This window comes from Natator depressus, chromosome 2 (genome assembly GCF_965152275.1).
Source record: "Natator depressus isolate rNatDep1 chromosome 2, rNatDep2.hap1, whole genome shotgun sequence".
Taxonomy (NCBI): Eukaryota; Metazoa; Chordata; order Testudines; family Cheloniidae; genus Natator; species Natator depressus.
Window position 1 is genome coordinate 41,706,632 of NC_134235.1, and position 68,889 is coordinate 41,775,520.

The following is a 68,889-nucleotide window of genomic DNA, read 5'->3' on the forward strand; positions in this document are numbered from 1 at the left end:
AACAGATAATTACCGCTACACTGTATATGAATTTGAACATGGTACCAACCTTACCACAAGTCCATCAAAAAACCTAATCAAGTTACCAGACACCCTTCAATATCTTGCTATTTACAGATAAAGTCTTTGCATCTCTAGCCTTATGCTTCAAGGTAATTGAGATCAACTGAATTACCTTGCTATCTAGCCTAACATTCAGTCTGGTTCAGGCTCAGAACACGGCCTCACATGTACGACACTCTTGGCAGATATCCATCAGAGGCCCTCTGTAGGTATTTTTCATACTCAGAGCCTTCCCATTTGGCTTAGTTCTTAGTCACTTAATTCCCTTATCCTTTGCATAGCTGGGGGTGGATGACAAGGGGGTCATAGCCAGGCCAAGTGGTCAACTTTTGGTTAACTGGTACCTTGTTTTTGTACAGCAAGAAAGTAGAGTCTATATTACAATAATAAAAACACAAAGCAGATCACACTACTAACTGTACCTGTTCATAAATATACAGCTTGCAATATATATAATCAATCATGTATCATTCTACAGCATTGGGGATTTTTTTTTTTTTTTATTTTAAATAGCTGTCAGAATATTCTCTCTCAATCCTGACCCAGAGGGACTCTTCTTAGGGCTGAGTTCGACCAGAGAGACTCTTTACAGTACCTTTCTCAAGAGCACCAAGGTGTAAAATTTGAGCTCTTAAACAGATGTGTCAAATTCAATTTCCCCCTCCCACTTCACTTATTTCATTGTCTGTTAGGTTAAAAATGAAGAGCAGTATCATCACTAACTATGCCCAGGTGCAGCTTAAGCCTATTAATTTTGTTCTATGCACAGATATTATTCATTAGACAATTAGAACTGTCTGTGGGTATGTTTACACAACAGCTAGGGGGGTGATTTGCATCTTGGACACACTGTACACACATGCTAGATCTGCTTGAGTTAGTGCCTAAAAATAGGAGTGTGGCTGCAGCAGTATGGCCAGAGTTAGAGCTAGCTGCCCAAATTTGTACCCAGGGGGTTGGGTGGGAATGTACTCAGGCAGCTAGCCCAACCTGCTGCCTGTGTAGCCATGACTACACTGCTAATTTTTGGCACACTAGTGCAAGCAGAGCCTAGCTCATGTACCCGAGTTGGGAATTTTGCCTCCCAGTTGCTGTGTGGACACACGTGGGGTATGTCTCTCAATCTACTCTAGAACCAAGATGCCCATTTTTTCTTCGTTATTTTCCTCAACTTGTTATTGTTTCCTTTGATATCAACCCATTTGTCAAACTGATATTTAAAAAACAAAACGTGGTATGCGGAATCCTAATGTAAAGCTAGGGCATGTAAGGTATATAAAACTAGCTGACTTGTTTTACATAAAACACTCCAATACAGGATTTGCTTTGAGCAACAGCATTCCAATGCCGATTCAATTTATCATGGATTATAAACCCCAGAGCCTTCTCAAAATTCTCACTCATTTTATATTTACATACTTTCTTAGTCCTTCGTGAGCTGCAATATTTGTCCTCATTGAACTACATTTTATGGGAATCAGCCCATTTTTTTCCAATTTGGAACAGTATAGACTATTTTGATCCTATGTTCCAAAATATTTGCCACTGCTCACTGCTTCTGTGCATTAGGGACCCAATCCTAATGGAAAGTGAGCACTCTCACCACTCCTATTGAAATCAGTCAGAACTTTCATAATGGCCCCTTGATTAACACTCCCCATTCCATTTTTCAGATTGGTAATGAACACACTAAAATGTAGCATTTTATATAGAGTGCTATTCTATAACAAATCTGTGTCTGGTCAGGACTTCACAGTTTCCTATTATACACATCACAGCCACTCAAAACTTAATTGCAACAGAGGGAAGAGAGAAGAGATTCTCTGCTTCAAAAGCAGAGCTACAATTTGAGTTGCAGGAGAATCCCATGTCGGTGTTAGCAATAGAGGGCCTAAGGACACAAATGAGCAGTTCTGAATCCCATCAAATGAAGGGCAGTAACACTGCAACCAACTTGTTGCAGGTACTACAGTAACTTGCAGTTGAAAGTCAATGTTTAATCTTTAGAAAATGTCTGCTCCTTTCCAGCTCTCAGTCTCTGCTGCTAATAGAAACAAGCTCCATTGGTTTAGATCAATAGAGATAGTGTAGGCAAAAATACAAACATAATCTGTTTTCTGCTTTCTAAATATTTAACAATACTAACTGTATCTGTACTTCATCTGCTTGATGAAATTTAAGCTTTAGAAACTACAGTGTTTCTCCAGATCATTTTCAAACTCTTATTTCTCTGCCTCTTAGATGTGCAGATATCTAAGGGCCCGAGCATCTCAACAGAGCCCCAAACTTTATTAAACTCAATTCCACATTTTCACTATGCTTCAGCATTTTTTAGATGGAGCAATTTAAGTGACTGGTTAGATACATATGAAATTTGCCTTAGTCAATGAGTTATTTGTATGTAATAACTTAAAAGAAAAGCCATATTTGATGTTCCCCCTCAAGATAGGGCTTTCATCTTACAGAGGTAGCGTTGTTTAAATGCAGACACCATAGTTAACAAATTCTATTTAAAACCATACAAACATAAGATGTCCTCTTTCCTTCACCTTTACAGTTTCAGCAAGGGAACCAGAAATTATTTTAGATCTTCTATAAGTGTCTAATACATTATCACTTACAAGAGCTCTAAGGTTCACAATCTGAACTCAGCTAGAAGTTAGCAAACATGTATTTCTTTAATATGATCTCTGAAATTTGAGATGCTGGATCTGTTCTCTCCTTGATACTTTGAAACTGATTGAGAGCCTTGGAGGATAGTTGCTCCAGGCACTGGCTCCAGTTGTTTCAAGTCAACATTAAGAATATATCAGATAAACAGCAATTGTAGCCTACTGCAAGTGAATAACTGGAAATATACAATATGAAGTGAAGAGATCTACTGCATGTACTAACTGCTAAAACAGCTTTTTAGACAGTTTGGCTCAAAGGCACAAAATTAGTAGATATTCTCCAATTTATTTTTACAAGAGATGTCATTTACTGTTTTTGTTTCAAAATGAATCAGCTACCACCACTTTTAGGAGTGAACAAAATTCAGTATCACTGGCTAGGAAAACTCATGTATTTGCTAGAAAATACCTAGCCAACAAGAGGCATTACTTCAAAAAGCATATAGACATGGACTTTTTCAAAGTGACCCCATTTATGCTACTCCAACACAGAAAAGTAACATATTAGAGTGCAGAATGGATAAAAATCCATGGCTTTTTAAATAAAAATTTGATTTTTTAAAATTTAAAACTGTTTTTCTTATTTAAATGATTTAGATAATGACAGAGAGTACACTTATAAAGTTTGTGGACAATACCAAGCTGAGAGGGGTTGCAAGTGCTTTGGAGGATAGGATTAAAATTCAAAATGATCTAGATAAACTGGAGAAATGGTCTGAAGTAAACAGGATGAAATTCAATAAGGACAAAAGCAAAGTACTCCACTTAAGGAGGAACAAATCAGTTGCACACATACAAAATGGGAAATGACTGCCTAGAAAGGAGTACTGCAGAAAGGGATCTGGTAGTCACAGTGGTTCACAGGCTAAATATGAGTCAACAGTGTAACACTGTTGCAAAAAAAGCAAACAACATACTGGGATGTATTAGCAGGAGTGCTGTAAGCACGATACGAGAAATAATTCTTCTTTACTCCATGCTGATTAGGCCTCAACTGGAGGATTGTGTTCAGTTCTGGGCACCACATTTCAGGAAAGATGTGGACAAACTGGAGAAAGTCCAGAGAAGAGCAACAAAAATGATTAAATGTCTAGAAAACGACCTATGAGGGAAGATTAAACAAACCCAATTTTTTCAATCTGGAGAAGAGAAGACAGAGGGGACATAAGTTTTCAAGTATATAAAAGGTTGTTACAAGGAGGAGGAGGGAAAACCATTATTCTCCTTAACCTCTAAGAATAGGACAAGAAGCAATGGTCTTAAATTGCAGGAAGGGTAGTTTATGTTGGACATTAGGAAAAACTTCCTAACTGTGAGGGTAGTTCAGCACTGGAATAAACTGCCCTGGGAGATTGCAGAATCTCCATCATTGGACAATTTTAATAGCAGGTTAGACAAACATATGTCAGGGATAGTCTAGATCAGTGGCTCTCAACCTTTCCAGACTACTATACCCCTTTCAGGAGTCTGATTTGTCTTGTGTACCCCAAGTTTCACCTAATTTAAAACAGACCTAAAAATACAAAAGTGCCATAGCACACTTACTGAAAAATTCCTTATTTTCTCATTTTTACCATATTATAAAATAAATCATTGGAATATAAATATTGTACTTACATTTCAGTATATTGTAGATAGAGGAGTATAAATAAGTCATTGTATGAAATTTTAGTTTGTACTGTCTTAGCTAATACTTTTAACATAGCTTGTTAAATCTAGATGAGTTGATGTGCCCTTTGGAAGGCCTCTGTGTACCCCTGGTGGAGAACCACTAATACTTCATCATGCCATGAGTGTATGGGACTGGACTACATGACCTTTTCAGGTCTCTTCCAGTCCTATGATTCTATACATTAAATATAAGTTTATTTTTAAACAATATTTAGAATTTGAACTTGACAACCTATGAAATTGACAACCTAAACTTATTAAATTATAATCATTTAAATTATATATAAAAATATTATTTAGCCGCTCATGTTTGCTGCCAATTTTTAAAGAAAGTCAAACCACTGAACTCATTGGAACCAGAGTTGGTTGACGTACTAAAACAGCATTTGACAGCACTACCTCTTCTGCTGGTGCTCAGTTCAATGACTATTTCATTCAAAGTTCAGACACCAATTGGAAGTTGAAAAGCAGGAAAGCTTTTTTTCTTCTTCCAATCTATGAATAAAAACTAGGTGAGAGAGGATGAGATCTACTAGTTCTAAAATCTCTATGGCGGTTATGACCAGGATCAGTTGAATTCACTGACTACTAGGGCTGTCGCGTGCTTAAAAAAAGTAATCGCGATTAATCGCACTGTTAAACAATAGAATACCATTTATTAAAATATTTGTGGATGTTTTCTACATTTTCAAAAATATTGATTTCAATTACAACATAGAATACAAGGTGTAGAGTGCTCACTTTATATTTTTGATTGCAAGTATTTGCACTGTAAAAAAAATCGTATTTTTCAATTCACCTAATACAAGTACTGTAATGCAATCTCTTTATCATGAAAGTTGAACTTACAAATGTAGAATTATGTACAAAAAAACTGCATTAAAAATAAAACAATGTAAAATTTTAGAGCCTGAAAGTCCACTCAGTTCTACTTCTTATTCAGCCAATCGCTAAGACAATTGCAGGAGATAATGCTGCCCACTTCTTGTTTACAGTATCACCTGAAAGTGGGAACAGGTGTTCACATGGCACTGTTGTAGCCGGTGTTGCAAGATATTTACCTAACAAATGCACTAAAGATTCATATGTCCCTTCATGCTTCAACCACCATTCCAGTGGACATGTGTCCATGATGATGACGGGTTCTGCTCAATAACAATCCAAAGCAATGCAGACCAATGCATGTTCATTTTCGTCATCTGGGTCAGATCCCACCACCAGAAGGCTGATTTTCTTTTTTGGTGGTTCGGGTTCTGTAGTTTCCGCATTGGAGTGTTGCTCTTTTAAGACTTCTGAACGCATGCTCCACACCTCATCCCTCTCAGATTTTGGAAGGCACTTCAGATTCTTAAATCTTGGGTCAGTTAGAAATCTCACACTGGTACTTTCTTTACATTTTGTGAAATCTACAGTGAAAGTGTTCTTAAAATGAAGATGTGCTGGGTCATCATCTGAGATTGCTAGAACATGAAATATATGGCAGAATGTGGGTAAAACAGAGCAGGAGACATACAATTCTCTCCACCCCCCATGGAGTTCAGTCACAAATTTAATTAACGTATTTTTTTTTTAAATGAGCATCATTAGCAAGGAAGCACGTCTTCTGGAATGGTGGCTGAAGCATGAAGGGACGTATGATTGTTTAGCATATCTGGCACGTAAATACCTTGCAATGGCAGCTACAAAAGTGCCATGCAAATGCCTGTTCTCACTTTCTGGTGAGATTGTAAATAAGAAGGCGGCAGCATTATCTCCCGTAAATGTAAACAAACTTGTTTGTCTTAGCAATTGGCTGAACAAGAAGTAGGACTGCGTGGACTTGTAGGCTCTGAAGTTTTACACTGTTTTGTTTTTGAGTGCAGTTATGTAACAAAAAAAAAAAAAATCTACATTTGTAAGTTGCACTTTTATGACAAAGAGATTGCACTACAGTACTTGTATGAGGTGACCTGACAAATATTATTTCTTTTACCATTTTTACAGTGCAAATATTTGTAATAAAAATATACACTTTGATTTCAATTACAACACAGAATACAATGTATATGAAAATGTAGAAAAACATCCAAAATATGTAATAAATTTAAATTGGTATTCTATTGTTTAACGGTGCAATTTAAACTGCGATTAATTTTTTTGAGTTTATCGTGAGTTAACTGCAATTAATCGCCACCCCTATTAACTACACATACAGTACTTCCTTAGTTTAATAAATCAGTTTTAAATGTAAAAATGTATTGATAAATTTTCTCTTCTGTATCCAGCACTTAAGGTTTTTTTAAAATTAAAATGAGATTTTTGTGCATTTTAATTGAATCCATCCATAGCTTGACACAAATCATAAGTAAATATTAATCTAATTCTAGTAAATAAAAAACTGCATAGTTCACCATTTTCTAACAATATAAAAATTGATAATCTGAGTAAATGTGTGTTAAACTATATAATTCCTTAAAAAAAGACATATGTATAGATACAGTATATCCTCCTGGTTAGCAAAAAAGCAACAAGTTTAGTATAAGTTTAACTATATTTAGTTGCAAATCAACATATTTTAATCATTAACAACTAACAAGAGTCAACCTTTCTTTAGGAAAATACCTGAAAAGTACAAATGCAAAACATGACTACAATCTATTTAAATCAAGGCTTCCTGATATAAATTATTAAAATTGATTTAAACCACTGATTTAAATCAGTGCACCCTGCTGTGTTCATTTCTTGCTTAGTCTTATTTTTAAATGTGAATCTAGTTAACTACATAAATCATTTATGAATCCACATTCTGCCTATTCTGATTTCTCTCAATTTTGATCCCCTGTATTACTTGCTCCCCACCAATTTATTAGATTTAGCCACTTCTGAAACTGAACCTACTTGCATTTAATTTACTTAAGACAGGAAAATAAAGTATGCTATTACCGTGGCCTGGTCTACACTACAAACTTAGGTCAATGAAAGCAACATTAAGTGGATCTAATAATGTACCTGTCTACACTACCGAGTCCCTTCCGCCGACCTAAGTTACCTGTAAAGTTGACTTCTGTACTACACCTCTCGCAGAGGTGTAGTCTTGATTCGACATCCACGGGTCAACCTGGGGATAGTGTAGACACTATGTTGTGTAATTTGAATTAAGTGGCCTCCAGGAGGTGTCCCACAGTGCTCCGCTGTGACTGCTCTGGAGAGCACTTTCAACTCCACTGCACAGCAACCAGATACACAGGAAATAGCCCCTCTCCTGTTAAAGCCCTGGGAACTTTTGAATTTTCATTTCTTGTCTGATCAGCGTAGAGAGCTCCACTACTCATGTTTACCATGCTACTGCTGTACCCTCTGTCACTCTTGAAGGCCTGTAGTTAAAGAAGAATTAACACATACAGGTTTGAAGCTACACCATATATTTGTAAGTAAAATAAGTAGATTTGACCGAAAACAAGATTACAAGTCACGTATTGAGCCCTTTGAATAATCTGAAAGTACAAGACAATTTACACCCATTAAAAAAATTATTTGAAACACCACAATGGAATATGCATATTACCAAAACATTTTTATGTTCTCTAAGAGCTTTGACTGTATACATTAGTTTCAGATGAAACAATGATTTTTCCCCTTTAGATGTCAGTTTGGTTACAGCTTCAGGAATCAGTGCAGCATAGTACAAATTTTGTTAACAGGTAATGATGGATTCGGGTAGGTGCAAGAACATTCTGCAGAAATAACTTAGGAAGAAATGTAAATGTTTCCTCCCAGAAAAAAAATAAAAGTGCTGAAGACATATGTGCAACTTACAAACATACTGGAAAGATATACAAAGGCTGGAATTCTGAAACAAGACAAGTGAATATTAATCTTGTACCACAGCTTAAGAAAAGAAAACTAAATTATATTGTTAATCATTAGCACAGATATTTACACAAAGGCTATGAATTAGGTTTCTATAGAAAAACTAAGCTAATTAAATTTAGCCTCCATTTCTGAAACAGAAATATTATTGCATAAGCACAAAGGTAAGATTTGTTGCCTGAAAATACTCTCTCAGAACAGAACATTTTTCCTCAGTTCTGCAAGTCATTGTTTCCTATGACTCAAGGTATGAGTACACTGATTTATTTCAGCTATCCTTTTGAGCACACTCCCCCATTTATTGCTTATCAGGTAATATTAAAGAGTGCCCCTGTTCTGTAGAACCTAATTACAGAAAGTGTTTTCCCCTTTCAATATTTATTTTAAAGCAGATCAAACTTTTTACTTCCATGCTTTTCAAAGAAAATAGCATCTTTGTTCAATTTAAAATTACAGCAATTCTTATGTTAATTGCACTCTTTAGCTAGTTAGATACTGAATTGAGAATTATTGCTTTACATTGTAATTTTGCTAAAAACAGAGTTACAATGTACAGATTGGGAGACTAGTGCAATATGCAGCATTGACTGTTTATTCAATAAATACTTTTAACCCAATTATTGCCAGCCAAGGCAAAACAGTGCAGAAATTGTCACTTAATAAACATCTATATATAAATTTAACAATCATGTTTCTTTTTATAAAATCAGTTGCTACTATATTCCCATACAATTATTTCAGAGGTTTTTTCACATAAAAATTGACTATTATAAAAATAAAGAAATGTCAACATGTTTAGGACTTTACAAATCTTCACAAAATTAACTTTTACATTTATATAGGAATATCATACTTCTGTAGAAAAGAACTTGATAAAAGTAAAGTGAACTCTGTTAGAGACATTTTCTGCACTGACCATTTCGTAACTTCGTTACAGTTTTCTTGGTCATGAGTGTGTGTATATATACACACACACATATGTTTAAAAGGAAATAATCTGCATTCCACTTTTAACTTGAGGTCTGTTGTGTATAAAGAAGAGCCATTTTTCCAAATGTGTTCACAGATTGTTGGTCAGAAATTTTTCACACTAGCTTATTTAAAAATAAATTCCAATCTTTACCTAAAAATACCTCCCGCTAATGTGAAATAAACAAATTAGTGTCATATTGGCAAGCAATTCAGAACAACTTAATACATTTCAGGAACAAAATGTTACTTAAACCACCAGTCAAAATTTAACAATGCAATTGCCAATTACTATTTCTGATACCTATAAAATATAAAAATGTAAGAAATCTTTAAACTATTTTGAAGAGAAATGAGATTGTATATCCATGTGGAGAAGATCACACTAAATTTATCCACCAGAGATAATGACCCTGTAATTTGATGCATGCGAGTGAGCCTCTACAACTTCTGTGGAAGCCCACTCAAGTTTGTTGGAATTTGCATGTGTACCAGTGGACTGCCCTCACAGATTATGTTACATGCTTGGGGCCACAGTCACTCACTGCATTGGTGTGAATACATTAATGTGCTTTCCAAAACCTTATTTTACCACAGCAATTATTTTCAATAGCACCATCAATTCTCAGATATCTGTGCCATGCAAATCCAGATAGTATGCAACAGGTTTGTTTCTTCCCGAAACAGCACAATCATTACAAGGCACTGCTGGTCATAAATAAATGCAAAACAATTTTTTCCCTAAATTAGTGACATTTGAAGTATGAATATATGTTACGAAATGTCAATTCAATTTATCATTACATAACATGGTTAGAAAAAGCTAATAATTTGATGGAATTAACCAAAATATATTTATCATAGTTTCATGCATGTTTATTATTTTCCCATATAAAAAAACAGAAATGATAAAGTATCACTATCAAACAATGTAGCATGGTTGTTAAATAACAAAGAAAGCTACGCTGAATTTTCCAATCTTCAACAACAAGTCTACTCTAGACATAACTCAAGTATAAAAAGTTGGAAAATTTTCTGATATATTTGCAACAGTCTATCCCTGCAGAAGAGTGAAAAGCCTATTGTCTAGAGCATTCATATTGAGGCACATTGTAGTTGAAGATACTCAGGCAAATTTTATGGCTAGAATAGAATTTCAGAGGAGTCTGGCTACAGTTTTCCCCAAAAGCAGCTCTTTATGGTTCAGAACACCAATTACAACGCCTGAAAACAGTATCTGGTCCTTAGTCACTGCTATCATCATCATCGTCATCATCGGATACGTCATTTAAAGGGAACTTAGGTGACTGGTTGTAAGAGTCTGATCTAGTGGGCTGACAAGTAGTCATCTCCCCAGCAGAAAGAAGATCATAACAGAAGTCACAAATCCGCACAGGCTTGGATGACTGACTGGGAAGAAGAAACCTCTTTTCAGAACAGGGTCCGCATACAACAAAGCCACATTTGCGACAGTGGTGACGACGATTGACAGGTGTAAATTTTGCTTTCTGACAACGCATACAAACAGTAGCTTCTGAGTCAGGTACCCAGACAGCTGCATGTTCATTACTGGGTGTCTTCCCACTTTTGGAAAGCAAATCAGAAACACATTTATTTATGTGGCTCATCCATTCAGACTTCTCTGTTGCAGTGGCAGCATAAACGGCAAAAGATTTTGTTGGTGTCTTGATAAGCCACCCATTCCGTAAGTCCCCCTCATCTTGGATGGAATCAATAGTGACATTTTCCAGTGGAATTATGTGCTGTTTATTGTATTTTTTCTTCTGGATAACAATGTTGCCATAGACAAGAATATCATTGAATAAGAAAAACTGTCTTGCTTTAGGTTTCTTCCTACACAGCTTTGTTAACACTCCTTCTCCAATCAGAACACGACCAGGAATGGTCAAAGGTTGACCAGCTGCTCCAAAACAGTTTTCCACTATACTTATTCGTCTAGTATTTGCTTCACTGTTAGCCAAGCGATCCACCATCTTTTACAGGTATCCTAAAACAAAAATTAATATTTTGTTAGAAGACAACTGATTCACAAAAGCATTCTATAGTCAAATAATTTAGTAAAACAAATTACTTGAAACAGCTAATAAGACTGATGGCTCTGGGCACTGCTAACTGATAGCACTTTTTTATTCAAATCCTGCTCAGGTCAGTAACAATTAAAAGTTTCTATCAACGGATGACTTTTTAGCAGCCTATTTGAAAGAAAGTTGATCTGTCTAGTTCCCAATGGACAGGCGTCCATAACACAGAAACCACCACCATAAATGACACCAAAAGCAACCTTGTTGATAATATTAGGAGATAGGGTAGGTGACTGAATTACCCTCATCATCCCTAGAGGTTGTCCCTTCTCCAGGTATGGATAAATGCCCATTGGTAGACCAGCATAGAAAGACTTGCACAGCCACTCCTGAGCTGTACCTGTTCTCTAGACTATATTTCTGAATGTCTGTCACTATTCGCAAGCTCTAACATTCACAAGTTTGACACAACTGATGGTTTGTTTAGAAATTGAGTTAACACCAACAGGATCACCACAGGACACACTACCATAAAAATTGTTAATACAACTAGCCATTATCTTAATTCTTAAGTGTATCTAGTATTGTTATATGTATAGTATATAAAAGTGTATATAGTATCTTACACGTATATATAATATTGCTAAGTTGCACTGTACATACATTTCAGTCATGGGCTGAAAATTCTACACGTACCTACTCCTCACTGTGAAGTTTTTCTTGGCGACGATAGGTTTCTAAACAATTATCAATTTCCACAGAATTGAAGTGCTCAAAAAAGTTTCTAGCCTTTATAGTTGCACAGATATAGTTGTTTTTCAAATATGAACAAAAACAAAACTGTTGCAATGGTGTTTTCATGCATCTGCAGATAGTTTTTCAGTGCTTCTGTTGTTCAGAGCTTTGCCAACAGGCAGAAAAAAGGAAGTGAAAGACTGATTAGTTTCACAGTTGCTATTCAAAACGTTAAAGTCCACAGTAAACTTTCAAGAATTATGTCTTTTTGCTGATGCTTGGGAGAGATCTGAACAAAAGCAAGTATTGGAGTTCTATACAGAGAAGACCTACCTCCTCAAAACAGGCGGAGAGTGAAGACCTGTTTTCCTCCCACCCTTCCTCACAACAAAGAGGCACTGAAGGGGGAGAAGAAAAAGGCCCTCTTCTTTTTCAGCTGCTAAAAGGTGGTTGGGTAGAAGTTTATGGACACCTACTAGCCAGAGATTAATATAAAAAATGGAGCCCCACTTCCCTAAATTGGGCTCAAAGAGAGTATACCAGCAGAAGTCTTAGCTTCTGTGGGCTGGGCTTTTCACCAGAGTACTACCCCTGGTTCTCAAGGGCAGCGCGCGCGGGGGGGGGGGGGGGGCACTCATACTACAGCAACAAGCTCCAGAGGAAGCCAATAAATAAAAGGTACATGACAAGAGAGGTTTCTTGGGTTTTGTTTACATTTGTCACAGGCTTTTTTACTCCCCCAGTGAGCCATTTATGAGGTTTACACACTGCAGTAACTGCTCTTATGGCATCTCTGGGCTAGTCGATGCTAGAAGCGCTACAGCTTCTGGTGAGGATGTTCTCTGGCCACAGGAGAGAGCTCTTCTGTCAGCATAATAAACCCACCTCCCCGAGAGGCGGTAGCTATGTCAGCAGAAGCAGCTCTCCCACCGACATAGTGCTGTCCACACCAGCACTTAGGCTGATGTAACTTGTGTCGCTCAGGGGATGGCTTATTCACATCCCTGAGTGACGTAAGTTACACTGACTAACCTGCGGTGTAGACAACTCCTTAGTTCCTGGATAGTGGAACTACTACAATTCCACTGTCTCTCACATTATTTTGAGCCCATAAATGCTTGAGACATTAAAATGAAATATTTCAGTACTTGTTTAATTCTTCACTTTTTGTTTATTCAAGTTTACCCAACTAGGACAATTTATTCATATTCAAAGAATCCAAACATCCTGCCTGAATTACTGTGTGGCATGCACCTATACTCCACAAAGACAGTTCTTGTTCAGTATTAAATTCCACCTACAGTTATTCATTTTAGCCACACCGCCCAGATATATGTGCCACTGAGACGTCCTAAATCTAAGGAGTAAGTACACCTCTAACTATCACAAGAAGAATTAAAAATGTAAGTCGTGTTTCAAACGAAGTAATCAGCATTACAACTGTTAGCATGAATATCATTTACTTTCTGGAGAAGCAGTAGCAACAATAAGTAATAGGATTGTTTGCTGCCTGACACTACCTTGCTTGCTGCCTGACTATACCCTGCCTGACAGCTAGTACTGGGGAGGTGATGCAAATGAGGTTTGACAATAAGTCTGTTATGATTGTTAGCTGCTGTTTGAGGATCAAAATCACCAGTCCAGATTGTTGACTGTTGAAGAACAGGATAAATTTCTTGTTTGTGTAAGAGTTAGTTGTGTAACCACTCTTGCTTAATGGTATGCTTGTAATAAGCAGCCTTTTGTGAATGATTAGATGCCAAAGCTGAGGCATGTTCATTCCAGCAGCCATTTATAATTAAATTTACAAAGCAACAGAAGTTAGTCACAGATTTGGTCCAAAAGGTATCTACTGAGTTCACAGACAAACATTACTAAAAGCATACAGCCAATTGGGCACAAAATAAACTATGAAAATATACAGAACAAAACTTGATTCTTCTATACATTTCACAGTTTGTGCCCAGGTGGCTGCATGCTTTAACTAACCCACTGAAGAACACAGCATAGCTTTCCCGATCCGATCCAGAAAGAGTAAAGCAGACCTGTAAAAAGTACTTTGTTCAGCAAATTTTGGGGGTAAAAGTTTAGTAGGATAGCTTCAAGGTGAGTCAAAGAGAAAATTCTAACCAGGGTAATTAAAGATAAAAAACAATTTAAGATGTATGGGTTCTAGCGACTCCACCTATAGCTTGTTATTAAACCACAAGTTACTGGGCTCAGTGCAGGAAGTTCTATGGCCTGTATTATGCAGGGCAGCAGACTAGCTCTGGTGCTGCTTTGAGTTGGCATGTCCTGGTTTGTGGGAAGCAGCTTGCTTCTGATGAGCTGGCCCAAACTCCTCTCTAACCTCGCTAAGTGGGAGGGTTCAAGAAAGCCTCCAAGCTCATTCCAACTCAAAATGGCACCAGACCATGCCATAACAGATGCAAAACCTGCCGACATATCTCCACCGCTACAATGATCAACACCCCCACAAAAGACCTTGCAAGATCCATGGGTGCTACTTATGCCTATCACAACATGTGGTGAGCCTCATCCAGTGCACTAGAGGCCCCAGCAACAACTAAGTGGGTGAAACCAAACAATCACTACACTCTTGATTGAATTTTCATAGGAAAATGATAAAAGACAAACACCACATCACCTGTGGGTGAAACACTTCACAAAGCGATCACTCTATATCTGGCCTACAGTCCCCATCCTCAAAGAAAACCTGCACAACACTTTCAAAAGACAACCCTGGAAGCTTACATTCATACTCTGATAGACACTATCCACTAACTCCCTGTTTTTGTCCTGTGACTGGAGATGTGTTAACAAGAAGCTCTACCTTCAATGGTCTCTTACAATGAGAACAAACTACTTATGCTGAACAATCTTTTCCACCTTGCATTTTGCTGTGACATGCAGCCAACTTCTACAGGTTTTAAGAACTCATTCAAAACATTTCTAACCTCTACAGTCAAGAATTTTCCTAACATGAAGCAATGTAGGGGGTTTCTTCCTGAATCTACAGACAAACATCTTCAATGTCTCTGATACTGCTAAGAGCTTTCACAGGAAGAAGCAGACTGAAAACAAGACAGTGGTTTCTTGAAGCCTTCCAGAAGTGCCAAATACAACCTTTTGGGCTTGTCTATAGTTAAGAATTATATCATATTAAACCATGACCTGAGCAGTCTTGAGAATTAAAAACGTTGTGACAATTTAGCACTCAGTAATGTTAAACAGAACGACCCCCATTTTCACCAAATGCTAAGCAGTGTTTAAGTGTTGTGTCAATTTCTAAATGTTGTCCAGGTCATGCTCTAACCTGATGCAATTTCTCTGTAAATTTACAGGTGAAAGCCAACTTAACATAACCTGTTTATAACAGATATAAAAAAAAAGTGTCCACAAACAAAAGTCACTGGTTTAACTAAGGGCTTGTCTACACTGGCACTTTACAGTGCAGCAACTTTCTCACTCAGGAGTGTGAAAAAACACACCCCGGAGCACTGCAAGTTTCAGCACTGTAACGTGCCAGTGTAGACAGTGCACCAGTGCTAGGAGCCACGCTCCCAGCGCTGGTAGCGACACCCCTCGTGGAGATGATTTTTTTAGAGCTCTCCCCCAGCGCTATGCCGCAACTACACAAGCCACACTAAAAGACATGCCCTAAGATGATTTAAGTTAAACCAGCGCAACTTCCAACTTCAAGGCATTGCTATACTTGCAGATGTAGAGCGCGTTGAGTTAAACCAGCCTTCGTAGAGTGCAGTAGGGAAAGTGCTGCAATCTGTCCACACTGACAGCTACAAGCGCACTGGCATGGCCACATTAGCAGCTCTTGCAATGGCCACAGAGAGCAGTACATTGTGGTAATTATCCCAGCATGCAAGTGGCTGCAACACGCTTTTCAAATGGGGGTGGGGTGGAGTGGAGTGGAGTGTGACAGGAAGTGTGTTGTGTGTATACGGGGGGAAGAGAGAGTGGGTTTTTGGGGGGCTGATAGCATGTCAGCATGCTGTCTTGTAAGTTCAGACAGCTGCAGACCCCTCCCCGGCTCTCTCTCACACACAGCATTCCACACTAATGGCTTGCTTTGTCTCGGAGCAGATAAGCACGATGGCTGTCAGAAACGGAACTTTCAAAGGGCATATCCGCATTCCTGCAGCGATTCCAAAACAATGACAACGGTGGCCACTTGACTTAAGGGGATGATGGGACACTTCCGGAGAGCGATCAGAGCGAAGTAATGCACCCCGTTCACACTGATGCCCAGGCGTTTCAGCCAAGGCACACCAAGCGTTAATCTTCTCGCAGAGGTGGAGTACCAGGAGCGCTCTAGCTGTGGAGTCAGAGCACTCTACCTGCCTTGCCAGTGTGGACGGGGAGTGAGCTAGGGCGCTTGGGGCTGCTTTAATGCGCTCTAACTCGCAAGTGTAGCCAAGCGCTTAGATAACACCAAAGACAGATAAAGAGTCCCCATAGTTAACACTCCACAAGTGACACAAAGGGAAACAAAACAACACTTACAAGCCTCCTGCAGAGAGGCAGAGTTCCCAGCGAGTACAGACCCTTCATATTCAGTTGCTATGCTTCCCTCCATGCAGCTTCTGGGGGCGGGGGTAGGGGGAGTGTTGGGGGCTGAAAGGAATGCACATGCTGCGTTCCAGCTATTCCCTTCACTACAGCTGGTTGCTAATTCTCAACTTCTCTCTAGCTCCCTCTCCTGGATTGTCCCAAATGGCTCTGTGGGGATGGGGAGCCATCCTGTGTTCCCACAAGACCTACCCTACCCTCCATGAAGCTCCCACAGTCCAGCAGGGAAGCAGGCATTCAAACAACCAGAGTTGTTCTCTCCTCTGCAATCGCACAGAAGGCCAACAGGGAGCTCAGAACACTCCCAGCTCATGCCAGGCAACATAACAAATGAAATTCAATGCAAAGTAATGTACATTGGAGGGAAAATTTTATCATCTTAGAGTATTATAAATTACTATGACCTCAGGAAAGGGACAGAGGCATCATAGTACCAAGCTCAACGAAGACCTCCGCTCAGTGTGCAACTGTAGATAAAAAAATAAAAACATTAAGTTGCAAAAAGAATGGGATGGTGAATAATATGGAGAAGGCTTTTATATAAGTCAATGGTGTGGTCTCATCTGGAATCCTATGTGCAATACTGGTCACTCAATCTCAAAAAAGGATATTGCAGAACTACCAGGGGTTCAAAGAAGGTTTACAAAAACGATGGAGGGCAAGGAAAAAAAAAACGCAAGACCAAAAAGACTGGAATGTTACTTTGGAAGGGAGATGTAGATATGATAAAAGTATATAAAATAATGAATGGTATAAAGAGACAGTTCTCCCCATTTCAAACACAAAAATAAGGATATATATTTTAAATTAAAAGACTGGAAATTAAAAACCAATAAAAGGAAATACTTTTTCATACAATGTATAATAAATCTGTGGAATTCGCTGCCACAAGAAGTTGTTGAGGCCAAGAACTTTCAAGATTAAAAACGGATTGGATAATTTTATGGGTATCAAGAATATCCATAAAAGTCATAATCAAAGTGTTGCATAAGAGATATTAAACCTAATGCTTCAGGTCTTAAGCCAATATCCAACTATGAAAGAAGAGGATCAAACCTGATGTGGAGTACAGATTATCACATATCTACCTACTCTGGGGTTCTTACACCTTCCTCTTAAGCATTTGAAGTTGGCCACTACAGAAGACAAATGCTAGACTAGATGGACCTGGGCTCTGATCAAGGATGGAAAGTCCTATGTTCTTGGGGAAGTAGTGGAGACAGTTGGACATGGTACCACCAACTTCTCCCCATAGCAACAGGGATGATTAAAATACTTCAGTTTAAAATTTGCAGGACATATCCTTTCATAATCAAATAAATTTTATTAAGAGTCCCTGTGGTGGATCAAAATGTTGAACCTCAAGCAAGATAGGCGAGACAGCTGTTTAAATATCTTATGTATAAACTTGGTTTGTAATTCATTTCATGCTCCAACGCTTGGGACTCTTCACCTTTAATTCAACTGATCTACATTTGCAACTTTAATTAAAGCTTTTCGTGGGAATTCAAACAAGAGGCTACGTATACCAAAACAAAAAGCAAGTTTGTCTGGAGGATCAGTTGACAAGTGATACTAAATGCACCATAATACATAAATCAAGATAAAACAGGAGTACTAGTGTGTTAGCCATCACATTATATGAAAAATGGCTCAATCTCAATAGAATTAAAGGCAGAAGTTCTGTTGCTGTGAAAGTCAAGGAACATTTTGAATCTTGACATACTGTGTTTATCATAGTCCAAACCAATTCTTATCTACAACAGTACCCTGAGCCATCGTAGCATTTCACTATATTCTTACCTTGGTGCAATAATGTTGCTCTTGAACAACATACTATAAATAATCCCTTCAACAGGGAAAAAAAGGCAATGTATTTTAAATCTCTTTAGAAAATACTCTAAGTCATTCAGACTTACAGATCTATTTTTAGTTTACAAAATGACTGGTCACAAATTCTGCATAATTCAAACCTCCTCTCTTGTTCCTAACCCATATGGTAACAATTACTGAACACAAATGCAATCAACCCACATTTTGCTATGCATCCACTCCTGTGAAACAAGTACTACATACTAGCACTAGCTGAATTCACTGTACATGATTACTCCTGGGGGAATTATGCGCTACTGCATATGCACAGAACTTATGTCCCTTATAGATTTCTTTGCTTCTACCCCCAAAAAAATGACTTTCTGATGAGGAAGCAAAGGGAAGCCACATGAGCAATCATGCGACCCTCCTCAGCAGTATGTATCGGGTGCCCAGAGCAGCTGGCAGAGAGGTAAATCATTGTGGGGCAGGGGGCGGGACTGGGGAAGACCCAACTGGTGGCTCCTACCCTCTGCTGGGCTCAGCTGCTAGTCCTAGCTGGGCTGAAGAGGATGGGACTTCCTCTTCCCCTACACATCATCTGGGGCTGTGTAAGACCCACCTCCAGATTTCTCCCCCAGCAGTAGCAAGCTCTGCAAACCCCCGCCTCACCCCTGATGCTTCCTGCACCCATCACTCCTCAGTTGCAAGGGGAGGGATCACTGTACAGGGAGCTGCTCCCCCATCTACCCAAGCCCTGTGCATCCAGACCCCCTCGTACTCAGACCCTCCTGCCGAGCCTCACGCCCCCACCCCTGCACCCTCCCTGATGAGTCCCACTCCGCCTGCACCTGGACCACCCCAACGAGCCATCTAAAGCCAGATCCCCAAACTACTGAGCCCTAACCACCTTCACCTGGACCCCCCTGCAGAGTCCCATTACCGCTGCACCCAAAACCCCCTAACAAGCCCCTGTGATTTCAGGTCCCCCACTGAGCCACCCACACCCAGACTGCCCCACACAGAACCCTCTCAACTCACACTAAGCCCGTCCACACTTGGATCCTGCCTTGCTGAGCCTGCCTGTCCACACCTGGTGCACCTGGCACAGAGGGGCAGGCCCCTACGGTATTTCTGGGGCAGACCCAGTCCTTGTGCTGTGTCACGATTAGGTGAAGCCTCACCGCTGAGTCCGTGTCCTGGGGAGGGGGGAAGCTGCACAGTGATCTCCCACCTCTGTGCAGCCAGTGGCCTGTGCTCCCCAATGCCATGCTGGAGCCTCCACATTTATCTGACAAACAACATTTGCTGAATTTTGCAGAATGCTCTCAGTGGTAACATGATGAGACAATAACACTGATTTTACTTGATGCTCCTTGAGTGCATTAAGTCAATTACCTCCTCCCTACAGGCCTTTTTGAAGAATGTAAAATAGATAAATTATTAACAGAGTGCAAAAATACTTTATCAGATCTTCACACACACCTTTTAAGACCATTTCTAATTGAAGATTCTGAGCAAAGGCTTCATATTATTGAGGTTACTTGTATTATTATCGTTACTTCTTAAAGTTAGTATCTTGCTTGTAATATGTAAATTTCATTACATTAAACACTATACAACAAGCTACACTTATGATTAAAGCAGTTCCCCCTCTTTACACACATTAGATTTCATACAGAAATTGGAGTTCAATAATAACTGAACTGCGAACCATTGCTGCTTTTGTGCCGCAAAATAGCTTTGATAGCTACTATATACTAGAACTTAGTATTTTCATTTCTCCATCTCAATGTCCCAAAACGTTAAATCAGTCAATTAAACAGGCAACAAATATTGTCAATATAGTGCATGTTCATCCTGAAGTATACATTTAAACAAGAAATTGACGTTTAATTCTGTCAAGCAAGAGTCAAACACAAATAGCAGAAAACTCAGGCTTGTCTCTCTATTGATCTATATAGCATCCTGCTGTTTAACGTCTGGTTTTAGCCTTAACTCTAATTTGCTGATAGTCACGATGACCATTTCTACATTAGCATTTTCATAAAGCCTCCTACCACTGCATTACCATCTTTGCAGCTCTCTAGGAGCCATACTCAGGCTGTATCTACAATTAACAGTTGGGGGTGGTGGGAATGATAAAGAACAAGGATATTGTATCCTGACAATTGAAGTTGCACACAGCTCTGCACAGAGCATTTCTTTATCTTGGCCCCAATGTACTGGGAGTCATGAATGGAGTAACAAAAGGCAAAGAGATTTAATTTGAACTCTTTGGCAATCTTACTATATTGCCAATTCTCCAATTCCTCCTTACTTCCTGCCCTGGACAAGGAAAACTCTTCCTATTCTATTTCAGGGCCCTTCCACAAGCTATCCAGTGCTCTCCATTTATATCCCTGCTTTAATGAGCTCCTGGCCACCCCCAATTTTGGTTGCCTTAGCCCTGGTGTACACTACGAGTTTAGGTCGAATTTAGCAGCATTAGATCGATTTAACCCTGCACCCGTCCACAGGACGAAGCCATTTACTTCAACTTGTTGCCCACCAGCCCTGCATGTGTGATCTCTCACATCAAACTGACAGACCGTCAATATAAGAGGCAAAATGCAACCTTGTACCGAATGCACACGTGCTATGTAATGTTAACAGCAAGGTTCACCCTGAAAGACTCTACCCATTGTTCTCTAAAATGTGTCTTTTTAACTACTACTCTCCCTTTTTCTTTCCTCCCGCAGCTGCAAATGTTTCAACGCTCACACTATCATCTCCTTCCCAGAGGCTAGCGAAGATTAGAAGGTGGGAAAAAAAAAAAAACACACTCGCGATGAAATGTTCTCTGAGATCATGCAGTCCTCCCACATTGAAAGAACCCAGCAGAATGTGTGGAGGCAGACAATGTTAGAGTCCAGGAAAGCACAATATGAACATGAAGACAGATGGTGGGTTGAAGATAATAAGTGGCACGTTGAAGATGATAGGTAGTGTCAGCTTGCTGACAGAAGGCAGGAGTCAATGCTGAGGCTGCTGGAGAATCAAACAGATATGCTCCGGCGTATGACTGAGGTGCAGGAAAGGCAGCATGAGCATAGACCGCCGCTACAGCCCCTGTGTAACAGCCCTCCTCCCCAAATTCCATAGTCTCCTCACCCAGATGCCCAAGAACTCTGTGGGGGGGCCTCCAGGCACCCAACGACTCCACCCCAGAGGACCGCCCAAGCAACAGAAAGCTGGCATTCAGTAAGTTTTAAAGTGCAGTGTGGCCTTGTCCTTCCATCCTCCCCCATCCCTCCTGGGCTACCTTGGCAGTTATCCCCCTATTTGTGTGATAAATTAATAAAGAATGCATGAATCTGAAGTAACAATGACTTTATTGATCACCGCTTTCAGAGGCAAAGGGGGGGGAGGGAAGGGTGGTTAGCTTACAGGGAAGTAGAGTGAACCAAGGGGCGGGGTTTTCATCAAGGAGAAACAAACAGAACTTTCACACCGTAGCCTGGCCAGTCATGAAACTGGTTTCTAAGCTTCTCTGGTGCGCACCGCACCCTCCTGTGCTCTTCTAGCCGCCCTGGTGTCTGGCTGAGCGTAATCAGCGGCCAGGCGATTTGCCTCAACCTCCTATCCCGCCATAAATGTCTCCCCCTTACTCTCTCAGATATTGTGGAGCGCACAGCAAGCAGTAATAAGAGTGGGAATATTGGTTTCGCTGAGGTCTAAGCGAGTCACTAAACTGCGCCAGCGCGCTTTTAAACATCCAAATGCACATTCTACCACCATTCTGCACTTGCTCAGCCTGTAGTTGAACAGCTCCTGACTACTGTCCAGGCTGCCTGTGTACAGCTTCATGAGCCATGGCATTAAGGGGTAGGCTGGGTCCCCAAGGATAACTATACGCATTTCAACATCCCCAATGGTTATTTTCTGGTCTGGGAATAAAGTCTCTTGCTGCAGCTGTTGAAACAGACCAGAGTTCCTGAAGATGCGAGCGTCATGAACCTTTCCCGGCCATCCCACATTGATGTTGGTGAAACGTCCCTTGTGATCCACCAGTGCGTGCTGCACCATTGAAAAGTACCCCTTGCGGTTTATGTACCCGCTGCCTTGGTGCTCCGGTGTCAAGATAGGGATATGGGTTTGTCTATCGCCCCACCACAGTTAGGGAATCCCACTGCAGCAAAGCCATCCACTATGACCTGCCCATTTGCCAGAGTCACTACCCTTGATAGCAGCAGCTCAGCGACTGCGTTGGCTACTTGGATCACAGCAGCCCCCACAGTAGAGTTGCCCACTCCAAATTGATTCCCGACTGACCGGTAGTTGTCTGGAATTGCATGTTTTTAGAAGGCTACCGCCACTCGCTTGTGAACTGTGAGGGCTGCTCTCATCTTGGTAATTCGCCACTTCAGGGCAGGAGAAAGCAAGTCATGAAGTTCCATGAAAGTACCCTTACGCATGCAAAAGTTTCACAGCCATTGGGAATTGTCCCAGACCTGCAACACTATGCGGTCCCACCAGTCTGTGCTTGTTTCCCAGGCCCAGAATTGGCGTTCCACAGCATGAACCTGCCCCATTACCACCATGATGTCCACATTGCCGGGGCCCGTACTTTGAGAGAAGTCTGTGTCCATGTCCTCATCACTCTCCTCACCACACTGCTGTTGCCTACTTGCCTGCTTTTGCAGGTTCTGGTTCTGCATATACTGCTGCATAATGCACGTGGTGTTTAGAATGGTCATAACTGCCACGGTGATCTGAGTGGGCTCCATGCTTGCCGTGGTATGGTGTCTGCAGGAGAGCAGAGTGGCAGCGGAAGTGGCGGGTGGATGATGCTGCTGACAGCAATATGGCGCCCGCACAGAAAAAGGCACGAAACAATTGTCGGATGTTGCTTTCATGGAGGGGGGGGGAGCAAGGGGTGCTCGCCAGCAGACAATGTAGTACAACTGCTAGCTGTCATTGTCCCCTGGGTGTTTGCAGTGCTGCTAGCTGGGAGAGCAGCCTGAGGCAGAATGGCCCCCTCAAGGATTGAACTCACAACCCTGGGTTTAGCAGGCCAATGCTCAAACCACTGAGCTATCCCTCTGCCAATATTCCAGGCAGGACTGAATCTCCATTAGACAAAATGTAAAGAAAAGAATGACCTGAGTCACTCCCATTTATGTCCAGGCGTCCCGACCAACCTCACCGAGATCTGCCAGGGCACCCATGACTGCCCAGGCGCCCCGACCGACCTCACTGAGGCCGGCCAAGAGCACCCAGGAGACGACGAGGGTGGCTACCAGTCGTAATGCACCATCTGCTGCCACAAGGCAATGAGTTGCTGCTGTGCAGCAATGCAGTCCTGCGTCTGCCAGCACCCAGGAGACGTATGGTGACGGTAAGCTGAGCGGGGGCTCCATGCTTGCCATGATATGGCGTCTGCACGGGTAACCCAGGAAAAAAAGGTGTGAAACGATTGTCTGCCGTTGCTTTCACGGAGGGAGAGAAGGAGGGGGGGCCTGACAACATGTACCCAGAACCACCCGCAACAATGTTTTTTGCCCCATCAGGCATTGGGATCTCAACCCAGAATTCCAATGGGCAGCGGAGACTGCAGGAACTGTGGGATAGCTACCCATAGTGCAACACTCCGGAAGTCGACACTAGCCTCGGTACTGTGGATGCACTTCACCAACTTAATGGTCTTAAGTGGGGACACACGATCGACTGTATAAAACCGATTTCTAAAAAATCTAGTTCTATAAATTCGACCCGATTTCATAGTGTAGACATAGCCTCAGTGTACGAGTTAACTGCAGTGAAAACACAATATCCGCACTCAAATTAACTCCTCTGAGTTCGCCTAGCTCAAGCAAGGATGGCCACACTGCAACACACTCCAGCTACACATAGCGGTGTTAGCAGTGGACAAGTTTTGCTAACTTGAGCTGTAGTCTAAACCCTCTGGGAGTCAGCCAACTTGAGTTAAGAGCACCATCATACTCACATTAAGGGTTTGTATGCGAGGATGTGACTCAAGTTAACTTTGCAGTGAAAACTAGCACTCAATTTGGAGATCAATGCTGTTTATATTATACTTCTAATTTCCCTTCCCACTAACCACTCTTCCAAAAAACCTATACCACACTAAAAAGGCATTTCTCAACAAGGCCAACAAAAACTAACATGGAGTTGGCAGACCAAGCCATTTTGGAGATATGAGCCCTAAACCCACAGACATTCTAAACAACAGAGTGAAATATCGTCCCCCCTGAATTCAAGTTTCACCATTGACTTCAGCAGGGCCAGGATTTCAGCCAACAACTAAGTTCTGATTTTTTACCAGCTTCCCAGAAATGTTATGACCTGGGATGAGCTATGGTACACAAAGTTTCGGGGCCGGGGGGGCTCTGAAAAACCGTAGAGAAGGATGAAAGTTAGCTTCACAAGGTAAGCCTGATGAGACTACTGCTGCACATCTTCCTGAATAAGAAACCGAAGAGAGGAGATTACTTTTATCCTATTGGGAGGAAAACCTGAAGTTGCCACCTCGTGACTTATTTCCAATCACCCCCCAAAAATCCTGCAACATGGTGACCCTCCTCTAAGTAAGGAGGACTCAACATGTCTCCTGAAGCACATTAACACTGTCGTACACATGCCAAAAATTTGGTCTCTTGAACTTTTAGGAGCCTAGAAAACTTGGGACCCAAACAACCTCACCGTTTAGGCACCATATAAGTAATACTTTGTTCCCCATGTATTTCTTCTTATAACTGGGTTCACAAAAGAATAAAAATAGGTTCATGGAAGATAAGTCCCAGAACAGCTATTAGCCAAGATGCTCCGGGACGCTACCCCATGCTCTGAGGAGCCCTAGCCTCTGACTGCCAGAAGCTGGAAGTGGATGACAGGGGATGGATAACTCGATAATTGCCCTGTTCTTTTATTTTCCTCCAAAGCACCTGGCATTGGCCATTGTCGGAACACAGGACGCTGGGACAGATGCTGTGTTCCCTCTAAGCTGCGCAGTCAGGCAGCCGCCGAGGAGTGATTCAAGGGCCGCGCACTTCATTAGCAGAGCTGTGAACATCTGGCAGCACGTGTTCATGTGCCCTTCCCCCACCTCTTTGCAGCCATATTTCTCCTGCCCTCTCCCTTGGAGCCCCTGGCCAGCTGTTCCTGGGACCCTCCGGCTGGCTGTGCAGAGCAGGGCAGAGAGAAGAGGGTGCTGATGTCAGGGTGTCCCCCTCCATACCCCATCTCTGCAGAGCAGGGAAGGAGAACAGGGCTTAGGAGCAGGAGAGCTGCTGTGGTCTGAGGTCTGAACGAGCCTTCTGAGCCCTCCCGCGGTGAGTGCCTTAGAGAGACAGGACACAGCATCTCAGAGACTTCCCCAGCAGCTAGCACACAATCTCTGTTTCTCTCTCTGTCTCACTCACTCACTCCCCCTCCCCGCCATGTACCCGATCTCCACAGAGCAGGGGCAGGAGGGGGGACAGGGCTCAGGAGCAGGACAGCTGCTGTGGTCTGAAGTCCCAATGAGCCTTCTGAGCCCTCCTGCAGTGAGCGACAGTGCCTTAAAGAGACAGCGCACACCATCTCCCAGAGACTTCCCCAGCAACCATCACACACACAGTCTGTCTCACACACACAGCGTCCCAACACATACTTGTATTATTTTTGTTGTTGTTACTTCTTGGTACTTCCTGCAATGCACATATATTCTCCATAATTTTATTCTTTCACAGTGTGTTATTTTAGTTTTTTGACTGGTCTATGCATTTTATCATTTTTATTTCTCTCATGCTTAAATTTAATTCTTTGAGTACCGAGTTCTAAAATGCCTAACCTGTCCTGGCTGGAGTAATTATCCCTGTGGTAACTTTTAAAAAATATTACATCTAGGTTTTTTGTTTCTATTGGTGGTGAACATGCGCACATTACTTGGTGCACACAACAAAATTTATTCCTTATATGGATGGAAAAAATTAGATGGAACGTTGGCTAGATGAACCATTGATCTGACCCAGTGTTCTACCACTAACTCAGACTGGGGAGGGCAGAAAAGGACAAAAAAGAGAGGAACTACTCTTAAGATGAGCAACACCAAAATATTTTATCAAACTCCCATTGTGAAAATATTCCAACAAAAGCTTTCAGGTAACACACCAAGTTTACCATAAAGTTGGCAGCCTGCCACTGTAGCCATTTAAAGCTTGCTCTGTGTACCAAAAGTAATTCGGCTGGAAAAGGAGAGCGAAGGAGGCAATAAAGAAAAATCTTGTTACCCAGCAGAAACCCAGTCATCCAAAACTCAACTGTTTGGCCCTCCCTTTCCAACCAAGAACCAGCTGACTTCCTGTTCTGACTCTCAATTACCTAAATGAATTTGGTGCTGTCCAAGCAGTTCAAATAATGGGAATTTTACTGTTTTACTTAAAGGGTGCTATATTAGAACGAAATGCTGCTGCAATACAACAGTAACTGGAAAACTAAACTAAGAGCAAACAGAGCATGCATACAACTCATTTTTAGAAATGAGTGAGATTAGTACTTAAGAAAGATACCAGCTTGACAGCAGTTGTGCCTGAAATCCTTTATTTCTCTGCTAAACAGGTAAATGAATGGCAGACTCAGAACTACCATCAAACTAACCCTACTACCTAATCTTGATCTAGAAAACCACCTATACGGATGTGTGCACACCAGGGGTCTCCAAACTTTATGAGACAAGAGCCATATTAGATTTTTGAAGGGGCTTCGTGGGCCAAAGCAACTGTGAAAGAAATTAAATATATGCAAAATTTTTTAAAAAGCAACACTACTCTACCCTGTCAGTGTTGCATTAAATTCTAAATCAGGTATAAAAGTTAATCGATGCAGGTACTGTAAGTTGGCTCCCCTTTTTGCGTCTGCTCTGCCCCGTGCCTGCTCCCTTCTCCCTATGCCTGCTAGGCGTGCCTGCTCTGCTGAAGAAAATTACAAAAGATTGAAAGTTTGGCTGTACCTTGGTAAGAGAAGCTCCAGGTTCCCATTGTTGGTTGGGACTGTTTGGTTCTATTAGTGCTGTAGTTAAAATTTAACCATTATGAAATTGTTAATTTCCATCTTCTTTACTCCATTTATTGGAGATGTAATTAAGCATCTGGCTTGTATTTTTACTCTAAGGCAGGGGCCCGTGCCTGCTCGGCTGCAGCAGGAACTCTCCCCTAAGTTGGCTCCCCTTTTGGGTGGAGGGGGGGAAACGACACTGGCTCCTGGGGGCATTCACCCCTCTGCACAGCTCAGCTCAGCTGAGCTACCCCCCTCCCTCACACGAGCTGCTGCCGGCAGCCCCTCCCCCTGCCTGCTCAGCAGGCCTACTCACCTGCAGCCTGCCTGTTTGCTTCTCCCTGTACCTGCTCGGCTGCAGCAACAACTCTCCCCTAAGTTGGCTCCCCTTTTGGAGGGACACTGACTCCCAGAGGCACTCGCCCCTCTGCACAGCTCAGCTGTGCAGCCACCCCATGTGAGCTGCTGCCAGCGGCCCTTCCCCCTGCCTGCTCAGGGTGCCTACTCAGCTGTTCGCTTCTCCTCTGTTGGTTGGAGGGCCAAATAAATGGAAGCCCCGGGCCAGATCCGGCCAGCAAGCTGTAGTTTGGAGACCTCTGGTCTACGCTATGGACTTTACAGCAGCACAGCTGTACCGCTACAGCTGTGCCACTGTAAGGTCTCCCATGTAGCCGCTCTCCTGCCAGCATAATTATGCCAATCCCAATGAGCAGCATTAGCTATGTCAGCAGGAGAGCCTTCCCTCCCCTGCCAAAATAGTGCTGTCCACAGTCACTTTTGTCTGTGAAACTTAAATTAGTCAGGGGCATGTTTTCTCAAGTTTTCAGTGTGCTGCAGGTCTTTGTATTGATAATGCAGAAGCATACTATAGAAGCTGTCGGGGGAAACGGTTTTATCAAATGATAAAGGAACAGATGGGGGGATAAGCCTTCGAGAGGTTGAGGTGGGGTTTGGGGGTTTTTTTGCATGATGTAGTTGAAGCTTCTGACACTGGGAGAAGAAATGCAGCTAGTCTTTCCCTCCCCTTCTTAGGCAAAGGTTGAGGAGACTATGTTTGGAAGGAGCAAATCCTGACAGGGGTGTGGGGAGGGAGGAAAAAAAACAAAAACAAAAAAACAAAACCCCAACCCACACCCCCCCAACTGACATAAGTTTCACCGACAAAAGTCCCAGTGCGGACAGCGCTATGTCAACGGGAGACACTCTCCCGCCGACATAGCTAATGCCATTCATTAGGGGTGGTTTAATTATGCTGGCAGGAGAGCTCTCCTGTCGGCCAAGAGCGGCTACATGAGAGCCCTTACAACAGCACTGCTACAGCGATACAACTGTGCTGCTGTAAGGTTCATAGTGTAAACACAGCCTTATTGTCTTACTGTATCTGCTAAAACATCTATCAATAGGAACATCAGCTTGATGTTTCTGCTAAACTGATTAGCAGTGAAGAAATTAATGCTGACATTTAATATTTAAGAATCCAGAGTTCATCTATTTCCATGAATTGAACAGTTCATCTTTCACAGCTACATCTTAAAGCTGTCTGCACATTCAGGAATGCAAGAATTGCCACTCTGGATCACAAAGGTCCATCTAGTCCAGAGGTTCTCAAACTGTGGTCCACGGACCACCAGTGGTCTGCAAGCTCTATTCAGGTGGTCTGCGGATAGTTCCCTCTAAGGTGTGCGCCTGGGCGGCCGCACACAAGAAAATGAAGGGCCACCCACCTAATTAGAGGAGCCATGCAGAGCTGCAGCGGCCAGAGAGACCCCCCTCCTTCCCAGCCTCAGCTCGGGGGCTGCCGCGGCAGGGGAGAGAGGGAGAGACCCCTGCCCCTCCTTCCCAGCCCAAGCTCGGGGGCTGCTGCAGTAGAGGAGAGAGGGCACATCTATTGCATTAGAAAGGCAAGACTACCGACATTAAAATATGAGTTGTGCTCTTTTATTTGTAGAACAAAAAAATGTTTATTATTAAAGTTTTTTTTAATATAGCGCTTTTATCCAAAGCGCTTTACAATAGTTAGCTAACGGTACAAACAACATTTGGAAAGATCATTAAGTTGTCCACCAAGATCCTCGGCAATTTTCAAGCGGTCCGCAAAAAAAGAAAAAAGTTTGAGAACCACTGATCTAGTCCACTATTCTGACTAAGAGTGGCAATTACCAGATGTTTCAGAGCAAGATGCAGGAACCCCTGGAGCAGACAATTATGGAATAATCTTCCCAGACCACATCCTGAAAGAAATCTTTTCTGAACCCCCTCTTCTGGCCTTCAAACAAGAAAAATCTCATCAAGCTTGTCATCAGAAGCAAACTCCCCACAGACCAGGGTACCAACTCAAAGCAGCACCAGCCTCTCTCAGATGAAAAACCTGTAAACTTCTCCACTGTTACAAGATCCCCCCAACATACATTTCAAGATCCATGAGTCCTACACATGTAGTGTACATCATCCAATGCACAAAATACCCCCATAACAACTATATGGTGAAACAACACAATCACTACTCTTGAAAATGAACTCACAGGAAACGATAGACAAAAAACAACACCTACAGGTGAACACTTTTCACAGTGATCACAAGGCTTCAAAACACCTTCGTAAGTAGAGCTTGGGAGCTTAAATCCATAACTTTGCTAGACATGTCTAAAAATCATGGACTGAATAGACACACTGGATTTATGGCTTATTACAGCAATCTCTGCTTCCCCCCCCCCCCGCCCCACCCCCCCGCTTCCTCTCCCTCCATGACTGGAGAGGTGTTAATGGGCCACTTCACCTTTGATGCTCCCTTGAAATGTGTACTTATGCAAAAAAAAATCTGTTCCACCTTGTACTTAGCCGTGACACCAAGTACTGTACGTTCCCCAGACCCGAAGAGCTCTGCATGAACTTGAAATCTTCTCTCACCAACAGAAGTTGGTCCAACAAAAGACATTACTTCACTCGTGTGGTCTTTCATTTGCTATTATTATTTTACTATTTTCCCGCTTGCCCCCACTTGTAGATCATGATAGCCATCACTGTCCAATTTCAACTTTTACAGTAAAATATATCTCCCCTGTACTATATACAACCTATTTTAGAGGACAGATATAGTTTTCACTCAAATATAACTGTAATAACTGACACTCTTGTACCTGAAAGTAGCACCCTGGAACCCCCATATTCACCACTGTGATGTGATATGTTTTATACAAAGTATGCCTTATGAGGTATTATTTAAAAAGTCTTGACTGTTGAATCTTAATATCCTGTTGGATTGTATGTACTATCATTGTACATGAAGTTATGAAGTATTGCTATATGTGTTACTGAAATACATTGTGAGGTTGGGAGACACCCAGAGCTGGCCTTTCAGTAGGAACAAAGGAACAAATCACTGGCCAGACAGGTGTTGATCCCAGAGACTTCTCAGAGAGGGCAGGCAATGAGGACTGCCTGACCCCACATCACAGCAAGACTCTTTTTAGCAGCTGGAAGAAAGTATAAAAGAGGGATAGTGACATCACTTGGCCTCTCTTCTCCCCCATCTCAACACCTGGAAGACAGTCTGGAAGACAAAGACTTTGAACTGGGGAAATTGGTCCCACACTGGGAAGGGAAACCAGCCTGTGTATTGAGAACTGTGAGCTGCCTGTAACATTTATTAGGGTGAGAGACTGCCTGATTCAAATATTGCTTAGTTTGTAGAATTTACAGTGCATTTCTATTTTTATTTCTAGGTAACCAACTTTGATCTCTTTTTCTGCTACTTATAATCACTTAAAAATCTATCTTTCTGTAGTTAATAAGTCTGTTTTATATTTTACCTAAAACAGCGTGGCTTTGGTTGAAGTACTTGGGGAATCTCAGCTCAGGTTAACAAGGGCTGTTGCACATCCACTACCCTTTTATCAGAGTGGCAAATTAATTAATGAGCTTGCACTGTCCAAGGGAGTCCTAAGTAGTAAGAGGTTATATTTATGGGGTGCAAGGCTCAGGTGAATGGTGCCTACCTCTGTATGATTTGTGAGTGACTCAGGGAGCATTCGTGCAATTTAGTTGGGTGTGGGGCTCCACATTCTGATGGCTGAGTGATCATAGCACTTGGAGGGGTGTTGCTGCTTGTCTCTGGCACAGCATTGTGTGAGACAGTCCAGGCTAGAGAGTTAAGGAAGCACAGCAGTTCCATAGTTCCAGGTTGTACCCCAGGGATCCCGTTACACTAACATACTCTGAGAAGGGAAGAGGGAGTTTTAGAGTTGTCAGGATAGAAATATTAACATACTATGTCAGTCATCAAAATCCAGTATAAATTCCTTTCTATGAAATCCATTAGAGGAAAAGCGATGAAATCAAAGAATGTGAAACTAGACACAGACACAAGAGTCACCACACCACAAAAAGAATCATGAGACAAATCAAGAAGTCAAGAAAAGGAATTAGCTGCATTAAGTCTAAGGATGACAGAGTGTGCCACAAAACCAATAGCATTCCAGATGGACAGAATATGTGAAGGAAGTTTTTGACGATCCTGAAAAACTGGAGATATAGACACTTCAAGAGAAGAAAAAGCACTGCATACTACAATGTGAAAGCTAGAAACAGGGATGAAAAGTATAAAGTGAGGAAAAGCAGCTTAAGTGGATGGTGTTCTGTTTGAAATGCTACAAACCCTGAATGAAGAGTCAAAAACTAACCTGCTAAAACTTTTCAGATATACGCACAAGAAGAACTTCCAACGGACTTCAGTCTTAATTACTCTACCAAGGGTTAATAATGCTAGAGAATGTAAACAACAGTGAACTATAAGTCTGATAAGCCACATACCAAGTTTTGTTGAAAGTTGTCAGCACATGGCTACATCAACCTCTTCAGACAAGATGTAGCAGAAGTCAGTTTGGTTTCCACTCAGTACTAGGCATATGGGAAGCAATCTTTGCCCCAAGGATCTTATGCAATCACATGATAGAAATGCAAAGGGAAATTTATATGTGCATTGTGGATTTTGAGAAGGCATCTGATAAAATCCAACAAAAGAATATACATATTCCCGAGGAATGTAATATTGACTTCTAAGATCTATAATTAATAAAAAGCCTGTATGGGGACAGAAAGCAGCAAGTCAAAAAACTATGAACTGAGTATTGCAACATTAAGAAAAGTATGCATCCTATCTCAGCAACTATTTAACACAGTTAGAAGGTATAATGAGGGAAAGTTTATAAGACACCAAACAGAGCATACGGTTCAATGGTATATACATGAACAGAAAATATGCCAGTGGTCCTGTCATAAATATAAAGGGAAGGGTAACCACCTTTCTGTATACAGTGCTATAAAATCCCTCCTGGCCAGAGGCAACATCCTGTTCCCTGTAAAGGGTAAGAAGCTCAGCTAACCTGGCTGGCACCTGACCCAAAGGACCAATAAGGGGACAAGATACTTTCAAATCTTGTGGGAGGAGGGGGGGGGGGAGAACGGGACACAGAATGACAATCAACATTAGGAAGAAAAAAATATAACAAGTAAACATTTATACATAAAGGTAAGCAACACCAATATCTTGACAGTCACATGGTAGAACAAGCGAATAGTTTCCCCTACCTAGGAAGCCTAACAACATCAGACGGAAAATGTGACAAAGAAATTAAGAGAAGGATACAGCTTGGGGGGAGATGTATTCAACAACTTCCAAAGCTACTGAAAGTTCAAACTGCACATACACACTAAATTACTAAATGCTCCTCTATGGATGTGAGAGCTGGACTCAAGAAGCACACAGACAACTCAGAAATTTGGTGCTATAGAATAATGTTAAAAATTAGCTGGATAACCAGAACTATGAGGTGATGAGAAGGTTGAATTAAAAAAAAAAAAAAAAAAAGGGCAGAAAGTTTCCTATTCTCCACTGGCAAGTAGGTTTTTCAAGGTCTGGAAGGGAGGAATCCTGAAGATTAAAGTCAGTGTTCAGATACACATTTTGCACATGCCCAGCACATTTTAAATGGTGCAAATATGTACACACATGGTATGCCTTTTACACTCAACTTTATTTTAATTGTTTTCCAGTTTCATAAAATTTCTCTGAACAAGTTAGAAGTTTTAATCTGAACAATTTTGTTTACAATATTATCTTTCGAGACTCTTAGAAACTTCATCTGGAGCCAGAAAATGTAGAAAGATACTTTACATAACCCCCTCCAACTCCATATTTGCATGAGACTAATGTAGACTTATTTGTGAAACAGCATCAGTAATTTCAGCTCAGTTTTGGGGAAGTTTGCAAATTAAGACCCCAGTGCTGCAAACTCTTGTGCAAGTGATCAACTTAACACATGCAAGTGCTCCCATCCTTGTTACGCATGGATCTAATCCAATTTAAATTAAAGCCAATGGAAAGAATTTCACTGCTTTTGCTGTAAATTGGATGGCATCCCAAATGTGTATTTGCAGAACAGAAGCCTTAATGTTGCTATAATATATGGCTAAGGAAAGGGAACCCATAGTCAAAACATTTGTTTTAAATCCTAAAATAAGTTTAACTTTTTGCAGCATTTTGCAGAACCATGGACGCACTATGGGCCATAACATTCTGAACTGTGGAATAAAAAATTCAATCTAGATGTTGCAATATCTTGTTACAAATGTTACCAGACTCATTCTGCAACCATTTATTAATCAGATTTTATATATGTACCAGTTTATGTTATGTAACTAATTATGGTGTTAATGCAATACAAGTACAGTAGAACCTCAGAGTTACAAACACCAGAGTTACAAACTGACCGGTCAACCACACACCTCATTTGGAACCGAAAGTACACAATCAGGCAGCAGAGGCCAAAAAAAGCAAATACTGTACAGAACAGTACCATGTTAAACGTAAAACAAAACAAAAAAAAAAGGAAAACTTTAAAAATTTGACAGGGTAAGGAAACTATTTCTGTGCTTGCTTCATTTAAATTAAGATGTTATAAGCAGCATTTTTCTTCTGCATAGTAAAGTTTCAAAGCTGTATTAAGTCAATGTTCAGCTGTAAACTTTTGAAAGAACCACCATAACGTTTTGTTCAGAGTTACAAACATTTCAGAGTTACGAACAACCTCCATTCTCAAGGTGTTCATAACTCTGAGGTTCTACTGTACAGTCACCCATTAATATAAGGCCTAAAATAAAACCTGCTCTTAAGTAAAAGATTTATCAAATTAAGTTTTCCCTCATGTATTTCAGGTCAGAAACTGGCTAAATGTATTAAAGGCTTTCAGTGACTCTAAGTTATTGAAAAACAGAAGTTGGTCCCAAATGAACAAAGTAAAATATAATGCTGCTTTGTATGCTTGAAGCAAGAACAGTGTCTTTAGTCTCTCTATAGTACCATGCATGTCTAGGATCAGTTATACAAATGTTTATTAAAACAAATCTTTTCATTCCACTCATACATAAAAATCAGGCATCTAGAATACAAGGAAGGTGCTCATTTATTTTGGCACTTCTAAACTACACACACTTACATTCAACTAAGCTTCCTGTATGTTAAAAATAAAATACGTGACCGTCTTTAATCTTTACCTCCAAAAGAACACATTTCCCAGACACATGAACTGACTACTTATCCATAATAATTTAATAGTAAAGGAATACTTTAAATAACACAGTTGTTTACATTGGTTAATGTAATGCAGAGAACCTTACTTTCACTCAACGTTACGAATTGCCTAGATTTTCAGACATACATTTCTGATTTTATTTTTTTTTTACTGGGCTTGCACTCTTTGGTGCCATGCTATAGGAAACATGGGATTGCCAGGGAAGACTAACTCAATTCTGTGACAAAAGAATGTTGCTTACCAGTAAGCGCTCTGCCACACTACAAGTTCAAGAGTGTTTTTGTAATCATTTCATGACTTACCTGACTTGGTTCAACATGGTTTTGTTACGAAGCTGCTGTGTAGTCAAAATTCAACCATGTTTATTGTAGCCAGATCAGATAAGAGTCATGAAATGGTTACAAAAAGAAAGAGTTGTAGCCTGGAAGGGCCCTCACTGGTAAACAGTCATAATTTGCTGAAGAACTGATTTAGCCGTTCAGGCAGTTCCACAATTCACATAGGGAGACCACTAAGATGTGAAAATTGAGAGGGCATGTCTAAATCAATGAATACACAATGATTTGGGCATATTTCAGTGCACATGCCAAATTATTTTAAGTGTACAAAAGTGTCTGGCCATTCACATACCTACTAAAGGTGCAAAACTATATGATAATCAGAAGATACTACCACCACATCGGTCCCACGATTCCACACATTCCCACAGCTCAAAACTGGGCCCAAATGCAGTAGCAAGAATGCTCTAAAAATACAATTTTAACTTCCATTTCTGACCTGGTGAAATCAGTCTCTTTAGACCTGCAAACAGTAACAGAAAGCTGAACCAGTATAAAAAATATTTCTACTTTCAAAAACAGCCACAGTACAATATTTCTACAATATTGCTAGATGGCCAATATGGCTGCAATCTGCTAATCTAATCATCTGCTTAACGCGGTTGGAATATTGTTGAAGCATTGTTGCAGAACACTTTCAAAGCAGTGTTATGTGATACCAGGGCATTCCGTTTGCAATCACATTTACTCGCTTTGTAGAGATTAACCTTGTAGTGTGGACATGACTTTGTAGCCAGATCTACTCCAGTGATGGGCACAAAAAAAAAAAAAATTCTATCAGTGCTAACACTAATTTACCAGTAAGAGCCATAACGTAAACAGGTTCCCACGGCCAATCCCATTTTACCAACATTTTAGTTAAGCCTATTGCAAGCAGGGGTAAAAAACACAGGTCTAGATACAAAAGCCCTGTCTACACCAGGGCTCCCAGCAGTTCAACTGAACCAGGTGGAAAACTCCTCCAGGGTAGGCAAGGGGTCAACAGATAGCTCCGTCATGACTTCACTGTATAGACTGCTAGCGGTATCATACCACATATTATGATTTTGCACTCTGGACTGCTGAACAGAGACCATTAAATACCTCACCTTTAGTGAGGTGGCCGAGGTCCAAGTGCTGCAACCACAAAACCCCTCAATCCCCAGTTATGAGAACATTCAGCAACATTTAGAAGATTTAATCCAACTGCTGTACTGCTCTATCTTGATCAAGAAGCTCAAAAACAGCCTATTGAGTTACTGCAGGGACTTCCAGTCCTTCACACACACCCACAGCTGCCACAACTATTCACAACAATTGAAAGAGTAGCTCTAACAACAATGCTGTCAATGCCTCTTGCCTCAGCCTCCGACATAAGGGGCTTATACAGTGGTAGTTGTGACCTATCTCCTGAAAAAACAGCTCATAATCACGACTGTGCTCCTGGTCTAAGAGGAGTAGTCTTGAGATCACTTCCACATACACATTTCCAGCACAGGTGTACAATGAAAGTCAGTCTGTGGGAGTTTAACACAGACAGCTAATGATAGCTAGGTGGGGGATAAAAAAAACAGTTCAATAATTTTGAACCTTCAGGACATGCACACAGCTAGCCCATCTAATCACATTAATTTCTTACTATCATCCTCATCTTCCATCCTACCATTTATCATTCACTTGCTGTGTCCTATTTCAAATTATTTTTAAGATCTTTAGAAGAGGACTATTTTCCTGTGTGTTTGTATATCATCAAATACAGTGCAGCCATGATCCTTTGTGTGCTACTGCTATACATAATACAACTATACTCACACAGTTGAGTCTGTCCTGCTCACTCCGTCTGACAGACTTGAAGAGGGGCAAGCGAAAAATGTGTCACATTTTGTTTCCCAAAATTTTGTTACAAAATCAGGAAGGCTAGAGGTAAGTTAACTTTCCTTTTTTAAACAATTAGTTGTATAAGACGTTGCACAGTCTTCTTCTGTTCTAAAAAGTTGCTTTCTGAAAAGTTCCAAGATGTGGAGTACAGCATAAGAGTCCTGCATTTCATCCTCTCATCCACTTAACACATGCAAAAAACTCAGCGCCCTCAACATCTTCACACTAGCAATAACTTGTTTGTCAGACTATTTCTACAGTTTTAGATTGCACTCCAATTACTTTTCCTTCATTTTTGGTAAAAGATTGTAGGAAAGGGGATTTCTCTCATTTTTAGTAAACCTGTCACTAAAGGACATTCTGAAGCAACATTCTGACAAACAATGACTTAAGGGTAATGACTAACTTTAATTGTAAGACCCTGCTAAGATCTCAAAGTTATCTGAACTGGTACAATCAAACTAGCGAAGAGACTACATGTCAGTAGTTCTCAAACTCTTCTTTTTGTGGACTACTTGAAAATTGCTGAGGGCCTCGTGGACCACTTAATGATCTTTCCAAATGTTGTCTGTACCATTAGCTAACTATTGGAAAGCGCTTTGGATAAAAGCGGTGTATAAAAAAACCCTTAATAATAATTTTTTTTGTTCTACAAATAAAAGCACACAACTCATATTTTAATATCACTAGTCTCAGCTTTCTAATTCAATGGACGTGCCCTTTCTCCCCCGCCGCGGCATCCCCCAACCTGGGGCTGGGAAGGAGGAGGGAGGGGTCTCTCCCTCTCTCCCCTGCCACAGCAGCCACAGAGCTGAGACTGGGAAGGAGGGCCGTCTCTCCCTGGCAGCTGCAGCCCTGGAGCTGGGGAAAGTTGCCTCTTTCTCTGGCGGCCACAGCCCTGCAAGTCCCAAATTCCCCCCACCCTCTCTTCTCACTCCACTGCCCCCTCCCAAATACCCCCTAAATTAATCCCCCACAAGGCCACCAGCTCACCTTACACATGTGTCTTCTCCAGGGTCCAAGCACCTAATTAGTGAAGCCATGCCTGCGCAGCTCCACTAATTAGGTGGGTAGCCCTTCATTCTCTCGTGTGCGGCTGCCCAGGCGCGCTCCTTAGAAGGAACTATCTGTGGACCACCTGAATGGAGTTCACGGACCACTGGTGGTCCATGGACCACAGTTTGAGAACCTCTGCTACATGTTAAAGTTCCAACAAACTATTTTCCAAGTCTCAAAATTACTATATATAAAAATGAAAAATGAAAACCCCAGTATTTCAAGTCCACAAATTTCAGAGGTTGAATTCCATTTTATACAATATGCAGAAGTCAAGGTACATTCTACTGAATTACATGCTAAATAATGAGCCCTACAGATTTAAAGAAAAAATCCACTCAAGCAACTATCTCTATAAAATGAAATATTGAACTTCAAGAGTGCAATGAAAAACTCAACAGATGTGTGTATCTTTGTTTGTAAAGTCAAAACAAATATGCTAGAGAGAAATTCATTATTTACTCTAACACTATGAGATTAAAGACCTATCGAGACCATGCAGGAGAAAAATATTCAGAACAGTATTAACACCAGGGTGGATAAAAATCAATGATTGTTTAAACAAAAAAATTAAAAATCTGATTGTTTTGATAGGTTTTTTTTCTCAAAAAGCATCTTATCTAAAAACAGTTTTAATTAAGATACATTATAGCTCAAAGATATCTCATCATGGAATAGGGATTATAAATTCTAATTCTATAGTATGAGACAATATATTCATGTAATGTTTAAGAAAAGTTTTGTAAATGAGTTCCAATAGTTTATGGATTAGGGACCCAAATTTATGGGGTTCCACAGGCTTCTGTATAGAAAGATTAACCTAAATAATCCATCTACCCAATGAGACTCAGTGCTCAGTCTAGAAGATACCATCAGAGATGCTTAGTTTTGCAGTTCTCAAACTGTGGATTTGTGTCTCCAGAGATAACATGCTTGTTAACAGCAAAAATGTTTTTAAATAAAAATAAAATAAATAAATAAATATATAGAGGTGAGAAATAACAGACCTCAACTCTATTGTCCCTCTGCAAATCTGTGTACACAGAGTCAATCCCTTACCTCTCTAAAAGTGCAACGTTTCAAAAAGTTCAATGAATAGAAGATTGTTGGGGGTGAAATACATCTGGACAAGGAGAAGAAGTCTGGAGATAAATGTGAGAAGTGACGGACATATGCTTGCTTTGTTAAATTATTATATGTTTGCTGTTGAAGAAAAAAAATCCAGAATACTTAACGTTGTTGTTTTAGTTAAATAAAAATTTAAATGTCTGTCTGGTGGTGTTCTCCTCCTAATACAGCATGGCAAGAAAATCCTCCATATATTAATGATTAACCTGTTGAATTGGAGATAGTTCACCTCCCAATGACTTCATAAATATCTGCTTCAATTACCTTTGATAAATGAAATAACCAAACAATCATTCATTTTCTGATATAACTGTAAAACTAATCTGAAAAATTTTCAAAATAAATCACTGTTTAAAAATGTATAGTGTGTACCTTTCAAAAATGAAACCTACATCTATCTCCGAGTTGTAAAGAATATGTATTAAGGTTATAACAACCAACAAGAATGCACTTTTATGTAGAAAACTATGATTAAATCGAGTCTTCTTGACTAGTGATTTAAATCAATTTGATTTAAATTAAATCCACCCTGATTAACACTTTAATCAAAAAGAGCATTACTGTGCAAAATTGCAGCCTTAATTCTGCAAGCCCCCAAATAAGCAATTCATACTCATTCAAGCAGTCCCATTTACCTCAACCAGGACTGCTCACTGAATAAGAATTTGCAGGACTTGACTTGTTAGTACAGCTATTATTATGAATTATAAAAACATTACAACATTCTTCAGTGTGACAAATATATTCTTCCACATTGTCTACAGCAGGGGCGGGCAAACTTTTTGGCCTGAGGGCCAAATTGGGTTTCCAAAATTGTATGGAGGGCTGGCTGGGGAGGCTGTCACTCCCCAAACAGGCAGGCGTGGCCCGGCCCCCACCTCCTATCCGACCCCCCCCCTGCTTCTTGCCCCCTGACGGCTCCCCTGGGACTCCTGCCCCATCCAACCCCCCCGTTCCCTGTCCCCTGACAGCCCCCCAGGGACTCCTGCCCCATCCACCACTCCCTGCTCCCTGTCCCCTGACAGCCCCCCAGGGACTCCTGCCCCATCCACCACTCCCTGCTCCCTGTCCCCTGACCACCCCCGTACCCTCCACCCCTTACTGCCCCCTGCTGTCCCATCCAAACACCCCCCTCATTCCTCACTGCCCCCTGCCCTGGGACCCTTGCCCCATCCAACCCCCCCTGTTCCCCCACCCTGTGACCGCCCCAACCCCCTATCCACCACTCCAAACTTCCTTGCCCTCCATCCAACCCCTCCCCGCTCCCTGCCCCCTTAACGCGCTGCCTGGAGCACCGGTGGCTGGCGCCGCCCAGAGCACCAGGTCAGGCCAAGGCTCTGCAACTGCACTGCCTGGCTGCCCAGAGCATTACGCTGGCGGTGCAGTGTGCTGAGGCTGCGGGGTAGAGGGAACAGCAGGGGAGGGGCCGGGGACTAGCCTCCTGGGCCAGGAGCTCAGGGGCTGGGCAAGTGGGACACACAGGCTGGATGTGGTCCACAGGCCGTAGTTTGCCCACCTCTGGTCTACAGATATCCCTTTTCTCCCCCATCACCATTAAAACAATTACTTGTCTAAGTTACTCGGAGCACAAGTAATATCACAACACATTATAAAATTCTGTATTTGTTTAGGAGAAAAAGGACAACTTTTTAAGCTTACTTTGTTCCACTTCAAAAGTAAGTTTTATATAATAACCTTTATTTTCTTTTCAAACAAAATAAACACTGAAAATTTAATCAGAAGTAAATTAAATTATTTAATTTACCTGTCCATGCAGTCGACAACAGTGCCCTATCTGGATATCGCTACTGCTATTACAAATCATATGAAGTAAATGAAAAAAATATAAGCTTAAGCACTATAATTATTCTGAAGTCAATGAAAAGATGAAAAGCATGTTGCCATGGAATGTAGTTATTTACAATACTGCTCTTTCCAATGGGAAAGCAGGACTTAATTCTGAGCATTTTAGGTTGAACAGCAGTTTACTATATGTAAGGGAATTCTAGGGTTGACCAAAACCAGGATACGGCTACACAGCAAAAACTACACACAAGCTAGCTTGAATCCAGCTAGCACAGTTAATTATGGCAGTAAAGAAAATGTGTATCCATCAGAGCTATTATTGCCTTCTCAAGTCTGCAGACAACCTGAAACACCAGCTCAGATGAGTGAAGCCCTGTGCCACCTCACCAACACTAATCACACTGGTGTGTGTTAAAAGCTATATTTTAGCTTAACATTTTATCATTAACTATTTTATTGCTGATCACCTTAGACAGATGGGTGAGATTTTTAAAGTTGCTACAGTGAGAAAAATGCAAAGGAAGGAAAGAGAAACTAGAGAAATTCAGACTAGAAATAAGGCCTAAGCTTTGAACAGTGAGGTTAATTAACCACTAGAACAACTGATTGGGATTCATAGTGGATTCTCCATCACTGGCTATTTTGAAATCAAGACTGGATTTTTTTTTTAAAAAAAGAAAGATGCTCTCGGAATTATTTTGGGGAAGTTCTATGGCCTGTGTTACACAGGAGGTCATACTAGATGATCAGTAGTCTCTTCTAGCCTTGGAATCTATGCTGAATGTGACAATAAGATATTGAATAATGGTAATAAATAAAAGTTTAGTTACTAGATAAAGGCCAGGTTGGTTCCCCCCTGGATCTTTGTACAAACTCCCAATGACATTAGTGCAGTGGTCCCCAAATGTTTTCAGTCACGCCCCCCCTTGCCCAGTCTGCACCCCCACCCCAGGTGCCATGATCGAGAGCCACAGCCAGGAATGGCGCCAGAGCTTGGAGCGGGAGCCGAGAGACAGGAGCTGAGCCAGAGCTGGGGGCGGGGCTGGGTGGTAGTCCCACCCCTGTCCTTGTGAGGGCTGACCTGGGCCCCACTGCATCCCTCCCCCCAAATGTTCCTCTGCGCCCCACTCAGGGGGCAAGCCCCACAGTTTGGGTACCACTGCATTAGTGAGAGATCTACTGTTAATCAAGGAAGTATGTAACCCTAAGTTTGTATCCCAGCCCACTACTCATAATTAAAAATGGAATTCAGCCCTCTTTACAGAATGAGCAACACTCCTGCCACCAATGCATATTTAGAAAAAACAAAATCTTGCCTTCTCAATTCTGAATGACACAAGGGAGGAAACTAATCCAATTTCCTCCCCATGCCAAGCCTCTACAGCTCAGTTTTGCATTTAAAATTTAAGTGGTTCCATCTACCTAGCTTTGTTTGCAACACGAACCTCTTAAACCCCTTGTGGCAGTGCTCACTAAGGGCACGTCTACACTACAGCTCTGAGATCGATCCACCGGCGGTCGATTTAGCAGGTCTAGTAAAGACCCGACAAATCGACTGCAGATCGCTCTTCAATGAGAAGAGTAAGGTAAGTTGATGGGAGATTTTCTCCCGTCAACCCCCCGGGGTGTAGACCCCGCAGTAACTCAACCTAAGGTATGTCGACTCCAGCCCAAGCCCATACAGCAATGAAACAGCCCTGCAACCCGAGCCCCTTGAGCTCGAGTCAACTGGCACAGACCAGCCACAGGTTTATCTTTGTGATGTAGACATATAAGTAAATTTAGAGTAAGGCCTAGTTCCACCTCTTCTGGCCGGAGGCAATCAGCCACCCCCCAATGTGCAGAGCATTACTAACTGGGGTTTTAGCCCTTACTTGCAAGTGATGGAGGCTAAGTCCCATCACACCCCTCTAAGAGCCACGTGATATATTTTCCATGTAAAAAAAAATGTGGGGTTGATGGGATTACCGATTCATATTCAGCACACAAAGGACTGCTGGATTCAGTCTAAATACCATTTAGAGCCAGTAATTTTAATACTCAAAACACAACTTAAACGCCTGGAAATATACAGTTTTTAATTAGTCGAACCAGAGTACAGGAAGCCATTGAAGTGGGTAGTCATAATGGAAATAAGATTCTCATTTTGCACTCAACTCCTTAACCACTCTTCAATTAAAAGTTAACTCTCAAAGTATAATTAAAGTTATAGTTTAAATTCAGAGCTAAAGATGCTACTTTCTCATATTGTTGTGTCCAAGCACTACAGATCATCTGTAGCAACACCACATACTAATGAGAACCCTGCAAAAGAATGTTCAAAGAAACATGCATCTCATAAAATCATAGGACTGAAAGGGACCCGAGAGATCATCTAATCCGACTCAGTCCTGCCATGAGTGCAGGGGACTGAAGTATTATCTAGAGTTTCTAGATCATCTCTGACACGTTTGTCCAACCTGCTCTTAAAATTCTCCAATGATGGAGATTCTACAATCTCCCTAGGCAATTTATTCCACTAACTACCCTGCCTTTGCTGCAATTTAAGACCATTGCTTCTTGTCATATCGTCAGAGGTTAAGGAGAACAATTTTTCACCCTCCTCCTTGTAACAAGCTTTTATGTACTTGAAAACTGTTATGTCCCCTCTCAGTCTTCTCTTCTCTTCTCCAGAATAAACAAACCCAATTTTTTCGATCTTCCCTCATAAGTCATGTTTTCTAGACCTTTAATCATTTTTGTTGCTCTCCTTTGGACTTTCTCCAATTTGTCCAAATTTTTCCTGAAATGTGGCACCCAGAACTGGACACAGTGCTCCAGCAGAGGCCTAATCAGTGCGGGGTAGAGCAGAAGAATTATTTCTCGTGTCTTACTTACAACACTACTGCTATTACATCCCAGAATGACGTTTGCTTTTTTTGCAACAGTGTTACACTGTTGACTCATTTAGCTTGTGAACCCCAGATCCCTTTCAACAGTACTCCATCCTAGGTAGTCATTTCCCATTGTGTGCGTGCGCTTGTTTGGTCCTTCCTAAGTGGAGTATTTTGCATTTGTCCTTATTGAATTTCATCCTATTTACTTCAAATCATTTCTCCAGTTTGTCCAAATCATTTTGAAATTTAATCCTGGCCTCCAAAGCACTTGCAACCCCTCTCAGCTCGGTATCGTTCACAAACTTTATAAGTGTACTCTCTATTCCATTATAAATCATAGATGAAGATACTGAACAGAACCGGACCCAAAACTGATCCCTGTAGGACCCCACTGGATATGCCCTTCCAGCTTGACTGTGAACCATTGATAACTACTCTCTGGGAATGGTTTTCCAACCAGGTATGCACCCACCTTATAGTAGCACCATCTAGGTTGCATTTCCCTAGTTTGTTTATGAGAAGATCATGTAAGACACTATCAAAAGCCTTAAAGTCAAGATATACCACCACATCAACTGCTACCCCCCATCCAAAATGCTTGTTAACCCTGTCAAAGAAAGCTGTTTTCAGGAACAAATCATGTCAAACCAACACAAATCCATGCTGACTGTTACTATCACCTTATTATGTTCTAGGTGTTTGCAAACTGATTGCACAATATTTACCCCTTTCCAATCCTCTGGAATCATTCCAGTCTTCCATGACTTTTCAAAGATAATCATTAATGGCTCAGATATCCTCTCAGTCAGCTCCTTGAGTATTCTAGGATGTATTTCATCAGGCCTTGGTGACTTTAAGACATCGAACTTGTCTAAGGCTATGTCTACACTAGCATCTTTGTCGGTAAAGCTTTTTTCACACCCCTGAGCGACATAAGTTACACCGACAGATGTGCTGGTGTGGACAGCGCCACGTCAGTAGGAGATGCTCTCCTGCTGCTATAGCTGCTGCCGCTCATCAGGGGGTGGTTAAATTATGCTGACAGGAGAACTACATACACAGGAGACCTTACCTTGCATTGGTACAGCTGTGCCACTGTAAGGTCTCTAGTATAGATATAGCCTATGTAATTTTTAACTTTTTCTTTCCCTATTTTAGCTACTGATCCTACCACATTTTTATTAGCATTCACAATGTTCGATTCACTATTAACCTTTTGGGTGAAAACTGAAACAAAAGTAATTTAGCACTTCTGCCATTTCCACATTTTCTGTTAGTTTTCCCCCCCCTCATCTCTGAAGTCCATCACTAACAATAACCAATTAAACTACACAGATCTTAATGGGGACCTTGAAGTTGAGCAAGTATTTGAGTTTCTTATTTGGGAAACAGGAGGAAGTAGTCAAAAATTTGTCAATTTAATTTTAGTCTCACTTCCCTAATTGTGTTAATTCGTCTTGTTTTAATTTAAAATGTTAAATGCATTACAAACTCAAATAACTTATTTGGCAGTATTAGATATCAGTCTCTAGAGTAACCAAACAAATTTAATGAATATGAAGTCTTATGATGCTTCTAGACCATTATGGTCAATTTAGTCAATTTATTAAAGGAATCCTTAATCCATAGTTCTAGGTATGTGCAGTAGCTTTGCTTACTAAAAATACGGATGAAGTCAAGGATTAGTCAGTAGCTAGGCAGCAGCCACATTTCTAAATAAAGTGGGACATTTTAGACTAAAGTAGCCGCCAAGTAGTACTTACTAGGAGTACAATTCATTATTCCCTAATATAGAAAAATATCACAAAGTATTCACAAAATCAAAAGAGAAAAAAGCAACTGAAAGTAATAATCTTTCTTTTGCCTTATTTTAAATGTATAACGGTTAAGTCTATTTTCTTGAATTGCTTTCAGAATAACTCATCACATTTAAAATAAGACTGTTTCAACATATCAAATATACACTTCAATATATAAATTACAGAAATACTAACAAACTTAGTCATGTTGACAAACGGAAGATTCAGGAAGTTTTACATTTTTTTTTTTTTTTTTAGTGATCATATCAAACTGTTTCAACCCTCTTTAGTTCATCTAGGATAGCTACTTACCTCTAATCAAATCTACGAATAAATGGTTAAATTTAAACAGACAAGGAGGGTGAAAATGTCTTTTACTGAACCAACTTCTGTTGATGAAAGGGACAAGTTTTCAAGCTACACAGCACTCTTCTTCAGGTCTGGGAAAATACAACTAAATACAAGGTGGAACATAGTTTAGCATAATAGTCAACATTAACTTTAAGGCCAGGGCTACACAACAGACGTACCGACCTACATCCACATCACTGAGAGACGTAGTTATAATGGCTTAACCCCCTTTGTGGACACCCCCATGTCAATGGGAGAGTTTCTCCCACCAACGTAGCTACTATTGCCTCTCAGGGAGGTGGATTAAACTACACAAACGGTAGACGTTCTCCCAACGGCTTAAGAGCATCTTCAACAACGTGCTGCAGCTGCACCACTGTAGCGCTGTATGCGAAGACAAGCCCTAAGATATTTCCCAGACCTGAGGAAGAGCTGTGTAGTTCGAAAACTTGTCTCTTTCATCAACAGAAGTTGGTCCAATAAGAGATATTACCACATCCACCCTGTCTCTCAAATCCTGAGACCAACATGGCTACAACAACACTGAAAACAACTTTAAACAGATCACATTTATTCAAAGTCCTCAAATTAAGTAGTGATAAATATTTGATCACTTATCTTCCATTTGCTATGTTTATTCAAATGTCTTCATGGAAGCCCGCAGGAGATAACAGTAACAATAAATGGCGTACCAATTAAGGATTGTGTTTAACAGAAACCTCATACTGATTTGATGAGCCAACATCTATCTGTTCTTTTAAAAAACTTCATATATTAATAGTAAAGGCATTCATTAAGAATGTGGCCAGGAACTGAATGCTGGTGTAAATCCTATACACTATTGCATTTGTTTGGAAACCTTTGTATTTATAGAGTGCTTAGGCCCAGATTTTGTAACATGACACACAGGCAGATAGATCCCCACACGCACATGGAGACCCACTGAATTCAAGGGTACTCCACATTGCACAGAGGTCTGTCCACACACACTATGCTGCACGCTGGTCTGTAATAGGCACTGTGTATATATATATATTATACACAGCTCCAAAGAAATCCCTCTTCTGGCAGCTGGCATTTACTGGGTCATAGAACATATATTTGCTTCAAGGGATAAATTCCAAGATGCCTCATGAATTTCACACACTAAGCTTAAGCACTTTTGCTTTTTAAAGCGTTAGTAGGGTACTTTAAAAGAAATGCAATCAGTACATGATTGTCACAACCCTTTAAAAAAAAAAATTACAAACGTAATCTTTTTTTCAAGAAAAAAAATCTGGCCTGCAAAATACAGTGCACAAACCCCAAATAAATCCCTAAATCCAAATATTTATTTCCACACAGCTACCCAGGATTTGGGGGTTTTAGTTTGAATACAGGGTGATTTATAAGTGAAGTGAAACAACAAATCCAGACAACTAAAGACTATGGGCCCAACCCTGTTCCCATTTAAGCGAGTGAGAGATTTACCCGCGGCTGCCACAACCACAGGGTCCTGTCGAAGTGACAAATACAGGGGAGCTCGCTCCCCTCCAGTCACAATCCACTCCCATAACTGATGCTGTCAAGTTACAGGGAGTCTCCTGAAGCCCGGCAGCCACATAAACCCCGAGGCCGGGGCACGCACCCCCCCGGGCCAGGGCAGCAGGGGGCTGCAGGCACTCGGTACGTCCCCTACGGGGAGGCAGGACCGCAGTCCCGCCCGCGGGCACTGCGTGCAGCGGGGCTAGGGGTGAGTAACCACCGGCCCGGGATGAGCACTGAGCACCTACAACTCCCAGCGCTGCCGCGCCGTGAGCCGCCCCCCCCCCCCCCAGCCATTGCCGCCCGCACGGGGACGGGGCCAGCTCCGGCACCTTGCTCTGCGGAGATGCGGGGGCAAACGCGTCCCCACCGACCTCCCGCAGGAGCAAAGCTCCGCGGGCGAAGCTTGTCGGCCGAGATCCCGCAGCCGAGGACGGGGTCGCGCCCTGCCTGTCCCCACAGGGGCAGCTCCCGCGCCAGCAGGGCGACACAGGCTCCAAACATGGCCGCGGAGCAGCAGCAGGAGCCCAGGCAGCGAGAGCCCGCAGGGAAAGTTTGCCCGCCGCCGCCGCCGCCGCCCGCCCGACTCCTGCCACAGCCGAGCCTGCCCGGTGCCGAGAGGACACGAGGCCCCCCGACTTACCCAGGGAGAGCCCGGCCCGGCGCGCGCAGCTCTCTCCGCTCGGGCCCCAGCCGCGCCCGCTCCTGCTAACTGCCAGCCCCGTCCCACGCCCGCCCAGCCGCGCTCACACATCACCGTCCCTGGCCACAGCTGCGGGAGGACGGGCTCCAGGGGCCCCGCCCCAGCCCTTGGGATCTAGGGGGAGGGGCCGCCGCCATCTTGGGAGCGGCGGGGGGAAGGGCTTCGTAGCGCTTGGGAGGGTGTAGGGACGAGGAAACTCTGGGGCTTCCCACCGGGCTCTGCGTTGGGGGGAATGGACGAAAGAGTCCACTCCTCCCCCTTCACTCTCTGGAGAGTCTCCACCCTCCCCGCGGACCTGCCTGCCCCCCACCCCTCCTTCCGTGGAGAGAGAGTCCCCGCCCCCAAACCTGCTGCCCCCCACCCCTCCTTCCGTGGAGAGAGAGTCGCCATCCCGAAACCTGCTGCCCCCCCCACTCCCTTCATTCACTGGAGAGTCCCCCCTAGAGCCCTGCCCCGTCACTCCTTGGAAAGAATACCCTGTACAGAGCTGCCCTCCCCCAGTGCAGATCTTGCCCCAAGTCTCCTCACTGGTTGATGCAACTTCTTCGTTACTGTGGATTATTAAATTAAGGAGTGTTTTCAAAGTCTTCCTTTAGGGAGGGTGCCTCTTGATGCGGGTGAGCCAATGAACTATATACAGTGTTTCACATTATTCCCACAGCTCATGACATGACTCTGTCTACTTCTGGAAAATTGTCCTGTTTGAGTTGAATCCCAACCCGACATTAATGTGTAGCAAAAAAACAGTGTGAACAACTTCAGTCAGTTCTAAACTTTGAAAAGAAGTGTATTATTTTGATAAACAAGGCACAATTAAACCTGATCTGCATCTTCTGCTCCTCTGACCACATTTTTCCCTTACTTCATTTCTGTGCAGGCTTCTTTCTCCTTAAATCTAATAAAAAGAAATCTAATGAGACTCTTAGCCCTGTCCTCATCTCCTCCTGCTTTCTTTGATCTCCATGTGATTCTCTTCTGACTGCTCTTTTTGTCACTTTTGCCTACTCTAGATCTAGACTCCGACTCCTTACACTTCACTGCATACACTTGCAACAGACTAATACTAAATTATGCTAACCTTCCTCCCCTCTTCAGTAAAACTTCTGATGATCCAGCCACCTTCCCTGAGATAATTGTTCTGTGAAGCACTCACACAATTCTGTGTGTTGTACAAGCTGAGCCCCTAGGTTGTAAGACTCTTGAGGGAGAGATTTATTAATTATTCAGCACACTTCATCTACTGTAGTGTTTTTCAGCCTTTTCCATACTGGGATCCTGCTCTCATCTAGCCAGGGTCTATCTGGCACCCTCCTCCCATTTTGCAATATGGGAAAGGCAGAGAGTAGTTGCATCACCCTTACAGCTAGTCACAGTCCCCAAGCTGAGAACCCGTGATATATTGCAGTGATTCTCAGCTGATGGTGGGGAGCAGCCCCTAGGGAGGATCATGAAAGGCAATTGGGGGTGGGTGGGACAGGAAGCATTGCAAATTTTATTGCAACTCTAACACAAATAATATCTTCTTCCCCTACTTCCTGCACATCCTTCTCCTTTCACGTTAAGTATTCTTGGTCAATCTCATGAAGCACACACACATTATATAGGCAGATCACTATTGTCAACGATAAATTTACTGTCAGAGTAAAAAGTGGAAGGGGGTCCTGAAAATTTTTGATTTTGACTAAGAGCTTGCCAACCTGATCTATTGTATTGCCTCCTGTATACTAAAATGTTACCTAAAGGGATAAATAAGGATCTCATTCCACACAAGAGATCCACTTCCTGGACCCTACAGTGAAAATAAGTGATGGTCCCATAAACACCACCCTATACCAGAAACCTACTAACCGCTATACTTAGCTACATGCCTTCAGCTTCCTTCCAGGACACATCACACAATCCATTGTCTACAGCCAGGCCCTAAGACACAATCAAATTTGCTCTAATCCCTCAGACAGAGACAAACACCTACAAGATCTTTATCAAGCATTCTTAAAACTACAATACCCACCTGGGGAAGCGAGGAAACAGATTGACAGAGCGAGACAGGTACTCAGAAATCACCTACTACAGGACAGGCCCAACAAGGAAAATAACAGAACACCACTGGCCATCACGTACAGCCCCCAGCTAAAACCTCTCCAGCACATTATCAGCGATCTACAACCTATCCTGGAAAACGATCCCTCACTCTCCCAGACCTTGGGAGGCAGGCCAGTCCTCGCTTACAGACAGCCCCCGAACCTGAAGCAAATACTCACCAGCAACTACACACCCCACCACAGAAACACTAACCCAGGAAACAATCCCTGTAGCAAACCTCGTTGCCTACTCTGTCCCCATATCTACTGTAGCGACACCATCAGCCACACCATCAGAGGCTCATTCACCTGCACATCTACTAATGTTATATATACCATAATGTGCCAGCCACGCCCCTCTGCCATGTACATTGGCCAAACCGGACAGTCCCTACATAAAAGAATAAATGGACACAAATTGGACATCAGGAATGGTAACATACAAAAGCCAGTAGGAGAACACTTCAATCTTCCTGGACATTCTATAACAGATTTGAAAGTAGCTATACTTGAACAAAAAAACTTCAGAAACAGACTTCAAAGAGAAGCAGCAGAGCTAAAGTTCATTTGCAAATTTAACACCATTAATTTGGGCTTGAATAGGGACTGGGAGTGGCTGGCTCATTACAAAAGCAGCTTTGCCTCTCCTGGAATTGACACCTACTCATCTATTATTGGGAGTGGACTACATCCCCCTGATCGAATTGGCCCTGTCAACACTGGTTCTCCACTTGTGAGGTAACTCCCTTTTATGCCTGCATCTGTAATTTTCACTCCATGCATCTGAAGAAGTGGGGTTTTTACCCACGAAAGCTTATGCTTCAAATAAATCTATTAGTCTTTAAGGTGCCACCGGACTCCTTGTTGTTTTTGTGGATACAGACTAACATGGCTACCCCCGATCCTATTTTCCCAATAGAATCCTTTACTCCTGTTTTAAATGACTACTTCAGTTGCCTACCCAAGTTTTTCAGTACAACATTTTCAATCTTTTAGTCTTAGACCAGTGGTTTTCAAACTTTTTTTCTGGCGACCCAGTTAAAGAAAATTGTTGATGCCCATGACCCAACAGAGCTGGGGATGAGAGGTTTGGGGTGTGGGAGGGACTCAGGGCTGGGGCAGAGGGTTGGGGTGCAGAGGTGAGGGGCGGGGCCAGGAATGAGGGGTTCAGGGTGTGGGAGGGGGCTCTGCGCTAGGGAAGGGGTTTGGGGTGCAGGAGGGGGCTCTGGGTTTGGGGGACTCAGGGCTGGGGCAGAGTGTTGGGGTGCAGGAGGAGGTCAGGGCTCTGGACTGGGGGTGCAGGCTTTGGGGTGGGGCCAGGGATGAGGATTTTGGTGTGCAGGAGGGGGGTCTGGGTCTGGGGGTGGGGCTCAGGACTGGAGCAGGGGATTGGGGCATGGAGTTGGGGTGCGGGCTTACCTCGGACGGCTGCCGGTCAGCGGCGCAGCGGGGGTGCTAAGGCAGGCTTCCTGCCTGTCCTAGCACCACGGACCGCGCTGTGCTGTGGAAGGGCCCACCCCCCACCTAGGAGCAGACCTGCTGCTGGCCGCTTCCGGGGCACAGCACGGTGTCAGAACAAGTAGGGACCAGCCTGCCTTAGCCGGGCAGCACTGCTGACGGGACTTTTAACGGCCCGGTTGGCAGTGCTTACCTGAGCCACCGCGACCCAGAGCCTTACAATCCGCGACCCAGTACTGGGTCGCGACCCACAGTTTGAAAACCACTCTTTTTGGCAACCCATTTGTGCTAGTCCCTTGGCTGTAGGGTTACCACCTATTCTAAGATTTCTAACACCTCACCATTTTTAAAAGGTAAATTGTGCAAGCAGTAGAGGATGTTCAGACGCTGAAATAGCTTTTTGCAGCCTGTGAAACACTTGGGAGATGGTAATATTTTTCCTGCAATATAATTATGTTATATACAGATTTGACCACATTGTATCACAGCCGAATCATAGAATATCAGGGTTGGAAGGGACCTCAGGAGGTCATCTAGTCCAACCCCCTACTCAAAGCAGGGCCAATCCCCAATTAAATCATCCCAGCCAGGGCTTTGTCAAGCCTGACCTTAAAAACCTCAAAGGAAGGAGATTCCACCACCTCCCTAGATAACGCATTCCAGTGCTTCACCACCCTCCTAGTGAAAGAGTTTTTCTTAATATCCAACCTAAACCTCCCCCACTGCAACTTGAGACCATTACTCCTTGTTCTGTCATCTGCTACCACTGAGAACAGTCTAGATCCATCCTCTTTGGAACCCCCTTTCAGGTAGTTGAAAGCAGCTATCAAATCCCTCCTCATTCTTCTCTTCTGCAGACTAAATAATCCCAGTTCCCTCAGCCTCTCCTCATAAATCCTGTGTTCCAGTCCCCTAATCATTTTTGTTGCCCTCCGCTGGACGCTTTCCAATTTTTCCACATCCTTCTTGTAGTGTGGTGCCCAAAACTGGACACAGCACTCCAGATGAGGCCTCTAATGACACAACATCAAAATGTACAAGTTTGTGCTGTGAGAGAAACTCAGAAAAACAGGAACAACATTTTTGGTTCATTAAGAAGGTTTCACTTATGTAACCCTTCTGCCCATCAGAGTTGGCAGCAACAAGGGCCGGGTTCAATATCTAGGGGATCCATTCCAATAACACAATGCAAACCGGCTCGAGCCCCCACCCAGTGACCTGGGACAAATATATACCACCCCCGCTGGGCGCCTCCAAGAGGCAATACTTCCCCTCTCGCAAGCACATAGTCTGAGTGTAGCAAAAGCCTTTTAATAACAGGGAGAAACAATGTGGCATTATGTTGGGGAAACACCACCAACAGGATTCATAACACAACCCATGAGCAAAAAAACCACCCCAAGCAAATTGGGGCATGCCCCTTTCCCTCGGGTTCTTGAGTCCCAGCACCCAAACGTCTCTTGAGTCCAGCAATCCACAAATCACCCAAAGTCCAAAAAGTCCAGCCCCAGAGTTCAAAAGTTCATCTGCATAGTGTTACTCCCCAGTCTGGCTAAAATGTGCGTGTGTGTGTGGGGAAAAGGGGTAAGGGGCACCTTACGTGTCCTGAAGCTGACTGCCCCACAGGGCTCTGCTCTGCTACGCTGTCTCACGAACGGCTCTGCTCCACCACGACCGGCTCCACTCTGCACCGCTCGCCGTCTCACGAACAGCTCTGCTCAGCTCGCCGTCTCACGAACACACCACTGTCTCACGAACGGCTCCACTCCACCACGACCGGCTCCACTCTGCACCGCTCGCTGTCTCAAGAACAGCTCTGCTCAGCTCGCCGTCCCACGAACAGCTCTGCTCAGCTCGCCGTCTCACGAACACACCACTGTCTCACGAACGGCTCTACTCCACCACGACCGGCTCCACTCCACACAGCTCGCCGTCTCACGAACAGCTCTGCTCAGCTCGCCGTCCCACGAACAGCTCTGCTCAGCTCGCCGTCTCACGAACACACCACTGTCTCACGAACGGCTCTACTCCACCACGACCGGCTCCACTCCGCACAGCTCGCCGTCTCACGAACACACCGCTGCACTCTAGATCTTCTGGCTCCCCACTACTTGACACAGTGCTCAGTGATTTCAGCTCTTAATGATTTCAGCTCTCAGTGATTTCAGCTCTTAATGATTTCAGCTCTCAGTGATTTCAGCTCATAGTAGTGGGGGCCTTAGTGCTGGTGCACCTTAAGGCCAAAGTGAATGCAGCACAGTACCTGTAGCAAGACTCTTAATAGACCCAAAATTAGCTCTGACATTCCACAGTGGAGAGAGACAGAGGTGCAATTGGTGCTTCAGGCCCTCACAAAGGGGCCCACACCACCAGGTACTAATACCTGTCTCAAGTCTCTCTCAAGTCACACAGTTTTGGAACCCATGACCCTTGCCTAGCGAATGCTACTTAGTTGATGGTGAGTCCCTCCACCATAGCAAAAGGCCAAGTACAGTTCCAAGCACAGTTCCCATAATCAGGGTAATAACAATTTATTCTTCCTGCCCCAATAACAGAGACACTGAGGATCCCACAGCAGCCGAAGTGACCATTTGGGCAGCTATGGCCTCAGTCTAGGCGGGGTGGGTGTGCCTATGCAAATGAGATCAGCCCCTAAAGTTTTTTTTTCCACAACTTGCCACACCTCACCACCAGATGTCAGGGTGGAGCTCACCCTGACACTGCTTACACTTATATGAAGACAGTAGGGTTTGGGTTCTCCAGTTTTCATATTCACCTAATTATTGGGCTGTGAAATTACTGGCTTTTTGGCAGAAAAGAAATGGCCCCAAATCCTTAATCTATGAAAAACCGAAATTATGAAACTAATTGGTGGAGTGTCCAAAGGGAAGGAAAATCCCAGTAGTTTCTGAATTCAAGTTGTTGGTATTTCTCCCCCAGAGCCTCGGTTTTAAAGATGACTGCATTTTTTTTTTTTAAAGGAACAAATCCTACCTTGGCCCAAGTGGCCACAGTGAAACCTGGTCTGTTATGCTGCATGGGGTTGGGGTGGAAGAGTAGAATTAAGGAGGCTGCACAGGGAGTGTGCACCTATTGCTAAGGCTAAGATTTTGTCACAAAGTGACTTCTAGCAACCTCTTAGATATTTTTGCTTCAGCCCTGGAGTGGTAGGACTGGACCTAGCAGGGCCCCCTTGCAAGTCCCAGCTGCTGCGGGCGGTGGGCCCTCCCCGCAGTCCCCAGCCAGCACAATAGGTGGCGGGGGCCCCCTGCTTCCCCAGGCCACCACCGTGGGTAGCAGAGGGACCCCCACAGCTCCAAGCCTCTGCCATAGATGGGGAGACCCTACAGCTCCAAGCTGCTGCTAGCTGCAGGGTGGACCCTGAGCTTTCAGTCACTGTGGGTGGGGGAACCCTGGAGCCCCAGCACTCCTCCCCCATTTCAATGGAGCTGTGTCAGTTCACATCAGGTGAGTATCTGGTTCCAGGTTTCTACCGTATTGTACACCTATTAGTGGGCGAACAGCAGATATCCACCTTTTTCCATCCATGTTGCAATGGTGATCCAATATCTGGTTTGCCTGTATGCGAAGACTTCCAAATCTTCCAAATCCAATATCTTTGTTTGCCAAGATGCTCTTTTGATATGATCTTCAAAACTGCCCTCACATGTTTGGGGTTTAGCCAGTGACTTGTCCTTTTTGGTGGCTAGATGGCAGCGCAAGCAATTCAGGTCTCTGTGGGTCTTTTCTTTCTTGCTCTGGTCATACAGCATTGCTATCAACTTCCTTGCTGCAGAAATTGCTGCTTGTCCATCTGTGACACAGAGGCCTATTGCTGGTTTACTGTTCTGTGTCAGCAATGCTTGTCAGGCCTGACATACTCAATGTACTCCAACTCACTGTTGTCATAATCTGTATCTAAAAGGTTGTGTAAGGTATCATAAGCAAACTGGTGACACACTGGTCCTGAAAATCATTGTGTGGTGTATGTATGGGAGTGGTCAAAGAGTTATAAATATGTGCTAGAATTATGTTCTTAAAATATGTTTGACAAGCAATGTATAAGACAAGTCTGCTTTAGACAAAGAAATGTATTTGCTTGTCTGACCAGCCTGGTTGTCGGGCAGAGACATTGAAGTTACTTCTACATAAATGGTAAGCAAAGTCATCAAATTAGTGAGTAAGGGAGATAGCCTCTTTCATATCACAATGGGGGAGGAGATTGCAAAAAATAACGTGTTGTCAGCTCCCTGGTGGACACAACAAGCTGAGCCCCCAGGAGGGCTTCCTGGCTCCTGAAGCACTGTCATGGACATTTGGAAGATAATAAGCAATGACACAAAGTCATTTTTGCATCTGTAATGGGGGACATTCACCTCTTGAGTGACTCCTAATGCTACATGCGGTACTGTAGGCCCTTTTCCTCTCCTGGCGTCCCCTTATAGGTTGTTGACCTTGTTTGGTGGGTCTTCAGTGGCTCAGGCCTCCGGCTGAGTCACACGATCAAAATGAACCTGTTCTGGGTTTTGACATTTGTCATTTAACATTAAACACAGATTTTTTTCCCCCAGTATCAATTAGGGATGATACAGAGTCACATCCTGTTAATGCGTGTACTGCAGAAAGTATGTTGGAGAAGTCAGGAGTGAGTGTGTCACAAATTTCATGCAGAGGTATGAAGCAATTCTTGTCAGTTGAGCTGGTAATGGTGCCTGTTTCAATCCACATGGTATCTGTGCATTCCATTTTTGGAAAGTAGTGAACAGAAAGGACCAAAACAACTGTATCAGGTGACCTAATTACTATGGTTCTTTTGACACCAAGAGAACCAAGAGCCATATGGGCACATACAGCATGCATAAGAACGGCCATACTGGGTCAGACCAAAGGTCCATCTAGCCCAGTATCCTGTCTTCCAACAGTGGCCAATACCAGGTGCCTCAGAACAAATGAGCAGAACAGGTAATCATCAAGTGATCCATCCCCTGTTGCCCATTCCCAGCTTCTGCAAACAGAGGCTAGGGCCACCATGCCTGCCCTTCCTGGCTAATAGCCATTGATGGACCTATCCTCCATGAACTTGCCAAGTTCTTTTTGGAACCCTGTTATAGTCTTTGCCTTCACAACATCCTCTGGCAAGGAATTCCACAGGTTGACTGTGCATTGTGTGAAGAAGTACTTCCTTCTGTTTTAAATCTGCTGCCTATTAATTTCATTTGGTGACCCCTAGTTCTTGTGTTAAGAGGAGGAGTAAATACACTTCCTTATTTACTTTCTCCACACCAGTCATGAGTTTATAGACCTCAATCATATTTCTACCTAGTCGTCTCTTTTTCAAGCTGAAGTCCCAGTTTTATTAATCTCTCCTGATATGGCAGCTGTTCCATACTCCTAATCATTTTTGTTTCTCTTTTCTGAACCATTTCCAATTCCAATATATCTTTTTTGAGTTGGGGCAACCACATCTGCATGCAGTATTCAAGATGTGGGCATACCATAGATTTATATAGAAGCAATATGATATTTTCTGTCTTATTATCTATCCCTTTCTTAATGATTCCCAACATTCTGTTCACTTTTTTGACTGCCGCTGCACATTGAGTGGATGTTTTCAAAGAACTATCCACAATGACTCCAAGATCTCTTTCTTGAGTGGTAACAGCTAATTTAGACCCCATCATTTTATAAGTATAGTTGGGATTATGTTTTCCAGTGTGCACTACTTTGCATTTATCAACATTTAATTTCATCTGCAATTTTGTTGCCCAGTCACCCAGTTTGGAGAGATCCTTTTGTAGCTCTTTGCAGTCTGCCTGGGACTTAACTATCTTGAGTAGTTTTGTATTATCTGCAAATTTTGCCACCTCACGGTTTACCCCTTTTTCCAGATCATTTATGAATATGTTGAATAGGACTGGGCCCAGTAGAGACCCCGGGGGGACACCACTATTTATCCCTTCCCATTCTGAAAACTGACCACTTATTCCTACCCTTTGTTTCCTATCTTTTAACCAGTTACCAATCCATAAGAGGACCTTCCCTCTTATCCCATGACAGGTTATTTTGCTTAAGATGCATGCAAAAGCATCCTTATGTCCACTTCCTCTTGAGTATTGTACAAGTCTTGAGCTTCTTCAACACCTCTACTAGAATGGACTTTACTTCTTCACCATTGGAAAAGGCTCTGGCATGAAGGCATGTTTGTGCTGGGTGTGCTCCTACCCTCTCATTTTCTCATTACTCTCATATGGGTGCATTTTGACCCATATATTCACAGTGAAATTTTTCAAATGACTGCTTGTTGGAGGCCATGTGTAGAAATTTTTTCCATGGATGTACAGGATGTCCACCAATCACCTGGTATTTCTTGCATCCAACTGTAAGTCCTGTCTGGCACTGTCTTTCTGCAGTTTTCACGTAGTTATTGTTGTCATATCTGTCAAACACTTTGATGACAGAATTAGCTTTTTCAAAGTCTTTTGGGACTGCCTCAAGTACTCAGCAGCCAGTTCATTGAATGCAAGGAATTTGTCTCCAGTCATCATTTGTAGAACAGCCATGACATCTCTGATGTACAATGTGGTTTCTTTGTTGCATGCTTTAGCTCATAGATTCTTTCATCTTGAGCTTAGCTGATGCTCTAATTCAGCTTTGTCTGTTCTTCTCATTGTTCCATCACCATAGAAGAGGGACATAGGCACTGGTCCAAGTGAGTGGCTAAGAACAGTTGCCATTGAAACATCATTTCTGTATCTTGCTAAGGACAGGGCTCTGCAGAAAACAATTTCTGGTCTGATAGCTGCTGTGACTGTCCCTCCCTTGCCAAACTTAAATATGGTCTTATTGCCTATGTCAGTAAATGTTTTGATGCCAGATTTCTTGATTGGGCTGAAGAAGCTATGTGTCCCATCAGAATCAACTCACCTTTCACAAATCTCTCCATTTGTTCTTCACCAATATCAGCTATTTTCAGTAGAGTCTCTTGTACATCTGATGTTACACACAGTCCAGTAGGTATGTTGATAAGCACCTCTGGATGTGATTCAGGGTCACATGGGTTGGTCATGTTGTTGATGACATGGTTGGTAAGAGCTGCAACATGCTCTTCAACTCTCTTCAGTGCAGAGGCAAGGGCTTGTTTGTGGACATTGTCTTCAGTAATTATTGTTAGGCCACTTCTTTCTCTCATATTTTTGCATATTCATAATATGAACCTGCGTACGATCATCTCTAGCATTAATTGTGACCTACGCATACCATCACTGAATTAAAAAGCTATTATCTAGAATATTTCAAATGCTAGTGCTGCATTCACAAGCAACAGGGAACAGCAAACAGGGGAGTTCGAGAGGGGGAGAAGGAGATCCCCCTGCTGAACGAACAAGGTGCGAGTATTAATCTTGGGGTGAGTGAGTTTGTTTGGCTGTTCGTGTTTTTCTCTCTCTTTCAGGTTATTTTTTAGTTACAGTGGCAATTGGGATTGTGTGTCTGGGGACTGTTTGAGCCTTTATTCCCTGGATCATCCTTGATCATCTTTGATCAGTCTTGTGATCACCCTCCCCATGTGTGATTAACGAGGGGGTAGGAGTGAGCTAGGAGAGAAGGCCTTAAAAGCCAAAGGCTAAGTGACCCAGGGGAGCTAGGGAACAGGGGACCGCAAACAGGAGTTTGAGAGGGAATTTGTGGGAGGGAGACATAATATAATCACTATGGTTAGGAAGGGACACATCGCCAGTGTCAACGCTGCTCCAGTCTCCTGCACCTGTGCCTGTATCCAGACAGACTAACCATGGATGCCTCTACCTAGATCCCAGGGTGGATTTGCAGAGACTGTGGCCTGCATTTTCCCACTCATTGGGGGGGACCATCCTGTGTGAAATGTGCCTGCTGGTGGAATCTCTCCAGCAGCAGGTGGGAGAGCTACAGGAGGAGTTGGCTAGGCTGAGGAGCATCCATGCCCTCAAGGAGTTCCTTGAGAGTATTCATATGGAGACATCCAAGGCTGAGGAAGCTATCCAGCTATAGAGGACTGCTGTCACACCACCTGGGGAGGAGAATATGGCTCTGTCTCAGGGAGGACACTGGCTGCTGATTACTTCTGGCAGCAGACAGTGCTCCGCCCCTACTCCCATCTCACCCACCATGGTGATGGAAAACCAATATGCTGTGGCTATGGCTATGAGTGATGAGGAATCACCCCCAAAGATGGAGGAGAAGCCAGAAGCCATGTACCCCCCAAGGCTGGGAGGATCACAACCACCTCTCCCAGGAGGAAATGTAGGGTAGTGGTGGTTGGTGACTCTCTTTTGAGGAGGACAGAGGCACCCATCTGTCACCCTGACATGGCATCCTGGGAGTATGCTACACGCCAGAAGCCTGTATCCGAGATGTTACGGAGGGATTGTTGAGGATCATCTGGCCCTGTGACCCATGCTATTCATCCATGTGGGAACCAAAGATACTGCAACGTATGACCCTCAGCAGATCAGAAGTGACTACAGGGTTCTCGGAGTAAGGGTAAAGGAGTTGGGAGTGCAGGTGGTGTTCTCTTCAATCCTTCCAGTCAAGGGTAGGGGCTCACGCAGAGACAGATGCATCCTGGAGGTGAATGCCTGGCTGTGAGGATGGTGTCGCCAGGAGTGCTTCAGCTTCCTTGACCATGGGATGCTGTTCCAGGAAGGAGGACTGCTAAACAGGTCCACCTATCAAGGAAGGGGAAAAGCATAGTGGATAGACTGGCTAACCTAGTGAGAAGGGCTTTAAACTAGGTTCGAAGCGGGCAGGTGATCAAAGCCCACAGGTAAGTCAAAAACATGGAGACCTGGGAGAAGGGTCAGAATTTGGGGGGAGCATGGGCTGTTATAGCAGGGATAAGGGATGGACAAGAAAGAACTTGCAGGTGGAGGCGGGAAATCAAATCAGTATCTTAGATGTCTGTACACTAATGCGAGAAGTATGAGGAATAAGCAAGAAGAACTCGAAATGCTAATAAATAAACACAACTATGACATAGTTGGCATCACAGAGACTTGGTGGGATAATATGCATGACTAGAATATTGGTATAGAAGAGCACAGCTTGCTCAGGAAGGACATGCAGAGCAAAAAGGGAGGTGGTGTTGCCTTATATATTAAAAATGTATACACTTGGACTGAGGTTGAGATGGAAATAGGAGACAGACATGTTGAAAGTCTCTAGGTAAGGATAAAGAAAAGGAGTACTTGTGGCACCTTAGAGACTAACAAATTTATCTGAGCATAAGCTTTTGTGAGCTACAGCTCACTTCATCGGATGCATGTAGTGGAAAATACAGTGGGGAGATTTTATATACACAGAGAACATGGTAACACCCATTGTTTCATGTTCTCTGTGTATATAAAATCTCCCCACTGTATTTTCCACTACATGCATCCGATGAAGTGAGCTGTAGCTCACAAAAGCTTATGCTCAGATAAATTTGTTAGTCTCTAAGGTGCCACAAGTCCTTCTTTACTTTTTGCGGATACAGACTAACAGCTGCTACTCTGAAACTTAGGTAAGGATAAGAAGGGTAAAAAATGAGAGTGATGTCATGGTAGCAGTCTACTACAGACCACCTAACCAGTAAGAAGTAGTGGATGAGGGTTTTTTTTAAACAACTAACAAAATCATCCAAAGCACAGGACTTGGTGGTGATGGGGGACTTCAACTACTCAGACACCTGTTGGGGAAAATAACTCAGCAGGGCACAGTTTATCCAACAAGTTCTTGGAATGTATTTGAGGCAATTTTTTATTTCAGAAGGTGGAGAAAGCTACTAGAGGAAAGGCTGTTCTAGTTTTGATTTTGACAAATAGGGAGGAACTGGTTGAGAATTTGAAAGTGAAAGGCAGCTTGGGTGAAAGTGATCATGAAATGGTAGAGTTCATGATTCTAATGAATGGTAGGAGGAAAAACAGCAAAATAAAGAATGGATTTCAAGAAGGCAGACTTTAGCAAGCTCAGGGAGTTGGTAGGTAAGATCCCATTGGAAGCAAGTCTAAGGGGGAAAGCAACTGAAGACAGTTGGCAGTTTTTCAAAGAGACATTATTAAGGGTGCAAGAGCAAACTATACTACAGAAAGGGATCTGGGGGTCATAGTGGATCACAAGCTAAATATGAGTCAACAGTGTTACACTGTTGCAAAAAAAAAAAAAAAAGCAAACTTCATTTTGGGATGTATTAGCATGAGTGTTGTAAGCAAGACACAAGAACTAATTTTTCCACTCTAATCTGTGCTGGTAAGGCCTCTACCAGTGTATTGTGTCCAGTTCTGGGCACCATATTTCAGGAAATATATGGACAAATTGGAGAAAGTCCAGAGAAGAGCAACAAAAATTATTAAAGTTCTAGAAAACATGAACTATGAGGGAAGATTGAAAAAATTAGATTTGTTTAGTCTGGAAAAGAGAAGACAGAGGGGACATGATAACAGTGTTCAAAGTACATAAAAGCTTGTTATAAGGAGGAGGGAGAAAAATTTTTCTTAACTTCTGAAGACAGGACAAGAAGCAATGGGCTTAATTTGCAGCAAGGGTGCTTTAGGTTGGACATTAGGAAAAACTTCCTGCCAGGGTGGTTAAACACTGGAAAAAATTGCCTAGGGAGGTTGTGGACTCTCCATCATTGGAGATTTTTAAGAGCAGGTTAGACAAACACCTGTCAGGGATGGTCTAGATAATACTTAGTCCTGCCATGAGTGCTGGGGACTGGACTAGATGACCTCTGAAGGTCCCTTCCAGTCCTATGATTCTATGATTAAATACAAAATAAAACCTTCTACCAGGCAGACTAAATGCTACATTTTATGTACAAAAGCTTTAATATGGAGAATCATTTTTGATGGGTGCCACTTGGAACTGGGATACCACTGAGCCCACCTGACTCACCAGCCTGGGCTTTTCCTTTACACTGTACTGCTGTGACAGAGCCTCAAGCCCCCTTCAGCACACATACAGGTAGGGACACACCCAGCTGCAGCTACACACAGATGCTGAGATCAGCTCTGCATGGGAAAGCTCAGCTATGGCACCTGCCAGTTCCTAAGCATGCACCCCCTCTTTGGAGTGTAAACCCAAAATTATATCATCTTGCGCTACACAGGGAACTGTGCAGCGTAAGCTCATGAAATTTATCCCCTCCCTCAAAGTGGATGAAGATATGCAGCAGCTTTCTGCCCCCAGTTATGATTTCCACACACTGGTTTTAGACAAAACAAAAACAAAAAGGTACAAAAGAGGCACAACATGGTACAAAAACTACAAAAGATAGATTTTAAGTGATTATAAGGGATAGCAAACAGATCAAAGCAGGTTACCTAGCAAACAAACAAAAATGTAATCTAAGCTTAGTATACTAAAGACATTGGATATAAGTACTGTAGCAAATTCTCACCCTAATTGTGAGGTGATTAGCATCTTCTAAGACCAAGATTCTGGCTCATGAATCTTGCCCATATGCTCAGGGTTTAGCTGATCGCCATATTTGGGGTCAGGAAGGAATTTTCCTCCAGGGCAGATTGGAAGAGGCCCTGGAGGTTTTTCGCCTTCCTCTGTAGCATGGGACATGGGTCACTTGCTGGAGGATTCTCTGCTCCTTGAAGTCTTTAAACCATGATTTGAGGACTTCAGTAGCACAGACATAGGTGAGAGGCTTTTTGCAGGAGTGGTGGGTGAAATTCTGTGGCCTGCGTTGTGCAGGAGGTCAGACTAGATGATCATAATGGTCCCTTCTGACCTAAATATCTATGACCTATTGTTTGCCCTAATGGAGATCTAGACTGATCGCATTCTGCCTAATGGGCTTTCCCCAGGTGTAAACACATTTGTAATAGATGCATAGACAATATTCCTAACTTCAGATACCAAAATGATACATGCATACAAATAGGATAATCATATTCAGTGAATCATAACCTTTTTAATGATCTTACATGACCTATCTTGCATAAAATACATCATAGTTATGCCATAATCGTACCATAATAATATTACTATGAAAATATGGGGCATAGTGCTACAGCATTATATTAGGAAATCATGTACACTTATATCTACTTACTATGATACTAATCTATCCTACAATCTTAAATCCTGCTCCCCTTCTCTTCATTTTCTGCTTCAAGAGCAACCTTTCTTTGGAAAGAAAATTTACACTTAAGCAGCAGTCCAGTGAATCCTAATGTTAGGAGCACTATCTGCCATAGAACTTAAACCAGTAAGCCACTGCACAATTTGACCTAGTCTGTGTGGTCAGGAGCAAATTATTATGAGGGTTTTTTTAAAAAAAGACATGCACAGGTAGAGATATTAAATATTAGGGTGTAATGTAATGGTTAAAGATGCAATCTAGTGTCAAGGATTGAAGCCAGTTGCTCCGATTTTGGATCATCTATCTTTAAAATGTTAGAAATATTATTTAAATTAGGCTTTTAAATTGAGTTTCATGTAAATGGGGGAAAAGGTTGCATCCAATGAAGTGAGCTGTAGCTCACGAAAGCTTATGCTCAAATAAATTGGTTAGTCTCTAAGGTGCCACTAGTACTCCTTTTCTTTTTGCGAATACAGACTAACATGGCTGCTACTCTGAAACATGTAAATGGGGGAATTTCACACCTGTTTCTGTACCATTTCAGTCTGTATAGCAAGCATAATAGTACTACATTCATAGATCTATCTTTGCAACTCAAAGGGATTCAGACTTCTCTTACCTTGTTTTTAACTAAATGGTGATTTTTCCTGGACCTTTTTTAAATTCTATGTAAATAAGAGACTAATAACACTGGGAATTTATAACCAGGCATAGTGCAGGTAGGTTCTCTACCAGCTTTCCTAATGCAACTCAATCCTGACCTGAACAGCCTACCTATATTAACCATTATAATCATCAGCTCTTCTGTCAATCATAGTAAATTGGCTAGTGGACAATATTTCAGAGAAACATCATAGATGAAGCTGCTTAGCTGATTTTACTTTTTTATAAACAAACCAAGATTTAAACCACAGTCACCAGCTATGAAGTCTACTGCATTCGTACTGTGGCTCCTTATTTTTCAGCAAATGTTTAAAACATAACAAACCTACATCTTGCAAAATGCTTTGGACCAACATTTCAAGTCAGGAAGTACTTATATTGTGCCTGCAGCATTTCTGTGTACATCCATGACAATCGGTAAATCTAATCTAATCTATCATGGTATTTATAAAGTGTCTTTTACTTTACTATCTAAGTACCAATACCTGTTAGCAAGAACTGGATTTGTACATGCAAACTGGTAATTAGGCACTTACCTGATTTTCACTTGCAAATGCAAGATTTGCAGGCACAACAGGTCTGTATGCAGTTTCTGTAGCCATGCCTCAGGCACCCTGCCTCTAAAAATCTGACCTAATGAGTCTCTTGCACTTACATTTCCTCTCCCTTCTGCTCACCTCTAGTGCATATAGCTATACGTATCCTATATCTACATAGATATATCTTGCATTTGCAGTGAAAATCAGGTTAGTACCTAAGGGTATGTCTACACTACCTGCCGGATCGGTGGGCAGCGATCAATCCAGCGGGGTTGATTTATCGTGTCTAGTCTAGACACAATAAATTGATCCCCAAGCGCTCTCCCATCAACTCCTGTACTCCACCGCCACGAGAGGCACAGGTGGAGTCAATGGGGGAGTGGCAGCAGTCGACTCACTGCAGTGAAGACACCACGGTAAGTTGATCTAAGTACGTCAACTTCAGCTACATTATTCACATAGCTGAAGTAGTGTAACTTAGATTGATCCCCCTCCTCCCCAGTGTAGATCAGGGCTATGTGCCTGTTTACATGTACAAATCCAGTTTTTGATTAGTATTTGTGTTTAGATACCACTGTAAAAGACACCTTATAAATACCAAAGATATTAGTATCAATCTGGGCCTTTTAGGGTATGTCTACTGTGCAGCTGGGAGGTGTGATTTCCAGTGCAGGTAGCTCAGCTTGAGCTTATGGGTTAAAATTAGCAGTGGGATATTGTGGCACTGGCAGTAGCTCAGCCAGACACTTGAGCTCAGACCCAGGGGATCAGGTGAGTGTCCTAAGCTGCCACCAGTGCCGCAATGTCCACACAGCTATTTTTAGCACACAGGCTAGAGCTGAGCTAGCACAACTCTGTCTACTTGTGCTAGGAATCACACTTCCTAGCTGCAGTATAGACATATCCTTAACTGACTTTAAAAAATCCTCAGTATTGAACACTGCCATTTATTGACAGCATGGATGTAGATCAGGTTGAAAACAGCATTTGGATGTCTGTATAATAGATTTGCTTATTAAAGAAAGTCCAGTGTTTATTCCTATCTGGTTTTGATTCTAGCAAAACATTCTGGGTTGGAATGTTTAGTAAAAGAGACCCTGAGACTCATCATAGCAGGTTGCCAGTGAATCTGAAGATTAAGGGGCAGGCTGATTCATTGGGTACTTAAGGAAAAATTATGATATTTGGGTTCAGGCTGACGAGCTACTAATGAACTAATTTTAAAAAAGGACAAATCAATTAGAGCTAAATAAAAGAAAAATGTCCTCGCTTGTCACATTCTGCCTACATACAGTTTAAAAGGCACTGTGGATTGTGCACCGTGTCAAGAAAAGGATTTCTATTTCTAGGCAAATTCCAGCCATGTGCATAGGTTGTTGAGAATTAGATAATTTGTAGAAGGTTGTGGGGTTTTTTTGTTTTTTTTTTAAAACAGTCCCATCTCTTTTGATCTGGCTCACAGGTCACAGCAGGTGTAAATGGGCCATGTGCTCAGAGTAATGCCTACAGGACTGAGTAATCCTCAGCCACAGCCTGCAGTAAGTGGGTCGTAGATGCTTCCTGAACTCTACAGCAGGCATGTATAACAAGAAATATATCTCACTACTCTTCCGACGTGGAATTTGGAGGCTAGTGAATCCCTAGTTGCATGAATCTGCTGGCTATGCTCCTTCCACTTCCTCTGGCCTGCTCACAATGCTCCACCTTTCACTCCTACACAGACTGCTATGGCAGAAGTCACCTGATAGGGTGGGCAGAAAGGGGTTCAAGACTCCCACTTACAGGCTTTCAGTATCTGACCCCTGGAGCAGAAATTCAGCTCCCTCTTGCATTTCAGATTTTATGCAAATACAGAATGGCCCAGAGAATATGGAATATAACAACTGCAATATAAGAGCAGACCCACTGTCCATTTAGTTTAGCATCCTGTCCCTAATAGTAGTAAGTACAATATGTTTTAGAGGAGGATGTGAGAGATCAAGGCACAAGCATTAACAATCTGTCCTTAAGGGAAGTTTCTTCCTTGCCCCAGGCAAGTAGGTTCAACCCATTTTATACCCTAAAGCATGAAGATTAATCTCCTCTTTTTATTATTCTATTTAATGTAACTTTGGAAATTAGTCATAATTGCTTAGGGTCCTACACTATTAACTTCAATGGGATCTGAGAATACTTAAGGGCCACAGAACTTATCTTCTAAAAATAAATCAGTAGTTTAGAGTAAAGGCTCACAGCCCCTGAAATAAAGATGGAAACATATCAGGTGAGAAAAGGGAGGTAAATCCTTGGAAAATATGCAATAGTGAAAAATAGAGCCCTTCATGGTAGGGACACTGTAAAAACAGATTGAACACTTATAAGGATATTGAAAACATCCAGAGTTACAATAGTTCAGGTTTAAAATGGTTTTGAAGGAATATAACAAGACAACCTGACAGCAATGAACATTAGGAAGAAATTTTCCCTATTGGCAGATTAAACCAAAGTTACCTACTGCAGGGCTTCTTGCACCTTCTTCTGTCCTTGGCTCTGCCCCACCCATGCTCTCAGCCAGCAAAGCAGAGCCAACTAGGAATATGAGGAGGTGGTTCATTGTACCCTTTGAAGAGCTGCTGGAAATTACTCCCCACCTGAAGCAAGAGGGGAGCATGTGGGGAGCTGTGACTGAGTTACAATGGCTCCCAGGGTTCCTGGGGTAGCACAGCCGCATGCCACCTTCTATGCAAGGCTTACTGCAAAAGGCACAATCTAGCTCTAAACAGTCCCCAGCACAGTGGTATTACTACTGTAAACAGCAGTTGTTTTGCAAAACTAGTGGATAAAATTACTCCCCCCCTTCTAAAATAAGAGTAGGAGCAGAATTGATCTCATAATTCCCTCTAGAAGGCAGTCCTTGCTGAAGTAATTGACTCTAGAGGCCACTGAAAGTGCTTAACATTTTGAGGTAGACCATAACCCTTTCACGTTGTTTTCTTGAGACAGCATTAGAAGATAAAAGGATAGTATTGTGGTTAAAATATAGGAGTATAGGTCAGAACCTCTTGTCTTTGTTACAGTACAGACTTCTGATGTAACCTTAGGCAAATCACTCTGCTCTTCATGGTTTGGTTGTCACATCTGTACAATGAAGATGAACAACTATCTCCTACAACTGTTGTGAGAATTTATTAGCAACGGTTAAAATCCTTGGATGGAAGTGATAGGGTCAGTCCCTGCAATACTTTGTGTTAAATTCAACTGCTGGTTACCCAGGGTATGTTTACACTGCAATATAAACCCTTGAGTTAGCAGAATTCAAGTTAGAAGACCATGACCTAGGGCTTGAGTGTCTACACTCATTTGTAACCCCAGGTTAGGAATTGTTGAACCTTGGGTCCCAACCTGGAGCTTTGTGGGATACCAACCTGGGAGGGGTTGCAAGTGCTTTGGAGGACAGGATTAAAATTCAAAACTATCTGGACAAACTGGAGAAATGGTCTGAAGTAAACTGGATGATATTCAATAAGAACAAATGCAAAATACTCCACTAAGGAAGGGACAAGCAGCTGCACACATACAAAATGGGAAATGACTGCC

At 42.5% G+C, this 68,889-nt stretch overlaps 1 protein-coding gene across 2 annotated transcripts; it reads right to left on the reverse strand.

The window, feature by feature from the left end:
* Positions 1-9,166: 9,166 nt before the first annotated feature.
* Positions 9,167-48,554, reverse strand: PLEKHF2 (pleckstrin homology and FYVE domain containing 2). Of its 2 annotated transcripts, XM_074943002.1 has the most exons (3): positions 48,404-48,554; positions 11,963-12,167; positions 9,167-11,232 (listed from the first exon to the last, which is right to left on the reverse strand). In XM_074943002.1, the coding sequence occupies exon 3, from the start codon at positions 11,216-11,218 to the stop codon at positions 10,469-10,471; it is 750 nt and encodes a 249-aa protein (XP_074799103.1). In that variant the 5' UTR covers positions 11,219-11,232; positions 11,963-12,167; positions 48,404-48,554; the 3' UTR covers positions 9,167-10,468. The 2 variants fall into 2 exon arrangements, with proteins under 2 accessions (XP_074799103.1, XP_074799102.1); XM_074943001.1 differs by lacking the exon at positions 11,963-12,167 and having other exon boundaries at positions 9,168-11,232; positions 48,404-48,553.
* Between the last annotated feature and the right edge of the window lie 20,335 nt (positions 48,555-68,889).

Coding starts and splice junctions, on each gene's coding strand:
- PLEKHF2 (XM_074943002.1), bottom strand. CDS start 11,218: ATGGTGGATCGCTTGGCTAACAGTGAAGCAAATACTAGACGAATAAGT.